Source organism: Phaseolus vulgaris, chromosome 3 (genome assembly GCF_000499845.2).
Source record: "Phaseolus vulgaris cultivar G19833 chromosome 3, P. vulgaris v2.0, whole genome shotgun sequence".
NCBI lineage: Eukaryota > Viridiplantae > Streptophyta > Magnoliopsida > Fabales > Fabaceae > Phaseolus > Phaseolus vulgaris.
In genome coordinates this window covers 46,469,299-46,541,387 of record NC_023757.2, presented here as the reverse complement: position 1 = coordinate 46,541,387, position 72,089 = coordinate 46,469,299, and the positions used below count along the sequence as shown (strand labels likewise).

Genomic DNA, 72,089 nt, shown 5'->3' with positions numbered 1-72,089 from the left:
CATTTTCTTTAACACTCATATTAGTCATCTAATGCTTGAATAGTCTAATGACCATTCTTCTAATTTTTTTTTTTTGCTTATATGACATCAAATCATATTTCATATTTCATACTAAACAACTTAATTAAATAAACTAAAAGATAAAATATTTTTTTATGACCAAAATCATGAGTTATCTATAACAAAACTCTTAGAATTAGTTTTCATATATTGATGTGAAAAGTTGTCTAAATCTTAACACAGGAGACTTGCATAAACTCATATTTCTTTACTTTTTACTATAAACATTTCTTACGAATTAAAACTTGTTACTATTTTTATCTAATTAGGCTAAATAGTTCATAAAATACATAAAAATATCTACTTATTTAGTTTCACTTGTTCTCTGTTTGCAGGTTTGCTTGGCGTGTTTGGTGTTTGTGCTTCGAGTGGCTTGGAGTGTCGTTCGTAATTCACAATGACCATTTGTCAAATTTTTCACAATTCAAGATGAGTCAGGCTACAGACAGTGAATGATGTCTGGAGTGCAATTTGGGTTGGTATAGTGAGCGAAATCTGGAAACATAGGAACTCGGTCATCTTCAATAGAGGTGTGGCAGATATGTCTGAAGTGTTTGCATCGGTGTAAGTAAAGGTGTGGTCTTTGATTTTTGCAAAGTCTAATTTTGTTTATTTCCCTTATTCTAGTTAGGTTCTAAATCCTTTGACTTATATGAGGTTGATTCATTAATACTGGTTAGAGTTGATCTGGGTGCCAGTATGTTATGTCGGTAGATGCTTTTTTAGGTATATGATGTCTTGTTTTTCTGTATAAGGGTTGGACCACCCCTGAAGTGGTTCTTATTTATTTATTTTTTATTACTGATAAAAAAACAAATTAATATGTTATGCCTTTTTCAAATGTTTCATTTCTATATTTTTATCAACACTATTAAAAAATTATTAAATAAAAATTAGTTTTAGAGATCAAAATAATTAATTACTATTTGAGTAAATTAAATGTAATTTTATAAACTAAATAAATTATTAGTATATAAAGTAGTTTCTATTATTAATATAAATTTATAAAATAGTTTTTAAATTGGTATTTCACCATTAGTTATCAAAGTTTAGTTATTTACTACTTTGTATTCTAAGTTAGTCTCTATTATTATTTTAGAGACTAATTTAAAATTTAGAATATTAGTGACTAAAACTTTATTAACTAATTTAGATACTAAATTTAAAAATTATTTTATAAAAATTTATTAATAATAGAAATTAGTTTCAATACAAATAATTTTTTTAATCTTTAATATAATATATAATTTGATTGTCATTTAAGCACTGAGATAAAATTTATTTATATAACCAAAAAAGTTATATGCACTTAGATTAGAACATGTAAAAAGTTCAAATTAAACCAAACATTTTATATTTTTTTTATTAATACATGTATTCAGTGTTATCTTTTACGTGATGTTATATAATAATGAATAGTTTGATTTTTTATTTACTATAATTAAATATTTGTTCTTTTTAATATTATAAATAATAATAAACAATCAATTTATACGTATAATAATTTTTATTTTTTACCAGTAAAATAACTATAACTAAAATAAAATTTACAAAGGTTGTCTACGCTTTTACGACAAAGAAAAAATAAATAACAAAGGGGAGTTATACTATATTTACACGTGTTTAAATAAATAGTATATAACCCCTAAAATCTTCCTCTCATAAGCCTAATAAACATCATGTACAAACAACATATGTATTTAATATTGTAGAAAACTATAAACATAAAACTAAAATCAGTTTATTTGTATTATTTTCTTTTAATAATATTTTATTTTGTTTTATTACTTTTCTACTAATAGTTTAATGTTTACACCATCAAAACATTTCTTCCTTTGTAGAATTATAGGCGTAATTAAGTTAGGTACATTTAATTTTTTTGTGTCACAGACACATTTCTTGCATGCGTAAAAAAATAGGTAATATGACATATTTAAATAGTTGATTTTGGTTCAATTTGGTTTGAACAAATTTTAAGGTGTCAAACTATGGGAAGAGAGTAAGGGGGCAAGGGTGCATAACAAAAATTTCTGCTGCACTCATTAGTCCACCGGAGTTGAGCGAGAAAAAATATTTGTTGAAGGGCTCATGTTAGTTAGGCACTACATGCTCTCGTAATTTTTTCCATAGGTTAAAGATTGATGTATTTCTGTTTTTTAAATATATTGATATTTGATATATTTTATGTTTCTCACACAATATAGTACAAACAAATTATTAAATAACAATTAAATTTAAAGATAAAAATAATTAATTATTTAATTAAATTAAATAATATTTTAAAAACTAAAATTTAATAATATCTAAAAATAAATTTAATTATTAATAAAAAATTATAATTAATTTATAATTAATATTTAAATTATTTATCAAAGTCTTAACTACTAATATTTATTAGATTTTATATTATTTTTTAAAAGATTAATAAAATTAGTTTATAATATAAAATAGTTAGTAACTAAAATTGATAATTATTGATATATACTAATTTAAAAAAAAATTATAAATTTTTATTAATAATAATTATAGTTTATAAAATTGTCTCTAATTTAATATAGTAATTTTTGAAATTAATTTTTTGTTAATAATTTTTTTTAGTGATATGTTCCCACAACCGTTTTATTCTTTTTGAGTGCAGGTTTGATTTGTAAGTTATGTTAACAATCTTACTTTTTTTTATAAGAATTGTATCATCCTCAAGTGCTCTCTTAATTTAGCTAATTATTTATTAATGAATAAAAGTCAAACAACAAACCAAACAAAACCACTAATTTTGGAAAATAAGGTTCATATTCATAAAAAAATTATTTTAGTCTATTTCAGTTTTTAAAATCAGTTTCAAATATTGAGTCCCTCCCTCACACAAAAAGTCATTAATAATGTGGCAATGCATTATTGGACAGCAATATAATTAAATTCAAAATTAGAAACTAAAAAAAGGGTAACATACCAATGACATGAAAGAATTAAAGGAAGTCAAAGGAAGTGTTTTTTTAAAAGCACAAGGGAGTTTGAATTTTCACCATGTTTGTTACATGCTACCATGTGCATATAGAAAGCAAAGAAAGAAAGAAAGAAAGGTTGGGTAAGAAACAAAAAGTCCATAATAGGTTAAAAAGGAAAAAAAATGGTCTCGGTGGTAGGCCACCTTCTCTTCTTAATTTTCCCGTCGTCTTTCCAAGATTCAGAAATAACCATGGTTAATTAACCTTTTCGTCAAATTTTTTTTATAAAGAATAATAGTGAATGATTTTGTTCATATTTCTTGTGTGCGAAACGTGGACCTAGCCAGCATGTTTGAAACCATCTTTTTGACAACCTCCAATCTTCAAACATTCAAACCATTGCAGCTCAAGGCTATCATCTTCACTTTATTCTTTTCTACTTCCAATCCACTGCTGTTAACTCACCAATATTAATAATAGCTGCACAGTGTAAGCATGATTTGAATTATTTATATATATAGACTATAATATGATTTAATTTTCAAAATTGGTGTGTAAAACTATTTATTAGAAAAATCAATTTTTAAATTCATGTCAATATCTCCATAGAAAATAAAACTAATGCATGTGTCTCACATGAAAACATTTTAGACATGGTTGCGTGTCATGCATAATATATATATAGTACTTATATAATTTAATTATAGGAGAGAGTCTCTTCAGTCTCATCTTCCACAACTTGTTATCACTACTATCAATGGCAAGTATCAAGTACAGTATCTAAAAAGAAATCTTCCAAAACTTAAGTTAGTTAGTGTTTGTAAATTAATGTTTTATTAAAATGTAATTACTGAATCAAATCTGCTAATATTTATACTACTCACTATAAATGGTTGTATTATTTTAGATTAAATCCAATTAATTTATTTATTATATCTACTTGTCATTTTCTTATGAAAATACACGTGTTTGATTTGTCGCTTAAAACTTTTGCTGAATGCCTAGTCAAATGGAAGCATACACCAACGATAAGGGGACAGGTGAATAGACACATTATAGGTTCTGAAATATACTTGAGAAAATTTATCATTCTAAGAAAATGACTTGCTTAATTAATCTAAAACTAAATTAGTTAATAAGGTATATTTTAAAAAACAAAAAGTTTATTAGAGAAATTACAACTAGAGTTTACTCCATCAAAATATCACCAAACTAAATGGTGAAGACATTGGGTAAACGAAACACCAGAGTTCCGTCTGAGCCATGCACTCTATCTCTATGCTTGCAGAAACCTTCAACTATCTATCTGTGTGAAGAATACCTGTGATTTATGGAGAAATAGTACTATATTAAGAAAGAAAAAGAGAGTTGTATAGCCTAAATAAAATGAAACACGAGGATATAACTCATCAAATGCAAATAATCGTATGGACAAATGATTGTTACTTACTGTACACATATATTTGGGATAACTTCAAACGAAATAGTGCTTCATAACATAATGTCTCTGTCAATTAAGTTTCTAGAACATGGTCTGGTCCTTTTGGACAAAGCCAATTTGAAGGCCTGGCTTGTAGTCAACAGTCACATCATCTCCAGATTAAAGAGAGATGAATTTGTCAACAAACTGAAAATGATGAAAATTGTTCCAAAACGTAGAAAAAGGACTAGCTAGTGCTAGAGAGAGATAAAGCAACAGCGACAGTGAGACCCAGTGAATGCTTTGTGTAATTAACGACAAATTTCCTGGAAGGTTCGTGTAGACAACTTCTAAGAAGAACTGTTCTTAAGCTTTAATTATAAATTGTGTGTTGAAATTGGTAAACAAAGTCAATCAGAGGCTTTGCAAAGCAGCTCCAAGAAATCATTTTATATGTTTCTGAATATACGTACACGCTTGTTAATTTCTACTTTCCAGCTGTCTCTTCTTATAACAATTTTTATTTCACACATTTGGACTGGAAAATCTTTTAGAATGCCAGCTGAATTAATTATAACATTAGCTATGCTTGGTAAAAAATTAGACTAATCTTTAATCCACACCTTATTCACACTTAAAATTTATTTTCTAATGTATAAATGTGAATGCATAAATGTCAAAGAATAAAATTGTTACTTTAAAGTTAGAACCTCTTCTAAATTTTTCCAACTCTAATCCAAAACTCGCGTATTTTACCTTAATCAAACATATATTCCCCTTCCCAATTTTTTAGTATTGCTAACTAAGATATATTATCGTTTATCTTCATGAAGCCAAGCATAAATAATTTAATGACGTTAGTCTATTTTTAAGAAAGATTAATTGTCATAAATAACCACTTCTTTTTTTGTTTCAAATTCTATCAAAGTTGTTAGCTAAGGGGGTGTGTGTATGTGTGAAGAAATTTGGGCATAATTGAGTACTCATTCTAAGAAGAAAGGTAGTTCTAAGTCCTGGGAAAAGGACTCCACCAGGTAGTAGTTGCATAGAGACGCTGTTCCTTGGTTACTTTTGTAGAGTTAAAATCAATTAAAATGAAAATGAAGGAGACGAGTCAAAAAAGGACACAACAAAGTTTCAAGGTATCACGTTGACAAATGAAAAACCAGGCTTTATCTAATGAAAATATATTCTATCCTCATTGATTTATCAAAGTGATATTATGTGGATATTTTTTAGTATTGTGTAATAAGGAAAAAGTTAACTTTCGATATAAGTATTATTTTAATTTAATGTGATCTTTTTCTTTTAATTTATACAAAATATCAATTTCAATCATTTTCATATTAAATAGTATAAAATTTATAAAAAACAAAATTCAATTTTATGTTATAATATAAAGATTAAAAATATATTTAATTCAATAACAAAATTTAGTATACCCTCAATTTCACTTAAAACTTATCTGAGCTTATACTTAATTACTATTTGCTCTTTTGTAATATTATTATTACTTTTAAATCAAACTAGACCCTAGCTAGCACTTGCTGAGTACATATATTTTAGTTATATCTCTGTTTAGTTAAAAATATTTCAAAAATAAGTAATAATTTATTAACATATACGAATACATATAAGGAGAAGCTTAAACCAAGGAATAAGTAACCTTCTGAAAAGTTTATGTAGTTCGGAAAGACATCAAATTTGTAAGCAATAGCATAGAAATAAAAGGAGTATATGTAAAACACTGGAAACATATATATTTCCAATCAGAGTTTTGGTTCAAGCGACATACACAGATCAGAAAATCTCAAATCTTCTCTATTTCTTAATTGCATAATTCAAAGATATTTTGTCATCGTGTAATAGAATCTAATGTATCTCTATTACAAGCCACGTTTATTGTTTTCACTTTTACATACAGATAGACTAGGATTGCCAATTGCAAGTTTAATCATTGATGAATAATCCTTCTATATAGATTTATATATCATGTTTGTTCGTCAGAAAAAGCCTTAAGCGTTTCCAAAGTTGCTTTCTCTGTTGTTTTGACTGATGTTATATTTTGCTACTTAAGCAGAATGTACAAACTCCTTTTTTAGGCTACATAAGGTGTAGAGATCTATATGGATAAACTTTCATTCTTGTATAAGGTTGGTAGCTTGGAGCAGGGTGGTAGGTTTCAAGGTGAAATCTGGAAGGCTGGCATATGCAAGCCAGTTGGAAAGAAATTTGGGATTTGACTCTTGATTTCAAACATTTGGTAAGCAGCAGATGTCAGCCAGGAGTCATGGATTTTGTTTCAGAGAAGGTCCAGCAGCAGGTAAATAACACTGAGGGCATTTTTTTCTTTTGTTTATCTGTGCAAGTGGTATTTTCTTTTACCACTATTTTTATCTCTTGTTTTCTTAAAGGGAATGATACTTGTTCGTTATATAAGTTTTTGTTGGTTTTTTTACTGGATTTACATTTTTATTGTTGTTTGTTGCAGTTTAAGCAGTAAGGTTGCTATGAACTTTATAATAAGAGCATACGTCCTCCTCCTTGTAGAAACGTAAATGACGACAACCAAGGTAAACAAACTTAAATGTCAACAGGCAATAAATCACCCCAGGTCAGAGCTCAATTTAGGTGACGTTTGATAAATGATAAAAATTCCCAAAATGTTGGTTTTCCCTGGACTGGACAAACAAAAGAAATGTCCCAAAATGAAAGAAATTCCTGCAAATTAATAAAAATTATTGATAAATAGGTTTGTCCAAAAATGTTTAGTTTTTTGTTAACATATCATCCCGGAAATTTAACTTTTCGGAGAACAACGCACATGTGAAAGCACCATGAAACATAATTAACATTTATACTTGATCAATTTAATATTAATTAGTCAAGTGAGATTCATACATAATTCTGACCATCCATCTGGGTTAACATGTTTTTGTACCCAAAAAACTAGTTTATACAAAAAAAAGTTATTTGGTGGGGTATTACAACACATTAAGTACAAACCCTTGAACAGTATGAATATTAAGCATTAATGCAACATAGTAGTAACGCAAAATATACAACCAGCCAAACACAAGCTTCAGATACATCCGATTATAACCACCATGTTTGTTGACGCATGCAAAATCACTATTGGTGGTGGCTACACGATGACATTCAGCGTTGCGTAAAAAAACTCAATCTGGAAACACGACAAACAAAACAATACCAGAATAACTCGCTGACTCAAAACCAACACTTTTGGGCAGTAACGTACCCTTGGCTGCTTCTTCTAACTTCTCTTTTCTCCTTTTTATCACTTTCTTTTACTCTTTCTGGAGTACATAACATCCCTATTTTCCGAACTCTATGGTATCAACAATTTACCCCACCCTAATTGCAATTTGCAACTGCATCCATTAAATGTGTACACATAGTAGACATCTCCTAGTTAGCTCTACAAACATTCCCATCTCCAGAGTCACTAACAAATGAAGAATTCATTCCCTATGACATCCTGCATAGCAAGAGGATGAATCCAATGAACATAGCATATTTCATGATGCAACATTGTCTGTAATGAGAATGAACAGGAGATATAGTTGAGAGGAATGTACAGCTAAACATGTTTGATTTGATTAATTGACGCACCTCATACACTCCTAATATATACTTATCTCAACCACACTAATTACCAGTAGCCATCACCTGCAATCCCTATCCATTGTCAAACAACACCTGCATGAACATATAAGCGAAACTTATGCTGAAACGGAAACGAAAGAAAGCAGTATGCACTGAAAAGACTTTGCCTAGATAAGAAACCATAGTAAATACAAAAAAAAACTGGTTTGTAAGCCACTACCTAACACTAGCAGTTCTCAGAATCCTGCCCATTGTTTCCTTTGGATATTTCTTCGGTGCTTCCCAATACCCTTGAGACACGAGGTAAAATATCTTCCCGTTTAGTTTTAGAATTTATTTGATCAATTGTTTCTCCATAATGATCTTCTGCCAATGCAGGATTTTGCGGATTATCTCCTGGTTCTTGACTGTCGATAGGGAGAGCGTCAACTTTCTCAGAAGTCACTTCTGACACATGAATAACCTTATCAACCATTACTACACGAGTTTCTTCAGTGTTACCCTGCGTTTGATTTGATGATGTTAACACCTGCTGGACCTTCAAGACATCTGATTGGGTTGAAACCACACTGAAATAAAATCAATAAACAAGTTCCTGAATATACACTGCACCTAGATACTTGTGAATATAGATAAACTATATATGTTCAGAAATAAATGGATTCAGTGAACAGATGTTGTACCGGCGTGTAGTGCCCTGATCTATAGGATTTTCAGTTGTTTGCCCTTCCGCTCTGGATTTTTTATTTTGCCCCAGATCTACTAGTGGATCACCAACTTTACTAGTCACGTTTCCCCTCCCTCTTTTCCGTCTGCCTGCAAGATGTCCATCTGGAAACAAGAGAGCACTTTTTCCATTCACATTTTTTGCCTCAGATTCAATCTCACGTCTTCTAGCATCATCTCGGGAGGGTACTTCAACTATTACTTTTGACTCTTCAAAAGAAAATCCCATTTGTTGTCCCTTGCCAATACCAAGTGGTTTGTCATTTTCCAAGTGTTTTTGGCTGTTGCTCCCAGTATCTGCATCAGAAGCCACAGGAGAATTTCTGAAAATAAGCTCTGAGCATCGTTTTATCCACGAGAATCGAACAGGACTAGGAGGAGAACCAGCAGATGACCTCTCCACAAATGGAGTATCAAACCCATTGCTGATTTTATCACCACCTTGTGTTAGAGTCTGACGCTTCAAGTTCTTCCTTGAAGATATTTTCTTTCGGTTAGACTCCATATCAGATTTAAGCATTTCAGTGATAGCATTATCATCAGAGACAGCTTTCAAATCTTCTAATTTTTTCAATTCTTCAGTTTGAGCAAAAATTTCAACTCTATCAGCATGCAACAGTTCTCTCTGTTTTTGGAGCTTATCCCTTTGAACCTCAAGTTCCTCAATACAGTTAGTAAGTTCAGCCCATTCCCTGTTTCTCCTCTCGCGATCCAAATTTATTTCAGCCCGCTCAGTTTGAAGCCTTTTCATTTCCAAGGAAACCTGATCCAACTCTTTTGCCACTTTCTCCTTACGAGCATTAATATAGTGAAGTTCAGTGTTCTTTTCTTCCTCAAAAGCCTTTTCTCTTTCCTTCAAATAACTTTCAACTTCTTCTCGTCTCTTTTCAATGAGGTTATTCAGCTCCTGCTTTTGCATCTCAATCTCACGCAAGAAATCCGCTCGCTCTTGCTGCATCTTGCCAAACAACTCAGCATGTTCTTGTGCCATCTTGTTCATGAAGCTTTCACGTTCACTGGCGAGAAACCCCAAGTCTTGGGTGTACTGATAACGCAAATTTTCTTTCTCTTCTTTTAGTTGGTCACGCTCATTCTTAATAAAAGTGGAAACAGCCTCCCTTTCCTTTGCTATGAATTCTGCTTCTTTCTGCAACTCTTCCTTTTTTTCATCAAGAAGCTCCCACTCAGCTTCAAACTTTGCCTTCTCAGCTTTGAGCTTATCTGCCTCAGCCAAAAGCTCAAACTTCTGAGATCTGACAAGGTCAATCTCTTCCTTTAGTTTCACTTCCAGAATTGACAAGTCACCAGTTTCATTTTTCACAGCCTCGAATCTCTCCTTGTCAATATCAACTTGTCTTCTTTTATTTTCCAGTGATGCCAACGACTTCTGCAGATCTTGCTTTGCTTGTTCAATAGTATCTTTCTCCTTTTGCAAAAGCACTTTGTTTAACTCAAACTCCTTCTCAGCAGCACTCAACTTTTGATCTTTTTCTTCGAGAGCACTTGACAAATCCTTCAGATCCTTCTCCTTCTCACTCAGTGACCTTGACAGAGCTTCCAACTCGTGCTGCTTTTCCAGGATTTCATCCTTACAATGTTTAAGATCAACCTCCTTCAACTCCCAAGCCCGTCTCTTTGTCTCAATATCATTTTCAACCCATTTGCGCTGCATTTGTAGCTCAACTTCCAAGTTATATTTTTTAGTTTTTAGTGCAGCTTCCTGACCCGCAATAACTTTTTTAGTTTCATCCTGCATTTCCCAACAAAAATAAAAGAATAATGATATAGAGAAAAGGATCAGAAATTAGAATGGAAAGTCAACAATGGTGAGAGAATGTACAGATTCTCTAATCGAAAGTTTTGCTTGAAATTCAAGTAACTCTTGTTCTTTCTTACTCAGCTCAGTTTTCCATTTAGCAAGTTCCTGTTTTCACAAAACATAAATCCATACATAAACGAGACAGATAAAATCTTTAATACGAATATCATCAACTGAGAAATTTCAAATATGAACGAACCTCTTCTCGTTGCATTAAGGTGGCTTCTTTCATTTTTAGAGTGGTTTTTTCGTCATGTAGGGTTTCATGTTCCTTTTCAACTTTTGCTTTTGTGTCTTCCAACTCTTTTTGAAGACGATTCAGTTCCTGAGATCTACTCAAAAAATGTTCCTCTCTCTGGTTGAGCAAGGATTGTGATTGAAGTAATCTTTCCTGTTCTTCTTGCAAACCCTTTTGCCTTTCAGAAAGGGATTGCCTCTCAAAAATCATCTCCTTATCTTTTTCATCACAACTGGAGAGAAAAGGGGGGAGGGAGAGAGATCAACATAATTTCCAAAAAAATATGAAGCTATCAAAAATTTCAATAATCAAAGAGACGTTTTAATCACACAAAGCATGTGGTAATCACACAAAGCATGTGGAACTTACAACCACAAAACGTAATCACATGTTCAGTTAACATGTTGATAATTGTTTAAAAAGGACGTATGTTAACAGTTAATTAGTTGCGTTATGCATAATCCTGTCAATTGTTTGAATTAAAATTGAGTGGTTATATTAAGTAGAAGAATCATTCAACTACGGAACCTAAAGCAAAAAACATAGTTTGATTCACCAATTTCTCTCTCCCTCACCTGTAACTAAGATCTGTGTAAAAAAGCTCAAACCTCTACATAGCACAATGTCAAGGAACAACTTAATCTGTTTATGTGCTCAAGTCACAAAAATGAACTAGGGAGATAGTAAGTAGATGCTAACTTCACACAACCATTGCAAGTAATGAGTAACATACTATGACTTGAAAGATAAGATTTTCCATCTGTTGAGGTACAACTTAATACGCTCAATCACAAAAATGAACTAGAAAGATAGTAACATACTCTGCCTTGAAAGACATGATCTTCCGCCTGAGATTATCTTCACGGGCTTCAACATCACGAAGCTTCCTCTCGGCAGCATTGTGATATCGGTTTGCCTCTGTCTGCAAAGATTCTGCAGCACGCACCTTTGCTTCAGCTTCAGTAATTTTTTTCTGCGCTTCATCTATCAATTGGTGTGCTTCGGCAAATTTACTCTCAGCTGCAACCTTTGTTTCAGCACTTTCTGTACGCAGCTCATGCAAGGCCTTCTCAAGCTACAAAAGACAATAAAAAATACCCCCAAGAAGTGTGAGCAAAATAAATATCTGAAAAAGCAAGCATGCATGGTTTTGTGAGGGAGGGAGAACTATTCCATAAACTTACACTAGCAATGCATGCATCTTTGACGCTTACAGTCTTCTTCAAACTTTCTTCACGTTTCCTTGATTCAGCTAATGCAGATTTATTCATTGCAGAATCATGTTTATGCATTAACTCGGATGATTCAGCTAAGGCTTCTAATTGTTCATATTTTGAAGCCAAATCCTTTTTCTCCATAATGAGAAGGCCCATGTGGTGCTGGTGATCATATATCTGTGCAATATATACAGGTCAAAAATGAAAATTAGAAAGACTAATGAATTTTGTTAATACTAACAGCAGAATATGAAATACTGTCTATTATAAAAATGAAAGACACTGTAAACCATTTATAGAGCATTCACATGAAAATGCAATTCAATTAATGGGGGAAAGTGTTGCTTTGGATGATAGCAAACCAGTTCACAGTACTAGCAAATTAAGCATCAACTCAATTTGCCCATCTGGCTTTGCAAGCAAGTGATGGATGTAACATACCATGCAGAAAAACTAATGGAAAACTATTCAAATAATAAGGAATACAATGCAAAAGAGCTGAATGCAACAATCAATAAAAGAAAGAAAACTTTGTTATTTGTGATATACGCACCAGGATAAACAAAAACAATGGAATTTCAGCGTAATATTAATTGGTGGGCGGCCAAATGATTTCGGCCATATTAACAGCCCAGATGACAAGGAAAGGAAACTTTATAAACTATTAGGAAACATATCAAATAAAAGAGTTTAAATTTTCTTGTCTTCGACAAAATATCTACACATGCATAGCTATGAAACTAACCCCTTGGACTCTTAAGAGTTTAATAGGTGTTTAGGCAAAGCCCTCTCACAATGGAGACTCCAGGATTTACATACTCCACTTCCACTGCAATAAATCAATGGTAATTTAAAATTGAATTCAATCCACTACAAACTATCAATGTATAAAATTAACTACACACTTAAAACATACAATTCAAAGCATTCTACAAGAGTACAAATAGCCCTGAATCCAAAGTTTCCCACCAATAGTACAGAATTCTGAACAAGGACTTTGGCTTTATATCTAATCATAACTTCCCCAGGTGTTGCTAATCACTAACTATTGTCTTTAAGGAACATGAACTGGTGATCTATCCATCATAATTATCACGCAAGTTAGACGCCACCAAAGAAGTAGCAACACAAAAAGAAGATCCCGCACTAGAATAAACAAGATACCATATGAAGCGACGTCAACAATGAAATACATCATTGAAGTATATCTTAAAGGACAACCCAAATAAATGATTCGCCATCTCAAAAGACTATTAATGAGTATTAAATAAATAACCCAACCACACACAACATCAAAAACCCACTCAAAACTACAATCCCCCAACCTAACAAACTACCTCACTAATCCGATCGCATTGCATAGTCCGATTAACGGTTCCCCCAATTCAATCCAAAGAAATTGCAATTCAAGTTGAAAAAAAGGTTACGAGAGGGAGAAAATTACGAACCTCAGCTTCGAGCTTAGCGATGTAAGCTATGAGCGCAGCCTTGTCCTTGTGCTTAATCGATTCCTCGTCGAAGCCGGCGTCTCGAAGGCGCTTCCAGATCTGTTCATCGATGAGAGGACTTTTCAAAACCCTAGAACCGGGCGTAATGGATAAGGGTTTGGAGGAATTGGGAGTCGATAACTCCATCTCCGACTCCGAACACGATTCTTCAAAATCAGAACCCTTTCTCACTCTGCGTTCCGCTTCACGAATCGTGGCGTCTTCTCTGTTCAGAGCTTCTTATTCTTTACTTTTCTTTGGCTTGGGAATTTAATTTGTGCTCTGTGGGACTTTGACAGATTGGAACGTGGAAGGAAACGCACTTTACCACTAACACACACTCTCTCTTTAGCTCGCTACTTTTTTTCTCAGAGAGTAAGTGTGGATGTTGCGTTTGCGACGTGACGGAAGCTAAACGACCGCGTTTTGACTTTTTCTATTTGTAATTTGGTTTTTTTGAATTAGGATGCAGAGTCGCAACTCTCTGGGTGAAAAAGGAAGGTACTAAGTGGTATTTTATTTTTTGGAGAGAATTAATTTCTAATTAGTACATCCCAAAAATATTGTTTTTTTTTTATAATTTTGTATCCACTCGGTAAACATGCCTTTTTATATAATCTACAATGTCTCAATCAATTATTAGTATTTGGCATTATTTTTTTACCAAATGTTACCATTTGTATACACACGAGTGTTTACATATTCAAATTTATAAATTTAATAATATATTTTTAATAAATAAGAATAATTTATATAAATATGAGTAATTTGACTGAAACAACTATTGTTTATGAATGAGTGGCATTTTAGGATTGTCTTCACCTATGCAATATTTAGACATGTTATATTGAGAGAATAAAAATTGATTTACCAATTAATTATGATTTATTTTAATTTTGATACGAATAATGAGTATAAGTAACAGGTAATAAAGATTATAATTATTAGATGGATACGATAATAGGTCATTCATAATCTCATTATAAATATTATTTGTGGTTGTAATATAAAAGTTCTTCTATTTTTAATTCAAAAGTAATCAGTAGAAATAGTGAATTAATTTATATAAAGGTGGTTGATGTGTTTTTTAATTTGATCTTGAATAATGCTAAGTTGATATTTAGGTTTATTGAAAAAAATATTTGAATAAATCTTACAACAATAACTTGGATTTTTTTTATCACTTTTGCAATATAATAATTTCACATTTATTATTTTAATCAGATAACATTAACATTATTTATTGAATTGATTGTTATGAAAAAAAAATTATGTTACTTATAGAAATGATAATTTTATTTTCAAAATCAGTTATTGTTAAAACAAAATATAATTAATTATTTTTAAGTTATACATATAACATATATAAAATTAGACACAGTTTACATGAATTAAAATCATAACTGATATATAATATTTACTTTAATAATTAAAATATATAGAAGATATCGTGGTCAAATAATGAGTTGGATTTTGAAATATTTAAAATATGTAACACTCAATTATCATAACACTAAATCTTAATTATTTATTTTAATATGTATAATGTATGTTACCTCCATTCAAGAATTAATATTATCGTTATAATGATAGCTTTTATTCAGTGTAATGAAGTATCTACATTTAAGTGAATTATCTTACTTATTAAGACAAGAAACAAATCACATAAAATTACAATAAAAAAATTAAAAATAAATTAATTAATGTATGCGTTTACAAGATTAATATTAACCTTAAAAAAAATTGTTGCATTAACATTGTTTTAGTTCTTTCACTTAAAATGTTAGTATCAATCATCACTCTAATTAAGTGATATGCATATGTATAAATACTATAAATAATGATACAAGTATGATTATTAAAAAATAACAAATTATTGGCAACTACCTCATCTATATATGAAGTCAAAGATATGTATCTTTTTAAGTTAATCATTCATTCATAAATAAATAAATGTAATTATTTCAGTGCGTATTTCAAACTTTTGAATGGTTTAAGGCTTAACAAATATTAAATTTTCCTTAATCCATAATCAATTTGTCTATATACCTAAATGAATAAAATAAATTACTAAAATTATTATTAAAATAAAAACATGACTTACATAGTTTATAGTTGTGTCACAAAAATGTTATAAATATATAAATTTCCTCGATGATCTATAATGCATTTAGTAGGAAAATGTATACTAAAACAACAAAATTATTCAGTCCAAACATTTTGTTGTCCAATGTACATATAAAGGTTTTTTACTTAACCTTGGTAACATGGTTAGAAATTAAGTTATAGGCTCATTATCAATAACAGGTTGTCAATACAATTTGTAGTTGATCCAATTCTCAAATTTTTTTACTCCAAATTTTGAAAAAATATGTCACAATTTATAAGTAATATTATCAAGTACCATAAAACATTAGCAAGGAGACCATTTATCTCTTATTCATTGTTACTTCCATTAGGTTTTGTTTTGGAATCATGTCAACTCATTTGAGGAACACACATTCAATGTTGCAAACTCATTTCTTATACATACACAATTATTAGGACATGTGTATTTCTTTCATATTTCATACCCATTGAACACATTATCTTTTCAGCTTCATAGTAATAATTAGATAACAAACTACCTTTTTGGAAGTATCTCATTCAACAATTTAGTGAAAAATTTATAAGTCCATTCATTTCTTAAATAATCTTAAAATATCACTAATAATCTTGTAAACTTAATGCATTTTGGGTACAATGACCATTGCAAAGAAGGATTCACATAATTATAGATATGTGCTCTTTTAAAATGTTCTTTTTCAATGACACACACCATTTCCTTTAAAAGATTGTTTCTTCATTAACATTTTCTGTTTGAAATACAATGGACATCTTAAGTATTCCCCATGTCATGTCCATATCATATAACTCTTAATAATCCCAAAGATAAATTGGTGGTTACATATGTCTCTAAGTTCATGATACATTTGATACAAACAACAAACACATGGATAATAGTATGTCTCATTGATTGATTTTTTATTTTTTTCAAGTTGTAAGAACTCGCCAACTCCTTTTTCATACTCTTGAGTAATGTAACATGCATTTGTTCAACTTCAATCCATAACTCTTCAAAACTCTATCATCATCAATATCATGCAATGTGATCCTCTTTTTTTAATTGAAAGTAAGATCATATTGCAATTAGGAAAATATTTTCCATAATTCATTACTTATACACTAAGTTCATTAATCTTAAATTTGATAAAACAAAATTGACAACATTTTACATTACTCTCTAAAGTACATAAAATGAAAATGGTGGCCTCTAGTACACCAGAACCATGTTTTCACTCAAAGAACTACATAAAAGGTATTAAATCGAAAGATTGAAATTAGTATTTACTTATTATCCAATTATAAAAAAAAAATTGTTTTCACAACCAATTGAAATCGATAATTCAATATTTAGTACAAATTATTAATATTTAATCATTTATATTAAATTTCAAACAAAAATTATGATTCCTCTAATATATGCATGGATACAAATTTAAATATAAAGAAAATGGCTAAAATAAATAAATAAAAATATCAATTAAACATACATATATTTAAAACATCAATTAAATTGATCAAGTTCATATAAATAAATAAATCATCTTTGTTTAATCCGTACAAGTTAGTCATATGAATTAAGATAATTTAGTTCCCACTCCAAGGGACAAAATTTAATCCCTATAATTTAAACAACTTAAAATATTTACTCCAATTTAGTCCAAATAGCTTTAAACAATTTAAAAAATTTACTCCAACAAACTAAAATAATGTAGCTCTTCTAATTTTAAACAACTTAATGTATTTATTTACTCTTATATACTAAATTATAATTTTAAACATTTTTTTAAAAAAATTACTAAAAATTAACAAAAACTTCTTTTAAAAAATTGAAGGAGACTACTTCATTTATGAATTTTTTTTCCAAAATTTGAATATCAACAACCAAAAATTGAGACATTAATGCATGGTTAGTGATTGAAATTCTCAAAATCAACCACATTAATTTGAATAACAAAATGAAGATACTAAATATTTGTTCAGGACAACTACTACGTTAATCTTTCAATAATAAATGCCTTATTGTTATATTTTATTATAATTAAATAAAAAATAATTCAAATATCTGAGATACTAAAAAATCATCTTAAAATACTGACGTTTTTGAACTGACAATCCCAGCCTAGTAAGATTTGATCCCCTCCTTTGCTTATTTGAAACTTCTACAGCTTTAACTCTCTTTATCCAAATGAAGGACAACACACCTTTGCTTAAGCCACGACGGACTCAGAAGTTATATACAAAGAAAACTTGGCGTTCACACGCACAGACACTCAGGCGTGTTGTGTCTCTATGCGTGTAATGGTCCTGAACAATTACAAAACCAAACAAGGGCAGAAGGTTTCTTTCAAACCAAGCAAACGTGGGAATACAGAATAGCTATGAAGCAAACAGTAGATAGATTCTGTTACATATCAAATATAGCTTTGTTTTTCTGGTGGTAGTCACTGATCCACCCTTCTATTAGCTTTATCTCAGTCTCTCTCTGCTCTACCAACCAATAAGGATCATTTTGAGTAGAAGGACGTAAATCTATGTGGTGGGCACCTGAGGAAAACAATATGTTTTTAATTCTTATGCTTTTGGTCAAACATAAATATCGTTCCTATATTGATGAATTTGGTCCAAATCCTAAAAAAACATTTTGGCTTTAGTTTGTATTATCTAAGAATTCATTATTAGAAGAGCCTAAATCTATCAACACGAAAGTAAAAGGACCTTGATAATGTTTAACTAAGAGTATAAGAACTAAAAACACTTTTTTTTTTCATAATTTAATAGTATAAACAAGATTGAGAATTCTTAGGATAGCAATCTATAGTTTTAAAAGTTTTGATAAGGAAGTTGCACGTAATTGTTTAATCAATAAACCAAAACAACAATAGTTATAACAGTGGCACGTATAGAAAAATAAACAAAACAATAGACTAATATACATACAGCAGGAAACTAATGTTTACCTTCTTCAGTGACAAGTGAAACAACACTTTCAGATATATTCTGCAAAACGCTGAACCGGAAACAATTTGCGTGTTGGAATTTGATAATATCTCTCATAGATAACTTGTTGGAAAAATATAAAACAAAATAGCCAAGACATTTACAGAATAAATAATATATCACCTGCCACCACTCCATGGATCCAACAGACCATTTGAGAAAATAATATTACTTCCAAATTTCTTCAAGGTGGCATGGATATCCTTCAAACAAGATGCCCAGATATCAGATTAAAACAGCATTTTATCAGAATACTGCTTTTAAGTTTTAATTGAGCATGCTTCATGCAATCAATCTATCCGAATGAAATCACAAGGGATGGGCCATTTATTTTAAAGTATCAGCTATTTTTCCTTCATTTTCAGGCAGAATGAATTCATGTTGCAAGTAGAAAGAAACTTTTGAGAAAATCGGTTTTTTTGGCAGATCCACAAACTCAACGTTGTCAAGCCAGGACATAAAAAAGTGACGTGCAGTCACCTCATTAATCATATTACAAGTTAGCACATTAGCAAGTGACATGCCAGAGTACATTCTATAGAAGGAAATCTCATTACTACAATAAATGCATGTTATATAGCATATAGACAATTTTTTCTATAATAGGACACAGTTTACTAGGTCATCCAAAATCACAGTCTACACCATACTCCATAGTATATTCTTTCCTCTTTTCTTCAATCAAATATTCGTCTGAGTCATATTTAAAATCAAGTCACCAAACTCTTTCACAACTAGAAAAGTAAATAACTATCTTTGCCTTTCCACACGCCCTAAAACTTGTAAAATTGACTTTTTTTTAGGGGTGGAAACTATGTACTAAACCAGAATATCAAATGCTGATAAAAAAATTTAGTCTCAAAATAATGGAAATAAAACTAAGATTTAATAGTAATTATTCCCTTACATGCCCGCCAAATTCTGTAGTAATCCATTTTGGCCTTGGCTTCACTCCGTAATCATTCAAGCATTCCTCTTGAAAAGAAGTGTAATTATACTCATATGGTGGAAACATGCTGGAATCCTGGTTGCTAGACATCGGCATAACCATTTCAGTGCAAGCCTACACCATGAAAAAGAAAAAAATGGAACAAACTAGGATTAAAGAACACATCAGTCAAGCATTTGTGCTACTGGGCCTCAATACTTATGCAGCAACTAAAGAAATTAAAGGAGAGAAAATTGTAAACCTGCCAATCCCAACCACTCATGCCATGAGGATCATCATCCAGTTCAAAACATTTTTCTTTTCCAGTATAATTGTAGTAGACATTCACTCCTTCATATATCCGCTCCAGAATATTAGTCCCAGCAGGAACCCCATCAATTTTCTTACAAACCTATGAAAGACCATATATATAATCATATTGATTGATGAAGACTCAATCAAGCCTAATTGTATCCTTGAAATCTCAGCCAAAGAGAAAGGAGAGAAGATTTCAAGTGTGCATGCAGAGCATGGTGTCTCAAAGAGCATGGAAAGCATGACCCAAGCATGGATCACGCCTCCTAGCTGGCAGCCACATGAGAGAAAAATCCATATTTAAATTCGAATTTTGAATTTCCTTCTTTAGTTTCATTTGAATTTTCAGACCATCAATAACTGTCTATAGCCATCTCCTTTCTTTGTAATACACAATGGATTGAATGAAAATTTGAGAGTTTTTAAAGCATTTGTCTCGTGAGAAAGTGGTCATCTTTCTTTTGACTGTTATCATCAAATCCTAGGAATTATCTTGAGTTTCATCTTAAGTGACGTGTTCTCCATTTCTACTTCTTCTCCATCTTTCCTATTTCTTTTAGCTTCATTACTTACCTTACTTGTCATTGTTCTTTATATTTCAAGCCATTTACTATTCCATTTTCAGTTCATATTGGTTCCTTTATTCATGTTATGTTCTTATTTCAATTATTGTTCATTTGTCATTAAATCTATGAAGCAAAGCCGATCATGAATCCTTCAGGTTTTAAGGCAAAGATGAAGTTCATTCTATGGTTATGATGGTGCAAGGATATTGAAATTTGTGAAAGCTTTCAGTGCCTACTTGTCTTCTATTACTAAAAGAGTTATCACTAGTTAAGCAGTATAATCATCATATACTATGAATTCAAAACCATACTAACCTCCCTGATAGGGTGTCCAGGCAAAGTCATCAAAAAATCAGAAGGATATGGGTAGTTCACCATCGCCAAATAACTATATGCAGACTCCAACCAGTCATACAGGTCTACAGTACTCTTCAATTTCCTTCAATTAGTTTAACTTAATGAGTACAAGAGAAAAATAACAAAACATGGATATCATCACCGCTCAATCATGCGATGGAGAAAAAGACATATTTCTAAATGCCTTACTGACATAAGTTGAAGGTTTTCGTCAGGCGCTCAAGACCGTTATATGTTTGACCCGTAGATGTTATCTCATCCCAAGATTGTTTAATATAGTTAAAGCAAGTGGAACTTTCACGCTGTGAACACAAACAATGGAGTAGAACCGTTAGTATAATATACTAATGACAAAACTGTCAAATACCTGGACAACGGCGTAAATGCACTGACTTACCTTAAAATTATTAGAAACAATGTCATAGAATGTTTCCGGTGGCACGATGTCTTCAAATTGAAGAATCGGAGCTGAAGAAGCAAGTGCTCCAACAGCAATATGAGGATACTTGAGTCTCATCCAAGCAGCCAACACTGCAAAATAATGTTCAAAAGGGCTATAAAACCAACTATTCATAAGTCACAATGACTTGTTTGGGTTTGCTAAAATCATGTATATATTTCGCTTTTGATTGTAACTTAATCCTAAAAGCTAGCTATCAGTTTGTTTGATAAATTCCTATCTCTTAATCTATTAATAAGATGTTTGAGTTTTTTATAAACGCCATTGACAAGCAGAAGAGAGAAGTTATTCCATTTCTACAAAGACGTAATTTATTCAAATAAAGTGGAATAACAAATCCCTTTATGATAAACACGTCCATTTTGCAAGTTTATTAGTAGTTCCTATAGAGGATTAGAAATGAGGAATACCACTTATTTATGTACATGGTAGTAATGCCCCATTTATATATTCGGTATTACTAATGTGAAATCTCAAAGAGGATAGAACACCTCAGGTGTGAAATTTACATGACTGAACATTTGTGAGTAGTTCAATGACAACTTACTATTAGGTGACTTCCAACAGCAACCACGGGACTCTAGTACCACGTTAGAATTTGAATTTAGACATACTCAAACTCGAAGTCAGCTCCTTAACATAACTGAGGATTGCCACACTTATTTTGCAATTCTATTATTTGGTCATAGTACTAGTTAACCTGAGATCTCCGGAAATAGTGTTACTTACTTCCGCCATATGATCCTCCAAACAACACAACGGGGCAATCCTTGGCGGAGAAATTTTGCTTCAGATCAGTGATGAGAACGGAAAAATCCGCAAGCGCTTGTTCAGCGGTGAGATACGACAAGGTAGTGGCATCCTTATACGCTTCTTTTGCACTTCCAAAAGGTATAGACTCGCCGTAATACCGGTGCTACCACATCCACACACGTAAAACGAGTTGTGAAATCGAGAAATTTCGTTCGAGAACAATTAACGAAGTCAACGTGGATAATATATTACGTTAAGGAGGCGGGAGGCTTACTTCGGGGAAAACCACCATGGCCCCGAATTGAGGGGCGATTTCCCAGACGAATCCAGTGTTCTGGGCGAACCATTCGATGTCTCCTTCGTTGCCGCAGTAGAGGAAAATTGGGCCCAAGCGCTGGGGGCCAACCCAGTGGTCGGTGCTGATGAGGTAACGCTGCGGGAACGTGGGTAGCTCCGAGAAACTGAAGTGGTCGAGGCGCTGTTGGAAGTACCTGGTTTCGTAGAGAAATTGCGGTGGCTCGAAATGGGTTCCTGTTGCTGCGAATTTTCCTAGGAATCGCGAGGAATGCTTCAACGCCAGTGATTGTGCTGAGTAAGAGACCACGATGATGAACGCAACACTGAACACAAGCGTGCTCAAACTCCATCTGTGTTCTACCATTGTTGCCGAGCTCAACCAGCGTGCCACTCCCACAGTCAATCGCAAAGTCACATCCTCGGATTACGAAACTCAAAGAGTACGTGTACATTTGGGGTATGGACCTTGGTTTAAGTTTGGGCCTTAGTGTTACTTTGTTTTTCAAACCCATGTTTTTTATATTTAATTATGCAAAAATTGTTGTAGACCCGAAATCCTTGCATACATCTGGGCTCATTCTTCTTGCATCTCATGATTTTCATATGGCACTTTCTCCGCGCACCTCCATATATTTTTCCTGCATCCCCATACTTTTTTTTTTTATTTTCACAATACTCTTCTCAGTAGGGTAGAAAGTGTAATATTTTTTTTTAAGGTGATTGGTGATGATGGTTAAGATAAGTTTTTATAATATTTTATCGGTAGTAGATGTTATCAGACTCAAATGATAGAGCTACTCTCTCAAACCTTACTATTGGAGAAGAATAAAAATGTTATAACAGAAAAAAAAAAATACTGAAGTTATTTTAAAAAAATAAGATTATATTTTGTTTAACATCATTTAAAAAAATTTAAAAAGTTAAAACTGAATTTTTACGATTAATATGGAATTATTAAAAAAAATAGTGGAGATGTGAATAAAAATTGTCTTTTCATATTATTTTCAGCAGAGTGCAGAAAAAGGAAAATATTTAATCATATTTGTGATAGGAATATTATGCAAATCATTTACGAATCAAGCAACTCGTAATCATTCATATCTCTTAGCTTCCCTTTTCTTCCTTTTATTTTCTTTCTGTAATGAGATGCAAAATAATACTATGGTATCAAATTTCTTAAGCACTTGGGTATTCTTTATTTCTGTTGTGCATTTCTTTTTTCTTTTACTTTTGTATTATTTAATAAGTCATTTACAAATTAAGCAATTCAAAATGTTTTTTACGTAATGTGAGATGTCAATTTATTTTTTAAATGATTTCCTTATTAATTCATAAACCATTAAGGGATGATCACGTAACTCAAATAACTAAATTCAAGAAAGAAGATAAAGGAAATATATAGAGGATCTTCATAAATGTGATTTAGTAATCACTCTTTTCACATTAGAATGGTGTACATTATTGTTTTTGTTTTTATTATGAAATATTGATACTTATTTACAACTTTAGTAAAGGAGGTGATGAATACCACCATGGACCAACATTAAAAAAAATCATTAAATAAAAATTATTTTTGAAGAAAAATAATAATTAGTTATTATAGTGACTAAATTAGAAACTATTTTAAAAACTAAAAAATTATTGATTTATAAATTAATTTGTATTATTGACAAATAGTTTCTAAATTGATATCGGATTATCTACCATTGTTACCAAATTCAAAATCTAAATAATTGGTAGTTAAAACCTTATAACTAATTAGATATCAATTTACAAAATATTTATCAATAATAGAAACTAATTTAGAAATGAATAATTTTTTTAATCTTTAAAATGACTTCTAATTTAGTCACTATAACCATTAATTATTTCTCACCTCTAAATTTAGTTTTTATGTAATTGTAGTGCAAATCAAGTTCAAATAAAGAATATAACCCTATGCATTTCATTAATCTTTTACAAGTTGCATTAATGCTAAACAATTTAAAAAATTGTACGAATATTCTTATTTAGAAAAGAAAAATGAAAGAACATGATTTTCATTTTATAAACATGTGGTAGAAAAAGAAGACATTCATGATAAGAAGGATGTTGATCCAATTTGATTGAATTTTAATTTGAGAGTGTAAAAAAAATTCTTCTTCTTCTTTTCACTCAATCGCGTTGATTGCAATGCAATGTCTTATAGCATTAATGTGTGTGAATTCTGTGAAAGAGAAATGAAAAAAAAGACCGAGACACTGTACTACTACTACTGTTCGGAATTTAAGTTTTTAACTACTTGATGGATGAAAATTTCTTTATCTTTTCTTCGCATTATCTTAGTCCGTCTCCATCTAGAAGACTGTAGGAATCGACGTACATGTGTGTTGAAGGGACCAGCTGCTATTATTTGGGAGAATGAGAAAGTAGTGACCACAGTGAATGCACTATTATTAAAGTGTGCCATAAACTGGGTTTATGCTTGGAATATATGCAAATATATACCCTATAGTAGTAATTAGAACCTTCTATATACTGAATTTATATATATTCTGTGCTAGTGTAGCACGTAAGAATAATCAGGGGTCAACCTTCAGTTTTCATTGCACTAATGAGCTTGGAATCAGGATCATACGAGATAAATATGCTTATGCTGTTTGACATACGAAATTACTGGCTTTCAAAACCATTCGATAGTGAAATCCACGACAGCTGGATTCTATGGCAATTGGAATTATATTCTTTAGTGCATTTTGCACTCCATTAGGGGCACACAACCACCCTTGCATCGTTCTATGTGCCCTATAAACCCTAACAAACCATGCTTTATTAACACCTTCTCATGATGTAATGTCAAATAATCAAACGTAAAGAGAGGGATTTTCAAAATTAAAAAAAGGGAGCATTAAGATGCCTTGATTCTACTTATGGATCATGGTAAGCGCAAGAATGTATATTAGGTGTTTTCAGAAAAATAATTAGAAATGAATCGATTCGGAAAGCTGAAACTTTAAAACTGAGAAGATTATCAGCGATATATTCTTTTCATATTGAGAATAAGTTCGGTTTATACCTGCATAAGACAATTTAATTTACCAAACCGTTGAGATTCTGTATCCAATAAAATCATTCGAGGAATTGAAGTATGTTGAGTCATCAAAACAACACTCGCTAATGCTACCGTGTATTTAATCATTTTGTCCTATTATTGTTTGTCAAACATGCATTGAAATTCGTTCTGTTGTTCACACTGTGTGTATGCAAACATGACTAATCTTGGAAAATAAAGACAATAACCAGATCTTTCAAGAACTTTGCGTCACCATGCTAATACTTTCCCTGTTTTCTTTAATTACCATAATATGATTGTAAACTATATTTCTTTATTTTTGTAAAAAATCTCAACTTTCAACTAACCTTGCGGTGTTGCATAAGCGTTGCTACTCATCCAAAACACGCGCTATCAAATCATGGCCAGCAAAAAAGGCAGAAATTGGAATTTATAAATTACACGGAATTCATAGCGTGACGGAAGAATATTACGGAGAGTCATTAATTATTGAAATCGTTTTCTGGCGACATATATTATTATCTTAATTTCTCAGCCTAAGTAACCATCTTCAACTACCAAAACCAATGTTTAGGAGACTGTCTAAATATAATTTTAGATTGTGTTCTCACTACTTCCTGTCGATCATTTTGCCACATTCACATACACACATTTAGGTCTCCATCAACATAATCTAATCGCGGCTTTTTTTCAATGAGACCATCTCAGAAACCATAATTTCAACGTTTTCACCTCCCTCATGATTCAGCCTATATTGAACAACACATCTTTTTCCTGATGAAAGTGGATTAATTCATGCATTTAGCCTCATAACAAATCATTAAAGTAGGATGAATTATGATCCCTAATTTTACAATTTGAAAAAAGAGAAAATATTAATAAAATTAAATATATATATATATATATTCTGAATACATTTATCACACTAAAAAAAATTATTAATCTAAACTAATTCTAGAAACAAAATAATTAATTGTTATATTAATTAATTTATATATTATTTTAGAAAATAAAAATATTATTAGTATTTAAATTAGTTTTTATTATTATTATATCAATTTAAAAACTAGTTTATAAATTTTATTAATAATATAAATTATTTTAAAAATTAATAATATTTTTAGTTTTTTAAATAATATTTAATTTAATCAATATAATAATTAATTATTTTTTTATCTTAAAATTTCATTTTTATTTAATAATTTGTTTTAGTCTCATTATCATTGAATTAAATTATTTTAAAGAATAAAAATATTATATGATACAGGCCAGTATGAATAAAATACGGTACGAATATTTTGAAAATGATGAATATGTGATAAAAAAAACGTTAAATAAAAATTAATTTTAAAAATAAAAATAATTAATTTATATCGACTAAATTAAATATTATTTTAGATATTATAAAATATTTTATAACGACTAAAATTTTAATTATTAATTTAAAATTTATTTATTAATATTAATAAAATTTATTTTAAATAATAATATTTTTATAATATATAAAATAATATATAATTTAGTTAATATAGTGATTAATTGTTTTTATTTAATAATTAATAGTGTGCTACTAGCTAAATTAAGAGAGAAATATGAGAAATACTAAATCCGTTGCAGCAAAACCACCATTAAAATCTTAATGTAGTGCCATTTTTTTTGTAATTAACTTATAAACATACTTTATCGATTCCTATTGAAACTAATGTACAACATAAGTTGCTACAACAATTGATGTGGTAATGACATAATATATCACTTGTAATATGTTGTATGTTATAGTTTTAGGATATCAACAATGTACATCATTCACTTCTTATATATTTTCCAGATTCACACAAAGCTTCTTAATTTTTCCTTCGTCACCCGTTGTCACTCTTCAAGAAGCCACTACATTCATCTTTGCTACAAAACCTACACTTACCCCCATCGTTAGACCCCTCCATCATGATCACTGTTCTGGTTAGTACATCCACCATCACCCATTGTCACTACTTCTAAGTAACTCTCACTTTATAGTTATATTTTGTATATTTTAATTTAACTTTTAGTAGTTGTGAAAGTAGTTAGAATTTTGAGTTGATATTTTATATAGTTATTTTTATTACAAATGAAAAAAAGGTACCCTTTAGAATCACTTTATTTGATAAAAGAAATTGGTGTTTACTCTAAATTTGAAAATATCATAAATTTTAATAGAAAACTCCAAAAATTATCATATACTTTTTTCTAGTACATGAAATTCATATGAGATTAATCCATAAAGACTTAAAACCTAAAAAAAATCTAAAATTTTTAATTTTTAGGATTTATAATCATTTTTTTTCTTCTGAATTTTGAATACACACAGTTCGTATAATTATTGAGTTTTGATTTAATCTTTCTTGTAATTTAATAATATTATTTTAAGAGAATTATTATGATCGTATCCTACTCATTCCTTATTATTTGATCATAAAGTTATTTTAAAATTGGTTTAAGGGAAATTTTTGAATTGATTTTAGTGAAGAAAATATACATTTCAATTTGTGTCTAGTTGGACGTAGAAAATTTTGCAATCATAGGTGCAAGATTTAAAATAAATCAAATTATTATTATTAAAAATAACACTTTATATATTTATTTTTTACTAGAACTGATGTAAAAAGTAATATACGATATTAATTGTGAAACGATACGATATAAAATATAATACGTTTTTTTTCCTATATAAGTTGTAAACCATAACCAATATTTAAAACATTTTTTTGTATTGTATTATAGTAAAAAAAATATACAATATAGATTTTTTTTTAAAAATCAGTGGACATGATAAGTCTACTTTGAACATGATTTGATAATTGATATGCAAATTTTTCTATACTTTTACCTCAATTGCATTTATAAGTGTATATTGTACGATGAATAATGAATGTAAAAAGTGTTCTATTGAGTAAGAAATTGTATATGTTGGGTAAGTTTAGAATTGGGTGGCAATAATGTGATGGGTTGGGCATGGGGTTGTGGCGGTCTGGTCCTGAATGATGAAAGATTTATCTTGTTCCAAATACATCCACCAATTCACCATCGTGATCCACTTGTGTTGGCCAAACCTACACATGGAGCTAGCAAACTCCTTGTCAATGATGAAGTTAATACATTGTATTTATTATTAAAACTATGGGGTACCCCAGACCCATAAGCCAGCCATATATAGGCTCATGATCATGCAGAGCCTAGCCATGTGACTAGGTCCTATGATATGATATTCACACTCATCCACGAACTATGCTAGCTCCTCCACTGACAACAATCCATTTGTGCCCCAAGAGGATATGTCTCCTTTTCATTTGCCTAAGTGCCTCCTATTATAACCATTCTTCTTCTTCAATGGGACCCTCTTGCCTTAACTTTGTGCCACAACATAAGAGACAAACACTTCCAACTGTTTCTGCGCCTCACCACTCTATCTATTATCATTAACCACTCAATCTCTTTTTCGGCTATGCTTACTTCATTTGTTCCCACCATATCACAATTACACCTCTTTTTAGCTTGTTTATTTCGTTATGTCGTATATTTCTGTTCAAAATAAATTTACTGCTTTTTCTTGATAAATGATCACTTTTTTGCCACTTCAACTATATAGAATTACAAAGAGTTATTTGGTGATTGTTTTTGTTTATTGTAATTAGTGGGTGCTGAATTAATGTTTACGTATGTATATGTGGGACCTGGAAGGCTTTGGTTGGTTGATTGAGTTTTGAGCTTTTGACAGGCACAGTGCTTGGTGGAAAGTGAGATTAGTGGGAATGAGATGGGTGTGTGTGGTTTCACTGCTACAACTCCTTTTAAACGCAAGCATGATGGTTATGTATGAAATGTTGAGTGAAGAAGTGTTAGAAAAGAGAGTTGAAGTGGGGCAAGCTAAAAGCTTTTGCTTTTTTCATTCATAGTCGGTGCAATTGTTGGATGAATGGCTTCAAATATGACACAGGCAAAATACTACATATATGTAATATTCTGACTCGGCTTTGCCTGTCCTTTCCCCACGAATCATTCTCACCTTCAAGGTTTTTGCTTCATCACCCATCAACTTTTCATCTACACTGTCTCTAGATAAGAGTAATTTTTCTTTCCACTTTTTTCCCTTCACCTAATATTCTATTTCCACTTTCAACGTCTTCGTCACGTATAAAAAGAAAAGTTGTTATTTTCTTATAATTATGTTATTAGTAATGTCCCAATCTATATTTGCAACTATAGAAATCTCATACAGAGTTTGATCCGGTTCCATAATTAACGATGGGTCACCCAAGTTATTACATTCAACTCAATCTACAAATGGTTTACTATTAGAATTCAACCAATTCAAAAAAACATCTCAAAATGATAATTCAAACTATATTTGTTTTCTGGATTTATTATTTTTTGTTAATGTAACGATTTAGTTTGAATTTTATATTAAAATAAAAAATTAATCGAATTATTTATTATATTTGAATAAGTATTACATATTTATAGTTAATTTATTAATTAGCAACTAATAAATTCTATTGTAATTAGATATATTTGTGTTTATTAAAAAAATGTTAGCAAATTTATATTATATTTTTAACTATAATATTATGTAATTTATTCAAATATAAAGTTGAAATTTAAAATATGAAAATAATTTTATAAAAATAATACTACATCATATACATTTTTTGATATTTTTTATTATAGTCTTAAACAAGGTTACAACAGTAATTTCCACATACATTTTCATCAAATAAATTTATCTCAATATGTCTATAGAATCCCAATTTTGAACAATGCATAAATCAGTGATCCTAACACAAAGCCTCTGTGTTTCGCTTGCCATCGATATCATTAATCATATCAAAATTCTTGACCATGTTGTACAATGGAAACACCACAACTTCAAAGCACATTTGGTTAAGCACTTGTCCAACAAAATGGGACCAAAGGGTATATCTATTTTGTAACAGTATACGAATGATGATGTAGCATGAATAGTAGACGGAATGAAAAAAAATCTAAAACGTGGACACGTGTCGTGACAATACGCACGAATAGATTAAATATTTCCATAATGGTTTGTTTTCTTAAATATATAGTAGAAGTTGAACTTTAATAGTTCAACTTCTATTGACAAATAGATAATCTACGCATTTAAAATGAATATGCTAACTATAAAAAGAGAAAAAATAGAAAATTGTTGTTGATACTCCAATAATACTTTAAAAAAATAAATTTATATACTCAATTCGTTTCTGTTTAAAATATCCATTTAAAGTTTTTTTATAAAAAATATTAAAATTTCTTGTTATCTTAATAAATATTTATTAAATTTTCTATTTTATCTTTTTCTTTCCATGTCACAATATATATCCCAATTAACATGATATTTGATGTTATATTAAAAAATAAATTTAATATTATATCATTAATTTAATAAAATGAGTTTCGCATGTACTATAATTTGATAATACTTTTATACTATACAAGATCTTTAATAAAGATATAAAATGTCTTCTCACTTTTAACTAGTTTATTAAATGGTTAAGTAATAAAATTTATGAGTGGACCTTTGTGGAAGTGGGAAGAAGTCGTGGCCTCTAAAGAAATGTTATATTAGTCTACTCTTATGTAAACGTAAGTTTTATGACTCCCGAAATGGACAGTGATTCACCTCAAGCTCCTTATAGTTCTATATGCCTATTTCTTTTGCTTGCTTCATCTCTTTATGCTCCATCGTCTCTTTCCTGTTGTTCAACTTTATCCTTTTAAATGTATGATGCTTGATCCACCTGTTCATCAACTTCATATTTTAAGTGTACGATTAAGAAACAAGAGATGACAAAACATATAGAATGACGCATGAACAACGACAAAACATCCACCACCCACATTTCAATCATTTCAGTGTTTTAATCTTATATACTATGTTCTAGTTTTCATCATGGAGTTCGGTGGTTTGTTGCTCTTGAACCAAAATAAACTTTTGCTCTTAAGTATAATTTTATTGCTTTAGTTTTTCATTTATAGAATTTCTATGTAATTAATTTTAGATTTTTAGAAGTGGTAAAAAATTATATTTTAAAAAGACTGCGCCAGATTAAGTACAAAAAATATCTATTATTTGGAAAGGGTAACAATTGCCAGATGAAAATTGCATAAATTTTTAGAAAGTAATTAAGAGATGATTAATTTCAACTTCTTTGTATTACTGATGTTGTTAATTTGTCTTTCGATCCATTAACTATGTCTGAATTATATGAAGCTTTGGTTAAAATCAAATGGACAGATACAGATTAATATTTCATTTGTGAAGTTTTCTTATGCTGATATTTCATGATATGCCATTTAAAATTTTGTAAAAAATAAATGTAATTAATATAATTTTGTATTAATTAATATAATAAAAAGATACTTGTCCAAATTGATGGTGTCTTGGCACAGAGTCGCAATTAATCGCACTTTTATTCTGGTGTTTTCTTGAGTGATATCATTGAGCGTGGCAAGAAGAGTTGGGGTGTGTCACAGCTGAGTGGAGTGGACCCGGAAGTAGAGTGTAGACGGTGAGTAACCCACTGTTTCCTTGAATACGACATTTGATGCAAACACTAAGGCATAATAATGTCTTTAAAACTCATTCCTAATAATAACTATTACACCATATGTTGGACATCATAATGTCTTCTATGATTATAGTCATTTTTAAAGTAGCCATTTTTTAATTACAAATTTTAAAAAAAATATTAATTTTAAAAAATTATAAAGAATTACAAATTTCAAAATAGTAATTATGCTTACATTAACGACTTTAATTTAAAAACACTAATATTTGCTTAAAAATATAACAAATCTTGGCATCGTACTGTTATGACTTTAATAAAATTAAAATAAAACAAAAGTTGTATTTGGAATACAAATTCTTCAAAATAAAATAGTTTTTTAAACACCTTTTATCCATTTAAATAACTTTGTATGATATATTTTCGTATATAAAAAGGTGAATTACACGATACTCGCAAAACCCCCCTCATTCTACATGTTTGTTACACAGGTGTTGGGGGAAAAATTATCAAGATTTTGGGATTACAATGCGTTAATGTCTTAAATTAATTTTTACGACATATTCATTTTTTTTTACTCTCTCTACTCTAAAGTAATATTATTTTATCAGAATAATGTTTTCTTAAAACTAATTTTTTTCAGCAACACTCCTACATATATAATTAAGAAGATAACAAATGCAATACTATTAATGCACTACTACATATCATTTTTTAAAAGTAAAATAAGTGAAAACTCAAACAATTATGAGAGAGAGAGAGAGAGAGAGAGAGAGAGTAAACGTAAGTTTTATGACTCCCGAAATGGACAGATATTCGAAGATATTTGAGAGATTCTTTAGATATTTTATGATGAGAATGAAAAGAAGCTTTTATTCTACTACCTCGGAAGTGGATATAGTCAAAGGAATTAAAATTTTACTCCACATCCACAAAAATTAAAAATTAAAAAATTAACAAGATATTTTACATATAAATTAAATTTCATAATCACAAAATGATATTGATTGGTAAAAAAATTCAAGTAACTTACACTATAAGAACCAAAAATGTGGAAACGGATAAATTAATATTTTGTTTTGCTCAAGGAAAATTGTGAGAAGAATAATAACTAGTCACACAAAATGTCTAAGTGACTCAAACAAATTAATGGATAACAAATTGTTAACGGAACAATTTTTTTTACCATAAACTCTCTTCGAAGAGAGAATAAAAACCACAAAACCCAATCTAGAAAATTCTTTGCCATGGAAATAATAAGTACAGAATAAGGTTGTCACAAACCACCCTTACTTATCAGAGAGAAAAACTGAAAATAATCAAAACTAATAATGAATAATAAATACGCAAAGAGAATATAATAGTAGTAATCCCAAAAGATGAAGAAACAAAAACCAAATCATTTACATCAACCACATGTTTGAGATAAATATTCTTTATTAGATCATTACAATGCATTTTTATTTTCAATGAAAAGACATTTTAGAAAGAATATTAAGAAAATAATATTATTGAATATATTTAAATTTTTTAAATATGTATGAAATAGTATTAGGTAAAAACTGTTAAGAAATATTAAATATGTGTAGCTAAAAAAAGTACTATTGTTAAATGATATATAATTTTTAAACAATGGATAATGTGTAGTATTTTTTTAATCTCGAACATAGTTAGATTTCCGTATGAAAAAGAGAAATAAAATAAGAGTTATTAGATGGAGGAAAGAGGAACAGACAAAGATGAGAAAAATCTTATCTCAAATCATAAGTTGTAAGCTCCATAATCATCTTACTTTTTTTTTCACGGAATCAAATGCCATCAATACCAAATCATTGATGGGACCCACATGTCTGTGCCGCACATACATCTTCTCATCTCCCCACGTGTCTACGCTTCCCACCTATCCCATTCTTTTCACACTTTTAAATACACACATCTAATATTAATTTTATACTTCACCATTTTTCTATAAAGACAATCTTATTTCAGTCATATATATAAGATAATAATAATAATAAACTTTTATTTTCAAATTTTACCCAAAATACGAAAAATTCTTCACTAGTGTGAGTTCAGATGGAACATACAACAAATATGTTGTGGCTTAAGAATTATTGAAAAATGTTTTATTTCATTTAAATATCAAATTATCATCAATCATTATTTCAATTATATGTGTTGGATTTTATAAATTTAGTAATGATAATATAATGGAATATTTATTTATATATTTAACGCATATAATATATTAATGTTCATACATATTTGAATAGATAATTAAACAAGTTCATATTAATATATTGAATTGAAATATAATTTAAAATAATTATATAACAAAAATTTCAAAATAACTTAAACAAGTTATATTAGTCCATCCTTTTTTCAAATTTTATGTATAAACAACTTTTTTTTTATATTTTGGGTCATATGAAAAAAACTACCAAAATAAATATTTTTTTAAAAAAATTGGAGCATTGGTTCTTTTTCTTTTGAATCATGACTTTATATTGACCAAAAAGTTGTGTTACAGTACATGCTATATATATTAATTTAAATTGAAGAAATCATGTTTATAAAAACAAATTTTATAGTTAAAGTTGAGATTTCGATAACAAAATTTTAATTCAGTTTATAGAAATAATGTTCAATGAAACATTCTTTAATTTCTTTTGAAATAGTGCTACTAAAACGATTTTTTAAATTTTATTTTTCTAATGTTGTGAATCACAGTTTCTCTATGTTATTTCTTTCAGTTATTTATTTTTATTAGGAAATAAGAACTTAAAATATTTAAAATAATATATATATATATATATATATATAAAAGTTGTACATATAAACATAAATTAAAAAATATATATATATAATATTAAATTATGTTTTACAACATATTTTTTCTTAAAATCATATATGTAATAGAAAAATACCTGTTGATATAACTTTTAAAAAAGTATCATTTTAATAATTTAAAAAAAAAAACAAATTTTACACCGTATGTGTAAAATTTGGTGTGTAAGCAAAACAAAATTATTTAGTGAAGATGACATGAGAACCACCGCCATTGATTTGTTGGTTTTCATGTCACTCTGTTGTGGGGATGTGACGTGGAATCAGATTGTTTGCTGATTAAATCCAACACATCGATCATCACTATATTTTACATTAATGAATATTATGATTATAACCAATCACCCCATAAAGTGAAATTTGGGAGAACAAATACCCCAATAACAATAATCTCTATTAATCCTAATCCTAATCCTAATCCTCATCAAATCATGTTTAATTCCAGGCTTTCGGCCTTAAAATTTATATTCATTCACTGTGTCAACGTCAAATCCCATTCACTTTGGGTGGCTTGATTGGACTCACCAAACAAAAATAAATAAATAAATCAAAACAACGGTTCATGCTCTGCTTTTCGTTTTGGTATTCAGCCACTCACTGACAAAAGACCTGGATAAATTGTAATTATATTCTAATAAATGGAGTTTATTTATTCATTAGCGCACCAAATAGAAAATAAATAAAACATATGTAAAGGGAGATAACAACTATAATCTTTTCTGAATATATTTAGATATTGGAGTTTTTTATTTGAGGAATTATTCTTTATTCTCATACTATATTTCTTAAAATTTTGTATATTAGCAAGAAAAAAAATGATGCATTGTTTAATTTATGGGAAAGAAAAATGAAAGAGTTGCTACTCCTTGCGTCATAAATAGCTACCCATGTCGTAATAAACTGGTTCACCTTAAAAAAAAAGAATTAAGCAGGCAGGCGCATGATAGAAATTTGTTGCAGGCAACAAAAAGGGAAATGATAATTATTATTAATATGATATAAAGGTAGTATTTCTCTTTTCTTTTTGACCTTATGATCCATGATGAGTTTGAAATTAAATTGAGGTATAAATAATGAACGATGCATCTATTTAAAGTTAGACAAAAGAAGCGTGCTTGGTGTCCCTTCGTCTACACTCTGCTTAGTTAATACATTCTTATTCTCGTTGATGTAAGCTGACTCGGGTTATTTGTCGGCATGGTTCGATATAATAATAGCGTTTAAATCAATTTCACTAAGAATCTTTTCTCTTTTTCGTACTTCCATTTCATTAATTATCTGGATTATCTAAAATTCAATATTTAAAAAAACAAAATTTTGTTGGATTATGGTTGTTCTTCTTTCCTCGTATATTTATTTGGTTTCCACGACAAAAATATTGTGAATACACATATACCAATATTAATGCGAGATTACATTTGAGTTGGCCTTATTTATTATCATTCCAACCCAAAGATTCCGTATAATAATTTAATTTAATGCGAACTCGACCTAACCAAAATGCCAAAATAAGTAGAATAAATTTGAGTAAATCCCACTCTATAATATAATATAATATATAAATTTTAACTTTATATATATAGTTAAATCTAAAATAAAACAAAGTATAAACTTAAATTAAGTTATATAATATTGTGTTATACGACTGTTTTTTATTTGATAAATAATCCTCTTTACCAATACAGAATTATTACAAAATAACTTGTTTTTTTTTTTAAATCTTACAACTAAACCGAGTTAGAATGATTAAAAACATAATCTGAACTCATTATAGAAAATACATTAGATCTATTTTAAACGTGATCTAGTACAATCAACACCAGACCAGCAAGTTGGACCGTGCTTACCTATTATTTCAGCAGTGTGAAATAAAAATAAAATAAACTAGGGGCTAACTAAGTATTCAAAATATTAAAATTGTGTTCTATATTGTCATAGTATAAGTTAATAAACTGATCATTACATCAATTACTCATGAAAATATATAACTATTAGTCCGGTCTAATAATTTATACTATGGGGTACTAATAAAATTAATACAAAGTACTGTGGATAATCTTTTTTAATATTTTCTATCGATTATATATATATATATATATTGAATTTAATTGTTCAATAAAAAACATTACGATCATAAATAAAATAATTGATAAACCATTCTTCATAATACCCGCAGTCCATTTACTTTATCAACGTGACCCAACCAAATTGAAATGCATTTGAGTTTTTCACCATATGTTTATCAACCTTACCCATTTACTTTATCACCATATTTGAGTGACCTGTGATCATTACCCAAAAACACCTTTGATGTGGAAAAATAAAATTTCCATTAAAATTTCTCTCAGTTCTAATTCAACCTTGAACGACTTAAAGATATTTTCCTTTTAACAGTGAGGTCATATATTCACAGAGAGACACAGTAGGGCCTATAAGTTGCCACTACTCTGATGAATTAGGAACTTACGGTCCTAAGAGATTTATTTGAAGGTGTTGACATTGAAGAAAGCCGGTAGCTGAGCAGCCATGCATGAATGCATATTCATGAGAAATTAAAAATTTTAGATGAATAAATAAATAAATTAGCTGAATAGGTTGAATGAATATATATATTAATAATTGGTAATAATAAGTAGCATTAATTGATGAAGAAATAGGATGTGGGGTTAACGGCGTTACATTTGGTAGCTAGGGTTGTGAATATTATAGGTTGATCATGAATTATGAGTGACCCAATTGCTGCAACGCATCGCCGACAATGCATTATTGGAAGTGCTTATAGTACTAATGCAGAGAAGTAGGTCCGGAACACTCCACATCAACTTTCTAGTTAAGCAAAGATCCGGATTCTTGTTGATGAATCATATTCTGGCGCCATTATAACTCTTTGAAACTCCATTTGTGTCTTGTACCTACTTTTCTTTTCTTTTGGAAATTAACAAATCGTGCACATCCCTTTCTACTCTCCACATTCATAATAAGCAAGAGAAAACCGTCCAACCATCCCTCACATTCCTCGTTCATTAACAAGTAGTAGTAACTACTAGTAGTATGCTAGATTGGTAAGCAAGGTGCATGCATATATGACATGCTACCCATCTCTTATCTCTAACTGGTTAACCCCGGCATGGAGTGGGAGACAGTTCATGCGGGTCTGTTACAATTATGGAAAACACACACACACACATCCATCTGTACCTATTTCCAATCATATAGTATTTTTTTGTTGTGTTTATTTCGGAAATTACATCTGGGGTGATCTTTCGATGAGTTCCGAGCATAGCATATGAACGGTCCACATACATATATATTGATTGATTCATGTAAGGAATAATAATAATAATAATAATAATAAAGATATGAAGGAAAAGAAAAATGAAATAGGGACTGGTTGGACACGAGTAAAGTGGGAGTAAAGGGGGCCAATAATTGGGACAATGTAAAGTGAAGCTGCTACATACTATGCGAGGAAGCATATGTGGGAAAGGAATTAAAGTGTGGCAATAATTATGTATTGTAATATAGGTACGTGTGTGGGTGGCGAAGGGAAACGAATCACCCACCCTCTTGATGTGTGTTTGCATTGGCATTGGCATGTGAAGATGTTAGGATTGTATAGCAATATAGGATCCGAGAGAGAAAGATTATCCAAGTTTGTCTGTTATCATAATGGAGGTAACAGTAGTGGGGCACATAATGGTCAACCTATGCAAGAGATATAGAGGTCATAATTTCCAACACCCATATTCGTTTCCCTACTCATTCCGCCCTTTGATTAATAATAATCATAGCCACCCACCCACCCACCCTTTGCCCCCACAAAAAGTCACATTCATTCTCTTTCCCTTAACTCACTCCCTCCCTCTCTTCTTAATAAACACCCTTGTGCTACCTCCCATCACACTTTATAAACCACACCATCATCTAATCATCATCTAAACTAAACCACTCTCTTCCCTTCCTCTCCTCTCCTCTCCTCTCCTCTCCTCCTCACACACACATACTCCTTCCTTCACCTTATGATGGGTCTTCATCAGGATCCCAGCGACTCAGGCCTTCAGCTTATTCTAGGATTGGCTTTGACTGCCACCCCAGAAGACACCATCACTCCGTCACCACCATCCATTTCCAACAACCTTCATCATCATCATCTTACAACTCTTAGGCCAAACTCCTATTCCTCCAAATCCAGTTTCATCTCTACAAGTAACTCCGAGCCTGAGCCATCACTAACGTTGGGCCTGTCCCGCGAGACATACCGGCAGCAGGTGGTCAAACTTCCCAGAAACATAGGACACAACAAAGTCTCCTCTGAGGACCCTCTTGAACAGACTTCACCTCACAGTGCTATCTCCTCCTTCTCCAGCGGAAGGGTCAAGAGGGAGAGGGATCTTAGCTGTGAAGAAGCGGATGCAACAGAGACGGAGAGGGTTTCTTCAAGAGCCAGCGACGAAGAAGAGGACGGCACCACCGCCAGGAAGAAACTCAGGCTTACCAAAGAACAATCCGCCTTGCTTGAAGAAAGCTTCAAACAACACAGCACCCTCAATCCTGTAATTATAATCTCCCTCTCATTATTTTCATACATGCATGATGGAAATAAAACATTTTAAATAAGTTTTTCACTTCCTTTGAATATCATGACTAATATTGTTGCGTTCAATTGGGTTTACAGAAACAGAAGCAAGCTTTGGCCAAGCAGTTAAGTCTTCGGCCTCGACAAGTGGAAGTGTGGTTCCAGAACCGGAGAGCCAGGTAAATATACTTGGTTGATTAAAACTTTATATGTTATGCATCTTCGTATTATTTAAAGGGGTCCTATGTTATATCAATGTTTGAACTCGTTGATTGATATTTTTTGTTTTCGTGTTGCAGAACAAAGCTGAAGCAAACAGAGGTGGACTGCGAGTTCCTAAAAAAGTGTTGTGAAACATTAACAGACGAGAACAGAAGGTTGCAGAAGGAGCTGCAAGAGCTGAAGGCACTGAAACTGGCTCAGCCCTTGTACATGCCTATGTCTGCGGCAACCCTCACCATGTGTCCCGCCTGTGAGAGGCTCGGTGGCGGCGTCGGCGGTGGCGCTTCCGCTAAGTCACCCTTCTCAATGGCTCCTAAACCGCACTTCTTCAACCCCTTCGCCAATCCTTCTGCAGCATGTTGATTGATTCTTATTATGAATTAGGTTTTTTAGTTTTTTTTTTTCACGTTAAAAAAGAACAAAAAAAGAAGAGTTTCCCCGGCAACCTTTGTATTTTTTTGGTTGGGGGATAGGATACGTATTATGAATTACTACATCAGCTAGTGAAAAGGTTAAGGGTGTAATTAACTAATACTGTAGAAATTTGTAACTGCTGATCAAAATTACCTTTTTACTTTTCTTCCTCTATTGTATGTTTATAAATGGTTATAGAAGAAGACATCCATATGTATGAAGGAATTAATCACTATTATTTTATTGTTGGTTACATGTGTGATGTCCCTGCGCGTGTGTACGCATGAAAACATTTTGATTGCAAAGTCCATATCCGAATTATATGTCTTTGACTAAAACGCTACTAAAATATAATGCCCCGAAGAAAAAGAAATGAGTCATATCATACAATGTTTGTGAATTAGTAAAAGGACCCCTCATCCCTTTCTTCAATTCTATAATAAAAATGAGTAACTCAGACACGGTTAATTGATGTAGTCGCGTCTATAGAAAATGATATGTCTAAATGTTATTTAGCTCTAATTCATAAAACACAATTTATGATTATTTTTTATATATAGTGTATGTAGTTGACTCTTATAATGGAAGAGGAAGTTGAACATTAATCTAGTACCCTAAAGGGAAAAATAAGTCATTGCAATCATGCAGTAGCTCCTATGCTACCTAATATTTTTAATGCATGTGGGGAGGAGGGAAGGTATATTCAAAAGATAGATATATATAATGAATTTGGGTTGGATGCTATGATTATTAAGTTAGCGAAGGTTGAAGGTGCGGAGAGGGGAAGTTAGCTCACGTGTTTTTGTCTGAAAATCAGTTGCTTAAGGAGAAACTGAATGAGAATCACCAAGGAGGTGTGATTAAGCATGTGTGCAAACAAAGGACTCCGTCACAAATTTTAAAAAGGTAACCCCACATTATTATCTACTGTTTAATCACTTTAATCATTTTTAGCTACATTTTTTTAAAATTTATCCCACTAATTAAATTAAATATCATACTATTAATTTAGTCTCTAATTTTTTTATTATTGTATTGGTATCTAGAACTAAGAATTTTTTTAAATAAATCTTTAAATATTTTTGGTCTCTTTTTATTATTCTGTTTATTTTTGGTCTCTTTTGGAGGTTAGAAAAAATAGTTTGAAAATAAATATTAGATTGACATTGAATTTGAAGAATTAAATTAGTAGTAATTTGTGGTGATGATAGAGATGGAATCTATTATGTAGATGATGTGGTCTAGTGAGATGCTTTACCTTTAAGGGAACTGGTGGGTCATACTTCCACGTGATAACCCAATGGGCCGGTCTCTCTCAAAATCTCAACATGAGATTTTCCTTCAAGGTCAGTCCTTCCATCTCCCTTTTCTCACATCTTTTTTTTTTTCAAATTGCCCCAAATCCATAATTTTATCGAACCAGTACTTGTTGTTATCATTTTATTTTATTTAATAATTTCTAGTAACAAAGTCAATATTAAATAAATAAATATATAAACAATAAAGAATATTACTCATATATTACTTTCTAATTTATGCAAACCTTTTGTTTCCATTGGTCATTTTATATCGTGTTCCCAACTGCTCAAAATGAAAGGTAACGATCACGTGTCCACTGCTATATACGTTCTAGCCACGCTATCATGATTGGAATTGGACGCTTCAACATTGAAAAACAGAGACGGGATAAGACTCTGCTAACATTTTCATTTATATTTAACTATTATGTATATGTACTGAATACGACGAGGTTTGCATAGATCGACAGATTGTGAGTATATTAAAAAGTTAAAATAATATAATTAAATGATATTGCATAAAAGTTTAAAAAATAAGTTTAAAACATTAAAAATATATTTAATTATTATAAGATGTATAAAAGTAAAAGTTTAATGAAGTTAAAATTCATCTAATTATTATTAATAGGTGAATTGTTTAACCAGTAAAGTGTTTAAACGAATTGATTCTGATTCTATCATCGAAACTTCTTACACACCCATCTGAAAGTGATTTTAGATCTAAAAGTCGAAAACTAACATAAATCTAATAGCTGAATGATAATCTAGATCGAGTTGTCAAAAACAAACCTAACTCTACATGAGAGAGTTCAAATTAATTCATTCAATAACTGAAAATCCAATTCATAAAAAAACAACAAAAGATCGAAAAGACAAAAGAAAAATAATTAATTGTAAGATTCTCTCAGAAGGAGTATACATTGCACTGAACGTAAAAGTATTTTATTTTTCAGAATTGTTTTGAAAGAGAAAATGTTGTGATATGGAAAAAAGGAGACGGGTAAAGTAAGTATAAGAATTGAAGAAAAAAAATGAATGACTTAAAAACGTATAGAAATAATGTTTAGTATTAAAGTTGTACGCATAATGGGTTGGACCAATAAATATGGTAAGAGAGAGTTTCCCGGAAAAGGAGACAAGTTCCTGGAAACTACTAATCAGAGTCCTCCTCCTTATCACTTTCATACGCCATTTTTAACCATTCACATCGTCATCACATCCCACAAACTCTCTCCTTGTACACTCCAACTCCACCACCAACATTTTATAAACTACGCTGATTACGCGAGGACCCAAATAGTGTGAAAGCTATACCAAAATTTAGATTTTTCCAGTTGAGTAGTTCTACTCGTAATTGTAGCTTGTAAAACAAAAATTCAGAATTGAACAGGTCACGACTCAATTTCTTTCTTTTATCATCAATCCGACAAAGAAAATTTTAACTACTAATAATAATAATTTATGTGGTTCACTTTGTTATGCATTAATAACTAAGTTTGACGGACAAAATAATTAAGCATGTTCTATGACCAAAATTTGCTGAACCACCCGGTCCATGGACACATGCTACACTTGTCAAAACCTAGCGTGATAAAACCGCGGAAAAGAAGAAGAAAGTTTGAGCATTCTCAATTTCTTCATTATACGTTCTTCTATATTATTACACATCTAATTTTTGTCATTATTACCCTTCTTACGTGTATTTCTTACACATATATGAATTGATCCTCTGTATTAATATAGTGCATTATTCATTGGACCTTTATGTGAAAGTAAAAAATTATCTTGAAACAAATATTTAAGTGTGATCAGTATGTACATTCACCTTAGGTTAACCTTCTCGTCACAATCTTCTTCGTCAATAGCAGATGTAATTTATTCAACCTTAATGGCTTGAACCGTCTTTCGTGATCATTACTCTAGGGAGAGATTCATAAGCATATTAGAGAAAAAGGAGAACTCAACTTGACTTTTATTTGGTCAAAATAAGATTCACAGGAGAAAAATCTAACCAAATTAATAATTTATTATAATATAGTAATTTTAGTGAAAGATGGGATTACGGTCTAATTAACCAATTCTTATTGCTCAAGATTTGGGAATGCGTAATAGTAACTAAAATGTCGATTCATTTAGCTAAGTCTTATCACTTAACATTTGGAAAAATTTGTAATAGAATATAGAATGTCAATCTGAAATAATTATTGTTATTTAAAATGTTAGCATATCTAAAATGTCAATAATTATTGTTATTTAAAATGTTAGCATATCTAAAATGTCAAGTTGCATATTAATACTTAACATAAAAAATTTTATTTTTAAAAAAAAATTAAGTTAGTAACTCGAGTAAGTAAAAAAATTAAAATATCATTATCAACAAATAAGTTGGAAAATATTTGTCTCGCATAAATATATAGAGATTTTGTCACCCAAAATAAATATATAATATGGAACAAATATGCTTTAAAACATAATAAGTTCTAATACAAAGTATTAAATAATAATTAATTAAAAAAATAAACGATAATATGAGACTGAAATACTTTTCTGTAAATAAACTAGTAGATCTAGAGAAAAACAATAACACATTGAGTACTCTAGTAAAAGAGGTCATCTTATCTCTTTCTAAACACATTTATCAATGATTGTGAGATTTAGTAAAATTTTGTTCGACACTCATTTTATGAGAAAAAACCGTGAACATAATAAAGAGACAAAATAAATGTTGCAATATCACATGATAGTAAAATTGTGTCATTTCATTTGTATTTCTTTATGATAATTGAATAGGTATTAATATCTCATATTTCAATTAAAATTTATTGTCATAATAATATTACTAAACTATATTCTTTCAAATAAATCTGATATTTGAATTAATCTATATAACAACATATGTTTTCCATAACTTGATGTCTCCATCATGATTGTATTTTGTTTCTTTTACACGTACAATCTTAATATTACTTCTTAAATATAACTATCGAAGTTTCAGTGATATCAATTGGTGCTAACATCATTTAGTGTATTTCTATTGTTATGGCAAATAACTAACATTCGAATAAAAAAGAGTTTTTTGTTATGAGAATAGTTTTGTTTTCAAATTTCAAAATAATTTTTTCTCTTAGTTATTTATGTTTTTTTTTTCACCTAATAATTATTTTGTTTAAATATAGGCATTTTTTATAAAATATAATTGAAAATTCATAAAATAAAAATATTTTAATTATTTTATTAGGGTTAAGAAAAGTTATAAAGCTTATTTCTTTATTAAAAAATATATATCAAAAAAAAAAATCACTTTGCCATTAAATTATAAATAATCAATAAAAACAATAAACATAAACTCTAATGGGTGGTGTTTTGTGCATAGATCATTGTCTCACCCAAATTTTTTCTTGACAATATTCTAAGAGTTATCATTCTTAGTTAACTTCAATAAATAAAGTGATGCTCACCTACCAAAATGTGGCCTATCGCTCGAATTGGATGGTGAACTCACTCTAAGAATGTGGAATACAAAAAAATTATGATTTTAGTTAAATTTCAATTATGATTTTCGTTAACACTTTTATGATTGTGACATTGCATTTTTCATGAGACAATAAATTTTAATTTTGCATACTCATACTAGTGCAGGTATTCAGGAATGGACTACCAAGTCCTCTACACAAGAAGAAAAGAGAAAACAATTGTGTTAGAAATTTCTATCACAAGAACTAACAAGTCCCTTAGATACAAGAAAAATGAAGAAAAATGACGAACAAGTACCTTAGTGATTTCTATCCCAAGGACTACCAAGTCTCATACATACGAGAAAAAAGACAAATGAATGGTATAGGAATTTCTATTTCATGGACTAATAAGTTCCCCTACATACATGGAAAATGGCGAACGAGTGTTTTAGACATTTCAATTCCAAAGACTAAAAAATCCTGAACATATAGAAAGAGGTGAATAAAACCTTGAGAATTCTATTTTTTGTGAAAACATCCTAAGTTGTCAACACGGAGTGAGAGCAACCTACATAAATTTTATTTTTTAATATATATCCCAAATTTAAAAAAGGAAAAAGAGTATGATTTCTATTTGAAAGTGATCACACTCTCATCACATGTAACATTTAAATTGATTTGAAAAGGAGACTAAGAATTTTATGTAAAGCAATTTGAGAACGTCAAAATTGAAATAAAAGAGGGACAAAGAAGAAGCAACCAAAGTGTTATCTTACTAAAGGTAAATGCAAAACATGCAAATGTTCAAACTTGTTCATCGATAAACTTTTCATTTACAATAATTTGAACAATTAAAATCAATAAATATCTAACTTTTTGCATGAAATTTTATTAAATAATAACATTTATTAGTCTGTCTCTTGGTCATTAGTAGCAACTAGAAATAGCGAAGCCTAAGAAAGAAACTTTACATATTGTGACAAATGGTCGACCAAGTCTTTTGATCATAAGTACTTTGATCGACCTCCAGATGGATGATGTTGTTAGCCTCATATCCCTCACTAGATATAGAGTGATGATTGTTGACCTCTTTTTACATATTGTGACAAATGGTCGACCAAGTCATTTGATCAGAAGTACTTTGATCGACCTCCAGATGGATGATGTTGTTTGCCTCATATCCCTCACTAGATATAGAGTGATGATTGTTGACCTCTTTTTCCTAACTTGTTCCTTTACAAACATACTTCCTGTGAAATCCTATCTTCATCCTCTCAATATCATCAACATCATGGTTGAAACTAACTTTTTAACTACATAACATTCATTCGGCGAGCCATTCCCCTTTGAGAGAAAGTCTTTGTATTGTCTACAAAAAGGAAAAACATGTTAGTATTTCAAAAGTACAAAATAAATAAATAAAGAAGAACAAGGAAGATACTAATGAAGACTTTGAGATAAAAAACGCAATATTTTAGTTTTAGAAGGATAAAGGTGTCTAAAATAATATCCAATTGTTTGAGCTTCTCTTACAATAATCAAATCTCGAATTCATAAGATCCTTTAACTCTAAAAAGAGTTGAACACGGGGATTAAACGTCCAATACCAGGAAAAAATCTCTAACAAATCAACATTGTGAATAAGGAGCATGAATATGAAGAAATTTACCTTTGAAAACTTGTAAGAAGATTGCAATAAAATTAAAATTTTGGTTATTTTTTCTCTTATATTATATTTCCTTTATTTTCTCTTCCATTCCACTTATTTATAAGCCAATATTTTATTTTATTTTAACTAATGTACATTTAATGAAATTCCTTATCTATTTATATTTATCTGATCCTTTTTTTTTCTTTCTTATCTATTAGAAGGTTATTTTTTAAATAATTAAATATTATATTTTTGTAATTATTTATTTTAATTATTTATTCTATTTTTCTTCTTATTTTATTTTATTTAATCATAATATTTCTTAAAATAAATTTGATTAATTTTTCAATATTCAGATTTTATATAAATAGAATATGAAATATATAAGTTAATCAGAAGAGTTAAAATGCAAGATTTTCTAACTTTTTTATAAAATAAAGATGAAATAATTAATATAGTTATTTAAAAATAGAGATGTTATATCAAGACTAATTACAACAATTAAAATATAATTATCAACAAATAAATTCGAAAATATTTATCACCCATAATTATAGAGATATTTTATCGCAATCAAACCAAAATAAATATATAATCTAGAAAATATAAGTTGAATAATATAATAAATCGACTAGTATTAAATAATAATTAATTAAGAAAGTAAATGATAATATGAGATTGAAAATTATGACTGCAATTCTTAATAAAAGAGATAATATTGCCTCTTAGTTATAACAGTAACTTAATAAAGAATAACCAAGAAACATCTAATAAACAACTAAACATGTATTGATAGGAATGAAACTGAAAAATTGTAACAAATATATATATAAAAAAAAAGATGTTAAAAGGAAAAAAAAATGAGAAGTATAATGTGAGTTAAAGAGAAAAAGGGCATTGAAAGCGAAAGATGCATGTATGATAGGAAGTGGATCCATATTTGAAAAGTAAAAAAGAGTAATAAAGAGGGATATGTGGTTTGATGGGTGGATTCAGAATCACAACATCTTTGTGAAAAAGTCTTGGAAGTTTAGTTGAGGTCTTGTGATGGTATGATTTTGTGTTTTATATTATACGTGTGCGCACACGTAATACTCCTAGATAAGCCAAAGACATATGTCTTATGCTCGCTTCTTTGTCGGCCTTTAAATGGTGTTCATTTCAACCATAATCTTTGGTTTTTATTATTTTGTCATCATTGGTGGAAACCACTATGCCTTTCCTCTAATCATCTTAACTCACTTCCCAATATTATATTTTTCCTTTCTAAACACTCAACTCAATCATCGGATTAATTACGACCCTATACTTTATTCTTTCCAATTCCAACTTCACCCAATTCTTAAATACAAATTATATACCAGTAATTGTCACATTATCATCCATTAATTATATCATCAATGTTTTCCTCAACTCAACCACCACACCTGTTACTTTAATTATGCTAAATTCATGATGTAATCAACTCCATTACATCAGATACATACATGTTTTCCTCTTGTGTTTTACGCATTGCAAACACAAAATAAATGTACGCTGCTACAATTTCGTATAGTGTAGAAAAAGGTTACCGTTATATTACTGATTAAAATATGGTGATGACAAGATATACAGAACTATACATAATTAATTATGTTAACATAATCAAATAAGAAACCCAAATTCGTCTCTTGCGTTATTTAGCTTTCTCTCCTGAGTTTACTTAAAAAACTTCTTCCATATTAACATATAAGAGAGATAAAATAGAATAATTGAACAACAGGTATTTGTATGCTACACAGGGAAGCTCCACTTCAAAAGAAAGATAAACAAAAATAGAAAAAAAGTTGCAACTGAATTTCGTAATTGAAAATGTAAGTCAAATGCAAAAGGTAAGAACGATAGAAACAGGTTTCTAATAACTAAATTCATTTTGTATTTATTCAAATCTATTATTAATTATCCCTTGTTTATTTTGCCCTGTTGAGATTATAATTACTTTATATTTCATGCTTTTGATCAGTTAAATTTTTATTATTCTCATTTAGTCATTTACTAAAGCATTAAAAACTATAAAATGAATATATTGGTGTGTTAAGAGATGAAGAATTATTAGAGAATGTAAAGTAGATTATATTCACTTGACTGACCCGTTATTCTCTCATTATTTTGGTTAATTTTACTTCGTTAACTGTTATATTCCATCTCATTTTCATTTGAATTATTAACTCATTTTTATTTATTTATTTATTATAATTTAAAATTATATTTAAAAAAAAATAAAAAAAAATTCTCGATTCCACGATGAGCGCCAATTGTTCTCGAACCGTGTTAGAACCAAAAGAACTATTGAATCACTTCTCGATCAGTTGGTTTGCACCTCGCTCTTTTCTCTCGAATGAACTCCTGCAACTTTCGCGCCCTTCCACTCCTCGTCTCCGTGATCTTCGAGCTGAGATGGTACATGCAAAAGACGCTCCGACACTTAAGTCAAACTTTGACACTTAGTACTCAGTGTTTAGTACTAGATGATCGCGTACGTACCTGATCCTTTGGGATCTGTGCTTATTTATATAATTATTGTGGGCCCTTTGTCATTATTGAGCATAATAAAAGCAGATTAACCAATACTGAGTCATTGATTAGTTTCATCATTATTTATGTCAGTCGGCCTGTTGAATCTCATATTATAGGTAATTTTGTTATTATAAGTAGTTAATTAAGTTTAAAAAGTAGTTACAAAATCTAAAAGATAAAATAATAAAATAAATTGTATTAAAAATGATAAATTAATAATAAATTATGTATACTAAAAATATTACAAAATAAAATCGTTTTTATTAATAATAGTTATAAATTACAAAATTATCGATTATAAGGACTCTGACCATGGTAGACAAACACATAACGGTCTTCTTTTAACACTAAAATTTGATGTGCTTAGCTTGTTTGAATTGTCGCTCCAATTGACTAAAAAATGAAATAAACAAACCAGAACAAAAAGAAAATGTTGTATTTTATTTTTTAAAACAATCCAAGTTGTGCGCAAAAAACTTAAATATAATACTTTAAAATATGAATCTTTAGCTCTCAAATGATAAAAGACCGATGATTAAGTCCAATTATTTTTTAAAACAAATTATTGCAAGCAGACAAAATAAACAATGCACAACAAAATAGGGGTACAGAAAGTTCTGCCGTGTCGAAAACAAAATTATGGGCTTTAACCTGTCATCAAACAATGAATTAAAAAAATATATGCAGTGATGACTTGTACTGTTTTGTTTGTACTATTTGGCAGTAAAATATGTTTGTGATAATGAGTAGAGGAGGACATTGAAGGTGATAAGAAGAAGGAAGACATAGTGAATTCTGAAAGGAGTTTATAAACAGATTAATTTTGTTTAGATTCCCTTTCATTAGTCCACTCAACAGTGATGGAAGGGTTTGGTTAGAAAGGGTAGTGTTGTTGGACTAATGAGCTGCAATCCAAGTGTGTTGGAGAAAGTAAATGGGGTTTGGGTTTGGGTGGTCATCAAATTCAGCATCTCCAGATGGCAACTATAGCATAGTTGCGTGACATGTTACGGTGTACAGATGTACGTACATTCTACTTGCACAACACAAAGAGATTGGCCAATAATTCCATTCAAATAAAAAATCGTTGTCCTTGCATTCAAGCTTAGAGTCCAAATGGATGCTCTTGCCACAAGTAGACACCAATTTAGGTAGATAAACAAACACGCATGCATACAACTCTCTCAACTTTAGTCTCCAATGTCGCAGAGATTTGAGGAAGTGTAGCAGTCACGCGTCACGTGTCATGCCCCAAATAAGAATACAAAATATTTAGCGTATCGGTATCTCTTCATGGTATCATGAATCATATCTGCGATGATTTTAAGGTAACTGTCAGTATTAATTCTCGCAGCTTCTGTGGCCCAAAACTTTGGTCCTTATCACCATTATCATCATAAATATTATTTCCATTCCATTAGAATGGATAGTTTTACAAAGCGCATAAGAATATAATAAGTATCATTATCTTTTACCCTAATCATGTTTAACAGCTCTGAACCTATTCTTTTCAGCAAAGGTGGAGTTGAGTCGAGTCATAAATGTTAGGTCCTAGATTAGATTAATCACCATTTTTGAGGGAGCTCGGAGGACAGATCACATATGCGATGTTGTGTTACGGTGATAAGGACTGGTCATTGGTGCAGAATTATTCTTCATTTCTTCATATTCTAACCTAACTCACGACCCTGCCCAGTTATAACCCAAATGCTTGCACGTGATTGGCCCAAAATTTGTATACAAAATTTGGATAATGGGAACCAAATAATAGATAACATCGCCCGACAAAAACACTAATTAGAATTGTGAAAAAGTTTTGTTAAATATATAGGCAAATTCTCATACATTCGCTTCACCTCCATTTTTTTTTAATTATAACAAAAAGTATAATAGAGAGTCTAATGTTCTATTTCCTATTTTCAAGTGATAGTGATTGTTTATAGTAGTTGGTGATGAATATTGGTAGTTGAAATAAGTTTTGTAGTGTTTTACTAATGACTCTGTTTTCGTTAAACTTAAAAGAAAATAAGTTGCAAAAATGGAGTATAAAACTAACTAAAATAAAAATCTTGGAGAAAGTTAAATACAACAAATTTTTTCGTCAACTCACTCATATACATGTTCAATGATAAAACCCTCTCTCAAACGTTGCAGCTGTTAAAAAATGAAAGTGTTACCGATCGAAGGAAGGTGTGCAGCTAGTAAAAAAGTATAAGGTGTCGAGTACAACTAAGGTTATTTTAAAAATGTGAAATTATATTCCTTTTAAGGTTATTTAAAAATTTGAAAAATATTAAAATTAACTTTTTACAATATGAAGATGCAGAGAAGATATAGAGGTAAGAGGTAGAAAGAGAATTTATAATATATATATTAAAAATTGGATTAGATTGATCAATTTATAAAAACTATAAAATTGGTATGAAGACGAAGAAAAATGAATAAAAAAACTGGTAGAATATGCAAAAATTGATAAAAAAACGAATCTTAACTAATTTAATTAAAAAATATTTAATAATATACTATTTTTAAATTTTTTTCTTGAAAAACAAGAAAAACCTAAAATATTTGAGTTTTCTTTTTATTTTGCATTTAAAGTTTCTCTTATTAATAAATACTGATGAATATTATTTAATTTCAGTTTGAAAATATCCCTTTTAATCTTTATATGAACTTTAAATAATAAAAAGTTATAAATTTATGTAATTAATACTTTACGGACGGGATTATTTATACCAGAGATACGATTTTAAAGTAATCAGAGAAAGAAAAAATTTACAAACAAATTAAATAGTTAAATTTTTTACTTTTTATGTAAGTTTATAGACTGATTAGTTTTATGTTTTAATAATAGATTACACCATTGATGAGAAAAAAATGTATAAATTAAGAATTATTCTAAATCTTAATCAAAGTCCTCATTTTTCTTATAGTTGATTCAATATATTTTTTTTTATATTTGAAAATACTATTTTCATTAGTGAAAAAAAACTTATTTCATATTACATTTAAAAAGTTGTTATCGTTAGGCGTTGTCCTTCAAGATGCGATGATAATTTTTTAAATTAAATTTCTTTAAGAGGAAGACTATTTGATAAAATAATCTTCTTACAATAAAATGTTTGGTATAAGAAGACGACTATGAGGTAAAGTCACACTTTTAAAATAAAGCGTTTCATCACCACCATTTTAGAAGAAAACTTATCGTCATCACCCTTTTAAAAGAAATCTTTTCATCTAAGAGGGCGAATTTACCTCTTGTTTTAAAATTGATTAATCACGACAAAGATTAATTCTAATACATTGGAAAAGAAAACCCCAATTAAAAATATTAGTCAAATTTATTGATTAAATTTATATGATAAATATACTTTGTACCAATATAATGAGTATTAAAAAGTTTCTTCTAATAAATTAAAAAATTATTAGTAGCTATTATCATTAAATAATTAATAAATACTTACAACAAAAATGAGAGTTTTATTTTTTTATTGTTTTTAGAAATTATTAAACTTTACTATTTGTGTGTGTTTAAAAGAAAAGTAGTTATATACCTGTACTTATCTATTAGGACCTTTTTTTCGTTATTACCAAGAATCATTTTCTTGAAGTATTATAATTAAAATGTTATTTTTTAGCATATTTAAAATTGTGTCTGGTTAAATTTTGATATTTTAAAAATTTAAAAATAGTTAATTGTCAAAAATAAATATAAAATGGAAGTTGTAATAGAGTTAGAAAATAACATTCCAAATTTTCACCCTCTTAATAGAAGAATAAAATTTGTAATAAATGAAAATGTAACTTTTATCAAATAAAAAAGATGTCCATCATTTTTTAAAACCTTCTAATAAACATGAAAATAAAATTTTACCCTTTCATATTCTTAAGAATATAATCATCAATAAAAAAACCCTTCCTTAATATAATGTAAAATCAAAATTATATAGTTTTTGTGAAATATTTTGCTGACCATTTTTATATTTATCACAATTTTAGAATTTTTAAAATTATCACAATTCGTGTGTCTTATAAATAAAATTGAAAGAAAATGTCATATTCAAGCCCACTTTATACAATATTTAATTTTAACTTTTATTTGTTATGTTTTTATCTTAAAGATAACTTTTTACCCATTAAATTATCACAACTTATATATAATTTTTTATGAATAAAAAAAAGTCATATTCAATCAATTTCTTCTCTATCAAAATATTAGCAACATCATCGTAATTATTGTTATAGTTGTGGAAACTTATGTTGCATACAAATTAAAATATTATAACAATGGTAAACGCACATCCAATTCATATTTTTTTATTGATTTTTATTTTGATATTTTTAACTAGATTACAAGTATTTGATTTTAATAATTTATTTCACTAGTATTTCTATATTGTCTTGTACTCAATATAAAAAAAACAAATATTTGTACATATACATAAAAAACTATTTTTTTATTTGTTATTTTATTAGAATTCACCATCCAGATTTCCATTTTATAATAGTCATTTCTCAAACCCAAATAGGAGAAAACCGATGGGCCAAGCCTAATAATAGGAAAGCAATTACTTTTTGCACCTTATTAAATTTGAGCCTACATTCGATCTTTATGTGAAATAACAAAAATGTACTTAAATAAAAAGGAGTTACCGATAAAAATATATTATAGAGCCCTTTTCCATAATATATTTCTGGATTTCTTTTTTTCCAAAATGTATTTTTTACAATTCCATCCTTAATAAAAATTTTATTTTTGAATTTTATTCCAAATTTTAATTTCCAGAACACAACAATCTATTCTGGATTTGCGTTCTAGAATATATTTTTCCAATTTCAGATTTTCATTCCCGAAATAAAGAGGATTTTTGGAAATTAAAAAATATGTAGGGTACAAGTTCAAAAATATTGAGTGGAGGAAAAATTTGCCTATTATTAAACAGTAGCAACAAAAAATGCAACGCTTCCTAATAAAACAGTAGATGACGATGTACAAATTGATCGTTGCCCAGAAAGAACAGAACACATAAAACGAAAGCAAAATACAGAGAAAAAAAAAAGATAAATCTAATTGTTCATATATATATAAATAAATAAATAAAAAGAGCTGGTCCTATACTATTCTGTTTGTTTTGAAATGGGTTCAAGGCAACCCAATTACATTTTGAATAAACAAAATTTGGACTGTTTCTTTTTGTACTTCCATGTTCTTCTTCCACTTCATAAATTTTTCGTAATTTTAAAAATATTTCTATGTAATATTTCAGATTACGTAATTTGATAGTTATTTTTTAAATTCATAATTAGCTTTCGGATTACATAATCTGAAAGTCTTTCTTCATATACATGATTAATTTTCGGATTACATAATCCAAAAGTTTTTTTCTAACTTTCAGATTATGTAATTCGAAAACCTTTTTTCAAATGTGTCTTCAGATTACATAATTCAGAAGCTATTATCAAATCCAAACTTCCAGATTATATAATTCAGAATATCATTCTTAATTATATAATCCAAAATATGGAGGTGACACAAGAAAAATAAAAAAATATTTGCATGTTTTGTATGAGAGTGCCAGAAAAACATATGAAGGTGTTCAAAATTTGCAGTCAATGTGCCCAAATAAAAAGATAATGCAATATTTAATAGTTCTTGAAAGTAAGATTTTTCTCATTAACACTATAATTAGCATAACATTTAAAGTATATTTTAAAAAATATTATGCACTTTTCCAATATTTTATTTATACAGCGAGATAATACATAAACAAACTTATTATAGGTAATTTAAATTAATTAGATTTTTATAATTAATTTATCATATAAAAATATTTATTAATATATTTGGAAAATAATTTTAAATTAATTTGAACTTATTTAGACCATGTTTGACCAAAATAACTAAAAGTTAATTGATAACTAAAAGTTGTCAAGTTTAAGTGTTTGATAACATTATTTGATAAAGTAGTTAAAAAATAATCGAATAAATAGTGTATATAGCGAAATGATCGGTCTGTCATTGTTGTCATTGTTAGCAATTGAGTTTTTGGTACAACTTAGTCGGTTCATAGTTATGACTTAGGTGTTGAATGGTGTGTATTGTATTGGTTTGTTGTGTTTGTCTCTTGGGTAAGGCCCTCCAGCTTGATGGCAAAGACCTTGTTTAGTTGTTGGAGGTATGTTCTTGTTTGAGGGTGTGACCTCTCTGGTAGGGTGATATAACTGTATTTGTTGGGTTTATTTACCTTTGTATGGGATTTTAGCTTGATAGGTAGTACAACGTTTGTTGGATCCTTAGTTGGTAGGGTTCTAGGAAACCTGTTTTGGAGTTTTGTATAAGGGTTGAGACACCCATGAAGTGTCTCATTTTATTTTATTTATTCTTTGCTGATAAAAAAAAACATAAAAGCATTTAAAAAATAAAAAAGGGAATACTTTTTTTGTTTATCAATATCTTTGAGTATAATGATTGGTAATAAATCAAATCAAATTTATAAATAATATAATCTTTTTTATAAATTTATAAATCAATATCTTTGAATAACATGCTGATAAAAAAAATAAAAAAAAATAAAATTTATACCTGTATGTAAAAGAAATTCCCATTATAATCGTTTTTTTCGTCCACAAATGTTTTTCGATTCTACTCTTAGTTAATATATCTCATACTATTAGCTAAATTAATATAGCTCATACTATTAGTTAAATACAATACTTTGTCATTTCATATGAATTATTTAAAAAATTAAAATTATTTTTAAATTTTTTAAATTAATGTACAGTTTTTATACATAACTAACTCCTTCACTCTTCTCTTAATTCCTTATTTTATTTTAAGACAAAAGAGAAAAAAAAAACATACTCATACGTTTTCATACAAAATCTCATAAAATAAAATAACATTTCCAATCACTCTCTTTACTCCATTTCAAGCAACCATATTTTTTCGTAAAACCATTATATTATTTTTTTTTTATCTACAATCAAGTCAATCATAACTTTAACATGAATATCATCATCACTCTTCGATCCCAAAACTACCAATGGAAGAAGAGAAAAAACTTGAAGAATAAGAGAAACTCAAACTGGAGAAGAAGAAAAAGAGATTGTTTAATCAATTCATCATTTTTCTTTTACATGTTATTTTTTGCTTTTCAATTTCGACGCATCCAAAATTATTTCTATATGTATATTAAATTTTTATCATCGTAAAAGTTGAGTAAAAAAAAAAATATGGATACATAGGTGCAATCACGCTTGTGTTTCCGCTAGTATTTAATAAAAATTATAATGTAAAAATATCTTAATAACAGAAATATAATTTGTTTATTATATATAATTATTAATACCTTCTTAATAAAAGATAAAAATAAAAAATTCCATAATTTATAAAAATGGTTAAGATAATAAAATCATGCGCTTAAGGATGAAAAGTAGATTTACAAAATTTCATTTTCAATAAAGAGTATAAAAATAATATTTAGTAAACATTTTAACCGCAAAAGCAAAATAAATATAAAAAGTTAACATTTTGAAAAGGCATTACTTTCGCATAATTTCCAAAAAAGGAGTTTGCAATTGAAAGTTAACTAAAAACAAAAGAACACCAGAGATACGTGACAGTTACAAAAAAAAAAATATATACATATAAGTGTGTATGAAACTAATCACGTTCAGTGCTTTCTTCGTTGTGGAACTAACTTCTTATTCTGCGTTTTATGTTGATAATTGTCTGTCCCTACTTAACAAATTGGAAAAGAAACAACAACAAAACAATTTAGTGGACACATTATCAATACATTTTAATTAAGCTATGTTTTTCTAAGTTTAATTTCTAGACATTACAATATTTATGAATTTCTCCTAATCCTTGCTTGTTTTCATCTTGTCACATGTACTGGTTCCATTGATCATTATAGTTGAGTGAGACCTATATATATATGCCCGGGACCTGGAATTGCACGTGTGGTTACAAATTGATTGTTACTTAACGCTACATTAAGGCAATCTAACCTCCTTATCAACAATTATTTTAGCCTTATAACAATCACAGTTATATCACAATTCTTATGCAAGCACACTGAGAGAGATGGATGATGAGAGCAGCACTTAATATCACAGTTTTATAAATAGTTATTAAAGAAAGACTTTATCAGCGGACCATTGGTTAAAGGGATCATATGAGTCGGATTTATTGATATGACATTAATAAATTATAAAACAACTGGCGACATATCGAAGCCAATAAGACCAGCTTGGAGCCACCATTTTTCTTGTTTTTTTGCGTATCCAGAAACAGAGGAAGAGTTTATTCCACATAAATTGAGATTTGCTAACAGAGAAAATATAAAAAAATAATAATAAAAAGTTTCATTTCATCATGACAATAATGGGTACAAAGCTTTACATCACAAACAATATGCGCGCACTAAAATACAAAGAAATAGGGTCTGAGGAGGTTTGGCCTGAACCCATGCCTGATGGGATTGGAACACAGGCTTGGACCCAAGAATAAGAATTTGGTATGTGTACATATATAAGAACTGAAGAAAAACAACGTAAAATAAAGTGAGAAACATAAGATGTACGTATAAACGAAGCAGGAATGTTGTGAATTGTGAGCCAGTGAATTAAATGCCAGCAAGGCACTCTGGTGGGGTGAGTGGGTACCTTGACTTATCTCTACAGTAATCATAGATAACATGGTTCATTCGAACCCACCTGTACCTTCTAGCTTCAATGGCGTTGAGAGCTTGATATTCAGCCCCCTCCCACCAGTTTCTTGGGTTGGAGGCACAGTTAGCTGGTCCTGGCACTGCGCACCCTTCAATGTCAAAGTCCTTGTAGTAAGCGTAGAATGGTGCTTTGCTCCAATCGATTTTCTCCAAACCACCCCTCGTCGCCCAGTCATCTGCTTCCCACAGTGTCGAATACACTCCCATCGCCTGCATCTTTGGGTACGGAACCCCCCTCCTCTCGTTGTTCTTGTACACTCTGATTGGAAAATCATCTACGTAGAATCTGCACGTAACATTTTCAATATTTTTAATAAATTGAGTTTAGTTATCACGGGTTTTGGGATGTGTGTATATACTTACACAATATGGCGGTGGTTCCACATAATTGAGTAAGTGTGGAAGTCCGCGGAAGGGTCAAACCAGAGGTTAACCCTCTGTTCTCTGTCACCCTTTCCGTGAGCAAAGACATTTGTTTGAACTGTGTAAGGCTGTCCAGTACGGTTCCCCAAGAACTCGAAATCAAGCTCGTCGCGAACATTGTCCGTGTCAGAGTTCAACTGCCACAAACCATAACATGATGTCAGTGTTCCAGTTTGGGCTATTAGACATTTCCAAGCATAGAAACATGCTTGGCACGAAAATTTTAACTCACATAAAATGCAGTGACTGTGCCAGCAGAGTCTCCCGGGACGAGTTTGATCTTCATGCTAACACGCCCAAACATGTACTTCGCCTTGGAAGCAAACCCACATCCTGTTGAAAAAAAAGGGTATTAATTATTAATTATCATACTTCTAATGTAGTATAGAAGAGTCGTTCTGGAGAAGTTATATATGGTAGTACCAGAGTTTTGGTCAAGTTTGAGTTGGATTGCCCTGCCTTGATCAATTTGCGTGATATGGGAGTCAGCCCAGGCGACACGAAAGTCCTGCACAAAAGTGGCTGGTCGACCCCAAACACACACAGCAGATACGAGAACCCATAGGAAAAGGACACGAGCATTTGTAAAATGGTAAAAGGTGGTCATGGATGATATAGGTATGTTTATGTGGAAGAAAATTTGTGTTGTGAAATGGAAGATGGAGGGAGTGTGATATTTATATTGGAAAGCAAAGGTAGGGAATTAAGAAGAGTTGCATTGAAATGAAATGTGTCAAACCATACAGGCCTTAGCTTTCCATACAGCTCATGGCTTGCCGTCATTAGGCCCTACCAACAGTTTCTGTTCTTGTTTGGCGCCTTTAATCCTCCTCTCCGTCCTTAATCACCTTCTCACCACCATACACACACACACATACATCTCTGTATGATAAATTCCATGAACACCATTAATGTATTAATGTGTGGATGGACACATTCATCTATTTTCTTTCTTCTTATATTTCCCCTACCTTCCAACTTATCTTCCTTCCTGTTCAAGGATATTACAAACTCAAAATGCACTATCTACACAGCTTCATTAACTTCACCCAAACGTATACTTTTACGTACTTCCTGCTTTTACTTCTTATCCCACAAGGCTTCACCCTTTGTGTTAGCTTTCCCAAAGGTTTATAGCTCTTTAATATATTTTCCATCAAAAAAATAAGGTTCGTTAACTAAACATAACTATTTGTTTCTAACTAAACATAATTAAAGGTTTGTTTCCTCTTGGAAAATTCTGAGATATGTAACTTTTTAAATTGTTATTTCTTTAGTTGATTATGTATATCTTATTTATAATCTCAAATAACATAATCATTTGTATCTATCTAAAACAATTGTGCATACATCTTAATTACTTGGATGCAAATACATTCTATCTAAGAGGTAAAAGATTTTGTTTAGATTCTGAAATTTGAGTAAAGGATTGGTATTTTCAAGAGATTATAAATTTATTTATGCATATAGATTGGATAATTAAAATTTTGTCACATATAAAAAGGCATAATTATTTCCCAGTGATTTTGATATTTTTATAGAAGTGTAAAACCTTATAACATTGAACTTTTAAGATGTAAATCCGTCAACTATATACAAACTTCTGCATTTAAATCCCCTTTAACTACGAACAAAAGTCACAAGGTACAGCTTTTATTTATTTTTATTACTTCATTTATTTGTGTTAATTACTGCTACCCTTGCGCTCGAACACTTTAACTAAATCAATAACATATGTTTAATTTGAAAACATGAGGATTTTTTTTAATTAAAATTGTATTTATAAATTTGTTCATAATAAAATAAAATCTAAACACACATATGTAATCAAATAATATTTTTCGCTGCTAAATTTAAAATCATTTACACATGTTATAAATTTGAAAAAATATGTATGAATATTTTTTTTTTAAATCCATCCAAATAAGGTACGCTTTTAGAACTTGTTTGAAACTAATTTACAATTATATAAATTAATTTAAAAAATGTTTTTTAATCTTTATAAAATGATGAGTAAATTTTAACGATGGTTTCAGTTAATTTTTTACGATACTAATTAATTACATACATGTTAAACAATGTTGATAAAAAAAGATTAAATGTTTGTTGAATAAATCATGGTAACTACGATATCTAGATGGTTAACCATATGTAAAAGCTTTTAACAAAAATAACATTATTATTAAATTTGTTGTTTATATGATGAATAAAGTATGGTGTTTTTTTTTCAATTTTAGGTGAAATTTGATGTCTTTGATGCCTTAAACTTTGATGTTTTAGCAGATAAACTTATATAAAAGTATTTAATAAATTTAATAGAAATGATTTGAGTGAAAATGGAATTTGAGAATTTACCTTGAATGTAAAATAAACCAGATAGTAAAAGTTTTCTAATTTTTAAAACAGAAGAAACTTGATTGTATGGAAATAAAAGTCAAAAAAGTGTAAAAAACACAATCAAAACAACCATATTACCAGGGGAGAAAGAGCAAAAGAAAAGTCAAACTTCACCTTAAAGAAATGCATTTTTTCTTCCTCTAATTAGGCATAGTATATGTCCTGAAAAGGTCTTATAATATTAGGAATTTTTAGTTCATAAGACCCGACAGTACGAGTCTTTGAAGACAGTATTCTTCTATCTTCAGAGGTTTATGGTAGCTATACACATCTTTACATTATTTGATGTACTTTCCCTCTTCAGGTTTTATCAAACTATCAGGTTGCAAATGTGCTTTTGAAAAATTTCAATTCATATCTTCGTATTTGAGCACATGAAGAAAATTAAAATATTTTATTATTTTAAAAATGCAAGTGCTTTTTCAATGTTCTTAACAAACTCACAATCATACACTCAAAGGATTCATTTTAGTTAAGGCGCGGGATTACGATTGCAAGTTCTACTTGCAGTCTGTGTGGGGTGGAGAAAGAGACTAATATCCATTTGTTCTTCGAGTGCATATTTGTTTGGTTATTGTGGAACCATTGTTATGTATGGTTGGGTGTGCATTGTGTGTTTCATAATGTTTCATTGTTAAACTTTTTCCAGTTTAGGATAAACAATGTGCCAACTTCAGTGGATGAGGTTTGGGGAAGGATTTAAATCACAATAATTAATGAGGTCTGAAGGTACAAAAATAGGGTTATCTTTAAAGGGGAGTAGTAGATGTACTAGAGGCTTTTCCGTTGGTCCAATTAAAGACTTGGTCTTGGGTTTCATCCAAGTCACAGTCTGTGTTTTTTTTCCTTTTCTGATTTGTGCATAGACTTGATGATTTGTATTAAGATGATCTTATGAGATATTTACTTAATATGTTAGATGACTTTCTTTGGATTAAGTTATGAGTGTCTTGTATAGCCATACATAGAAGTATGTCTATTGAGAGTGATTAAGGTTGTCATTATGTATAAGGGTTGAACCACTTATAAAGTTACTCATATTTATTAATTTTTTATTGTTGATAAAAAAAATTAATGTAACATGATATATAATTTTATTTTTACATATCAGATATTTGATTTTCAGATTTATGTAGAATAGAGCATTAAAAGGGTGTTACATGAATCTAAAATAAGTTATTACAACGAGTGAAGATTTAAGAATTGATTATAAGTTGATAAATAGGTCTGGTATGACTTTAATTGTTCATTAGTGGTGACAGGCCTAACAGTGTTACTTATGAGCTCCACTGGCATCTTTATTGAGGCGAGGTCAGCCATTAATTCATTATTGTTTCATCTATTTATGTGTTAATCTATACGGTGTGGACAGCTTAGAGTAGTCGATTGATCACGAACAGGTTCCACTGGAACCTACCTCCTACGTTTGGACCCACTCATTAGTCCAACCAGGCCACAACTTACTACTACTCAATAGTTGGGTTTGGGTACCTACAAATTAAGGGCTAATTTTATTTTATTATTTTTGTAAATAAGCTTATAAAAAAAATCTTATGCTCCTAAAAGACATTTACAACTATTGTATTTTTTTATGATTAATTTTAAGAATCTAATAAAGCCCTTGAAGAACAAATCCCAAACAACTATGGCACTACTTGTCACTGTTTAGTTTTTTTCACCAAAAGATCTAATATCATTTGATAACTTTTGAAATAGACAAACATGTAATTTTATTTGATATTTTTTTATAAAGTACACAATTTTTATAAAATTTAATATAATTGAAATCATATATATAAATTACGACTTAAATTTAATATATAAAATAAAATCGTACTTCACAAATACTAAACCCTAAACCATAAATAAGTAATACTTTTCAAATTTAGATTTTTTATTTTATTTTTAAAAATATCAAATGATTATTATTTTTTCTTATTTTAGAAAGTGGAAAAAAAACCGTTCTGTTTGGACTACAATTAATAATACGTACTTTTATTTTTAAAAAGTTAATTACATAGCAATAATATTTAAGTATTTAAAGTTTGTACTGAAACATGTTAAAGAAGGTTTAATGTCACATTTATTACTTAATTATCACTATTGGGCAAATTTTATCATCATGTTTTTTTTTACAATTTTACCATCAAAAATCTTAATTTTGACATACTTTTATAATAATATATTGATAATAAAGGAATGACGTGTCAATAAAAAGGTTCAAAAATAACATATTTTTCTTACTAATATTTTCAAAACGATATGGTTTTAATATTATTTTAATTTATATTACAGTTTTTCTCATACATCATCATTTCACTTAAATTCCAGTGTATCGGTAAAATGTGTGAAAATTGAAAAGTTTAGATGCTGAAATTTATTAAAAAAAAAACGAAGAGGTTTTTTGTAGATGAGCGAAAAGGAATAATAATATAACATTTTTATAATAATATGAATATAAATTTCAATTTAACCAAAAAGTTAATCAATTTTTAATTTTTTTTACTAAATTTCAATATAAAAATGTTCTCGTAATTTTCTCTGTCTCTGACAGCTAAAACAAATTTTCAAATGTTGATAGTTTAGAGAAGAAAATAAAATATGATTCGTGTAATATATTAATGTAATACTTAACTTAAACATAAAAGAATAATGTAATAGGTATTCTATATTGTAGTCTTAACATTAATATGTAAATTTTTTATTTTAAAATTTCGTGTGTCTTTTTATAAAAAGACGTAACAAGTAAAGCAATGAAATATTTTATACTAAACAAAATTTTACTTGAAACAAATTTCACTTTTTGATAAAATATCACCACGACAAGGTATAAAAATTATATGAAATTAAGAAATAAAAAAGTATAAAACATTTAGACATAAGACCAATTTTTATGTTTAGTAAAAATGACTTTTAAAATAATAATATAAAAATCTAAGTTATATTTAATATAAAAAAATCTAAGTTATATTTAATATATAAATTTTAATTATTTAATATTTTATTATATAAATTTCATATTCTTTCTAAAAAAATTTACGTTTTTTTAACTTGTTTCTAAAATTCGTAGATCATTTTTCAGCTTTTCTTTAGCTATAAGATTTAGAATACAACCTAGTTTAGGATAATATAAGTCGATCAGATTTTCTCATAAAAAAAGTTTTATTTTCCATACATTTCTGTTATTTTTCTTTATTTGTATATGAGATTTGAGCTAAATTGATCAAATAGTTTAGATGTGTAGTATGTGTTATTTGTGAATGAAGTTTTCAAGAAGTAATTAAGTTAGAACTTTTCTATCTTTGCTCAGTCCTTGGATTCTTTCCTCGAGGAGCACTGAGACAAAGGTAAAAGGAATTGATAAATTTTACTTCATTTCAGTTTATTTGAAATTTTTTATATAATTTGAGAATATGATAACCTATGATACAGATAATTGATTTAAAATAAAACTTATATTGTTAATTATGAAGTTGAATTTGTATATGATTGAATTGTTTTGGTTTGTGGTAATAATACATTGCTCTCAAGTTAGATGTAGTGGATTTAGAATTAGACTAATAAAAATATAGGTCATTGAATTAATATAAAAATATAAAAGATAAAAATTTATACAAGATATTTTTATATTGATTTGTCTTATAATCCACAATATGTCGAGTTCCTAATTAACAAATCAAAGTTCTACTAAAATAAATTGACCACGCGAGTCACAAAGCAAGTATTATTTAATCTCAACCATTCTTATTAAACACAAGTACTAATTGTAACGTAGTTATTATTGGTTTAAGACTGAGTATTCTTTGAAATTCATCCACTCCTAACAAATATTGTGTATTCTTTGTAAAACAATCACTCGACTCACCTTGAATATTCTTTCAAAGGTAATTACTCTTGACTAAGACTTAGATTACAAAGAAGAGTGATCAAAAGACCACTAGGTTGCTAAATAAAAGAGGGTGATATCCTAAAATAGAAACAAAATAATAAACATTTTTTTAGGTTTTTCTCGAACATAAACAATGTTCTTCTTCATAAATACAAGATTAAAAATTTCTTAGGATTACAAGAATCTTTTCTTATTCTTATAGTATGAGTTTCGTCAACCTTCATTTTTTATAAATATCTTTTCTAGATAAAATTGAGGAAAGAATAATCATTGCAAATTCTTTAAAATTTTAAATTTTTTATTCAATAATATTACATAATTTTAAATATTAAAACGGGAGATATTTTACTATCTTAAGCCATAAATAATATTATAACTTTAGATCTTTTTCTCTTTTTTATTTTCTTGGGAATTTAGTAAATACCGAAGTGGATGTGAAGTACTTGCCGAACCAATTCTTAACTAATCAATTATTAATGTAAAGTTATCTTTTAATATATATATATATATATATATTTTTTTTTTTTTATTTTTTTCTTTCTTTGTTTCCATTTAGACTACTTATTGATTGTGTGCAATAAATAACAACCTCTAATCGCATTATTAAAAAAAGTAGAGATGACGACAATAGTTTGTTTTTGATTTAGGACATAACAAAGTTATGAATTTGAAATAATGCACAACTTTTGGTTTGGTACAGATTTAACGTTTATTTCGATGGGTATTAATTAGAATCTGCTGGAGTTTAGCACCGACAAAAAAATTGGTTTCTCTAAGCAGATTTGATTGCACATAGAGTCAGTGATGATACTTCAACCTTCTGAAAATGCATAATGAAAATGTCAGCATCTTGGAGTGGTTGGGCTCTTAGCTCCAATCATATTCCAAAGAACAATCTTATCCATTTCAGAATCACTATTCTTTATCCTGCTAATTGCCAGCTTAAAGTTTGTTTCCACTACCCAGCTTTCACTATCTTACTCACCTCCAAAAAGCCTGAACTTGACTAAATATTATACTGCTTCATATATTTTATTGTATCATAAAATTCATGCTTAAATTAAAAATTCTTTTTACATAAATTATACATTCAAAAAATTATTTTAATATAAATAATTTAATGTTTTATTTATATGATATAACTTTTCTTAAATATATTAAACTATAAAATTAATTTAATATAAACTTTTTAAATATAAAAATAGAAATAACTCAATACTCTTATTATTATTGTTAAATTTTTAATATAAATAATCATGATTATATGAGATTATAATTTAACGAATAAATTGAAAAGCTTGCTTTTTTATATATAAAATTGTTGATATAATATAAAATTTGATAAAAGTGATGAAATTTAATTTTTCCCATTTTATAAATGTAAAGATATACCACATTTTTAATTTAATAATATATATGGTCCTTAAAATATCTAGAAATGAGGTACTTATGTAATAAATATTTTATAAAAAATAGTGCCACTGAATATGGTATGTACAAAATTTATAAAATTTGTTTCACTTTTCATATTTTAGCATTTCATTTTTTTACTTTTTCCGCTTGCTGTATTTCTGTGGTGGAAACAAACATAGGATGAAAGATGATTTTTTAAGCGGTTTCAGTAAAATCTTTAACTTTTGGACTTTTTATTTATTTAAAATACAACATATATTTATTCTTTATATTTCAATAAAACTACATCTTGGTTTACATTGTTTAAAGAAGAGAAGTTTAAAGAAAAAGGGGAAAAAAATACTAACCTTTGTTTAATTTTGGGTTAATTATGTTTGTCTTTTATATTCTGTATAGTAAGTAATTTATTTTTTTCCTAGTTCGAACTTCACACATGCAAGTATTTATTGTATAGAAATATAGAAATATTGTATCGAAGTATTTATCTCAACCATTTATTTCATACTGCAAGTATTTAAATGATTTAAAATTAAAATTATAAAAATCAATTTCATATTATAATACATAAAAAAAATTAATCCTTTAATTTTGGTCTAAATTAGATGAACTAATGCAATAAACAAAGTACGAATTGTGATTAATAAGTTTGAGTACATCCTTAGCTTAGCTGTAAAGTTCATTTTACTGTAGTTTCCCGATCAATTATGCGACCTGACTCTCACCTCACTGTTTTGGCTATAAATTTGATCTTCATTCATTCATATTGGAACAAAATTCCCATATCTTCTTCATAGATTAAGCTTTCCAATTATCTTTTTCTCTTAATGCGCAAAACTATTAACCTATTAAATAGATTTTGGTACCTCGGTCTATAAGGCGTACCTTTACATTTTTTGAACACTCAAACTTGATAAGCCTAATATTTGGTTTCTAAGTCTCTTGACCATGTGAGTCCGATGGCAACCCACATCTATATCACTTGAATCATAAATTAAGTTGACTATTAACATGAATTGTTTAAACAACATTTCTTCAAAATTAGAATTTAATCAGAGATTAACTTGTTAAGCAAATTGTAAATATGTGTTAACAAGAAGATTGAGTCTGAGGAAGACACTTACCGGCAAAGTTCCATATCCAATTAATATAAATAGATTGTGATGGGACAAGTAAAGGTTAAGTTCATTAACATATATAACTCAAATAGTTTTTGTAGCAGGATTTTTTCCCCATTTACACACAGAGATAGAAGAGACCGTAACCTAAAAAAAGCAGTACACAGAAAGATTATGACTTGTAAGATGAGACCCTATATTGACGGAGATGGCTTTGGAAGTGGCATCACACAAAAAATAATAATTGAAGGAGCTGGACAAATTTCCAGAAGCTGAGTTACAGTTCATCTCTTGTTGCAGTTGAATGGATCCTCCCATTTGCTTTCGACTCCGATGTAGACGTACACACAGCACATGTTATTGTTCATTAAGGTTCTCAACCCTTTGATGTATACCATGATAATTATTAACTAGCAGCTTAATGTGATTACATTGAATGATGTTGTCCAAAAGCGAATGGATATAACTTGATAATTCCTTCAGCTTTTATAAAACAGCTGCAGAACAATGAAACTTTGTCGTTTTTATCTTAACTTGACGTGCGTGTGGCAACCACCTCATTTTTCGATGCATATAAACCCCATTTTTTCTCAACATGCTAGCAAAAGCTCAAGTTCATGAACTTTGCTGATAGAATTAAATAGCGGATTTATTTACAACTTGATAATTCCTTCAGCGCATGTTCACCACCAAGATATGTTTTCCAGCTCCTATACAGTAACAGCCACCTATACTCACTTGTAGTGTCATTTTAGTAATTATCTTTTTTCTTATTAGTAGTTATTATTAGGAAGGACCTGGTTGCAAATATTTTTTTATGCATACCATAAATTGTAATTTTTTATTTGTATTTTAAAAGTATATAGGTTTAACAGAAGTTTTAAACTTAAACTGTAAATAATAGTTTACACATATACTGAAGCAACATATGAACTCTGATTCTAATTTTTTTTTTCTAAATCGTCAACTTTGAAATCAATTTTTCAAATGAATTTTAATCTCTAAAACTTTCAGATCAACTGGTTTTCGTGAATTGAATGGATAACGATTGGAGTTTACATAGTCATGATGTAAATTGGGTTCGATTTCCTCTTGCATTAAAATATTTATATTAATTTTAATAATAATAATAATAATAATAATAATAAATAGTAATAAAATAAATAAATAATATTAATTTTTTAAAAATTAATAATAATAACAAATAGTAATAAAAATAAATAATAATAATAATAGTAAATAATAATAATATTATTATTATTATATATTAATATACAAATATTAATAATAAATAATAACTTTAAATTGACAATTCTAAAATAATCCATTTTGGGTGATGATGGTGCTGATGTGATGAGAACAAAATATTATATATTTCATTTTAAAAGTAAAAGATTTTTAAAATAGGTAATCTAAAAAAAAATAATGGTTTGACATTCGCAAACGATGGTTAATTTGATTAAATTTTTAGGATTGAATTTTTTCTTTTTATCGTCTTTATAAGAGTTACGTACATTAGATGATTTTTTATTTTTTTTCGATTTAAACTCGAATGTACTTGTTTAGATTATTTATGAAAGTTTTTTTTCACATGGGTTTGATTTAGTACCTTATTCTTTTGTTTTCTTTTTTGATTTATGTGATGTCATATAGTATGAATTTTATAAAAAAAAATCAAATTTAGGTCAATCAACAACAACCTAATCTCTGTTATCTAAATTGAACAAATAACAATTAGAGTTCATCTAGTCACTCATTCATCTAATCACAGGCAGTTATGGTCCATTCACAACTTATTCCTAGTATTCCTGATCTTGTGTGATTGTTGTTGATCATATTTAAGTAGAGTTGAATGTTTAAAAAGAAGTTCATAATTTTATGATAATTGGAAGTTTACATTTTCATTGTGTTTCTTTTGTACGTTAGATTTAAATTAGATATGTTTTTATTGTTGTGGTAATTGATATTGAGTTTATTTTCTATCTTTACGATATTGTATGCATTATAGCCTTCTAGTTTTTGGTGATTTTTTTCGTTAGTTTGAAATGATTTTTCTTTTATTCAGTTTGACATACTTTATGTGTTTCCATGTTATGTGTTATGAACATGTTAAATGTGTCTGCAGTGCAAATTCACAGCTGTAAAGAAAACTTTTAGATGTGATACTAATAAAAAAAGAAAAAAGAAAAAAAAAACGTACAAAAAAAAATAATTAAAAAGCTATTTGTCATTATTTTTATAATTATATACCAAAAACACTTCCAAATTTTTTTATTATGATTATTTATTACAAATAATTATCTTAAATAGTAAAAACTAAAAAATTGGTTAAGAAAGATAAAAATGAAAAAAAACAGAGGTAAAAAAAACACATAAAAGAGTTTCAAAAGTGAATCTCTATTATTATTAATTGTTAGAAATATGAAGAGAGTATGTCATAAGAAATCAAATTACCTATTGCATTTAGTTGTTTCACATTTGTTTCTCATCAACAAAAAAAAAAATATAGATTAAAAATGTTTTTTAATTATTTTCATTTTCATTTTAAGAAAAAATTGTAAAATTAATTACTTTTAAAAAAATGTGTTGGGTATATGATGCTTAGGGTAAACATGTAAGCTAAAAAGTGTAATACTCATTTCTTTTTTTTTTCACCCTCTTTACCAGATGCATGTTTTAAACTATCAATTATTATACCTAACATTTTTTTTCGTAAAAGTAATTAAATAATAGCACAGATATTCCTTAAAAGGAATATAAAAATTTAACTCATGTCAATTTTCATTGATACGACACACTGCGGGGCAAATAATGCAATAGTAATTTAGATCCAGGCATAGTTTGGTGCTTTTCTGTTTGCTATAATCTAAGAGAAGGTTCGCAAGAAAAAAAAACATACATGCATATTTTTTAAGAAACAATTTTAAAACGAATCATTGTTTTAAAAAATAATAATAAAATATAGCCACATGTCAATATTGGATATATTGCTATAATTCAACATCTAATTTTTCAGAATTGGATGTTCAAGTGAGATTCCTTACCCAAATTTTGTATCCTCGCTAATTTCGTAAAAAGTACTGTAAAATCTAGTAAAAAGTAGAGAAAATTAAACAATAAAATAAACTGTTCATTGAACTGATAAATCTATTAATTAAAAATTTAATGATGTATTTATAGTTGTTTTTACAGTATTTATAGTCGACTCCTATTCATTAAACGACATTTTCATGTTTTTATTATAATAAGAAATATTAAAACAACATAATATATGTAACTTGAGAAATACTTTTAGATTTTAATATAATATACCAAGTAATCTTAGAAAAGCAAAATAATTTTTTGTAAATTGCCATCATTAAACTTTGAGCTTCGGTTTAAAGTCTTCCACTTTTATGTTTGGTCTCAATTTGGCCTACACTTACGTTGGACACACAAGAAAACATTGGAGCCATTTCTTCCTGCACCCATGTTTTCAACCTGTACCCCTTGGGGTAATGAAATGATCATCTTACCCTTACTAAAATACATAGTATAAGCCTAAATTCTCTCATTTCCCTACTTCATATTATTGTCTTTCATATACCAAGCGCCACCCTATATCACTGCTTCTCAAATTTTTGGTTGAGATCTTCTAATGAAATCGTTTGTCGTTGTCAAAAATTACTTTCAAGACTCATTGTCTCGTGTCGTTTGAAGAGGTTAGTTTTTTATAAAAGAAAATGTATTCTCACTGTTGTGCATGACTATTATAGATTGGATATTTTAGGAGTTTTTCAACCGTCACAATTCAGAATTTATTTTCAATATTTGTTTATATTTCATATTGTATAATTTGGAATGCATTTTTAAATTTAGAAATGTATTTGGAATACACAATCCAAAATATATTTCCTTATTCAAAATACATTTCAGATTGTACAATTTGGAATGCATTTTTTATTTTTAGAAATAACTTTGATTTATACTTACAAATACCTATATTTTTTTATTAGAATCGAGAGGAATTGAAGTTGGTCTCCCATGGTTGGAAGTTAAGTAAGCTCGGGATGCCTTATCCACAAACTGAGGTTGTCTTGCTTAACTCTGGATTGTTGACGTTGTGCAAAATCAGTTATCAGAGATGGGTGATAAGGGGTTGATTTCAACCTTTGTAGAGAGGTGACACTGAGACACCAACACTTTCCACCTTCTTGTTAGTGAGATGACAATCACCCTGTATGATCAGTCGACATTGCTCCAAATCCCCATCGTGGGATAGTTTTGTACATATCCAATGTTGGATTTTACAACAACTTCAACAATCTTGGTTGAGTTACTAGGGATATGGACTTAGGTAGTTCAACAATAGAGATAGGCACTATCGTGATACACATGTGAGACTTAGTTGGATTCACAAGGTATTTAAGAGTATTGTGTCTATCAAAGATGAGAGTCTCTTGTGAATGCTTATTTGTTGCATCTTGTGAAATGCAGAACATTGCTAATAAAAGTAAAACATCAATTAACATATCCTACTTGCAACTGTTCAACAATTTACGGATGTCTCGTGGATACTCATGGAGAGTTGTTGCCATAATTCATATAGGAAAAGTATTGATCGGCCTGAAAAATCCAATCTAAAGGTTCCAAACCATTAAAAAAAGCTAGGGGCGATTTGGAAGGGTGAAAAGTAGGAGATGGTATGTGATTTTTTAGATTGGTAAAGAGTATAGCAAAAGTGTGGTGAAAATGGGAAGTGATATGTGTGTAAGAGGAATTAGGGCAGGGTGGGGGAGAAGCGAAGAAAGTGTTGGTGGGGTGTGGGAAATTTATTATTATAGTGGAAATGCTATGAAGTGGTGGGGGTGGTGAAATATGTTAAGTAACTATAAGAAAATATGACACTCCATAAGGGGATTAGTAGTAATGGAAAGAGCGAGGTAAAGATTTTGGAAAAAATCTGATGAGGGAGAAGTGGTAATAACAATGTTGATCGTAGATGACGTAGGGTAAATTGGAAGAACATGAAAGAACCTTAATTTTTTAATGATTCATTGATTGTCTGGAAAGTATCATGAAGGATCTCCATTATTTGTTGGAGGAGCTTGTGCCTCTTGTCTTGAGCCTCCATGTAAGTCTGCATCGTCATGAGGAACTCATGAATTACTTTGACCACATCATTTTCA

General features: G+C 29.2%; 4 protein-coding genes across 6 annotated transcripts; 1 reads left to right on the top strand and 3 right to left on the bottom strand.

The window, feature by feature from the left end:
- Nucleotides 1-7,419: 7,419 nt before the first annotated feature.
- On the bottom strand, nt 7,420-14,029 carry LOC137808196 (protein CROWDED NUCLEI 4). 3 transcript variants are annotated; one of them, XR_011080678.1, is made up of 9 exons: nt 13,501-14,029; nt 12,020-12,229; nt 11,657-11,910; nt 10,797-11,067; nt 10,619-10,702; nt 8,736-10,528; nt 8,273-8,621; nt 8,025-8,145; nt 7,420-7,924 (listed from the first exon to the last, which is right to left on the bottom strand). XR_011080678.1 is itself a non-coding variant. In XM_068609180.1 (8 exons), exons 1-7 carry the CDS (start codon nt 13,684-13,686, stop codon nt 8,279-8,281), a joined length of 3,141 nt encoding a protein of 1,046 aa, XP_068465281.1. In that variant the 5' UTR covers nt 13,687-14,029; the 3' UTR covers nt 8,022-8,145; nt 8,273-8,278. The 3 variants fall into 3 exon arrangements, 1 of the variants encoding a protein (XP_068465281.1); XR_011080677.1 differs by having other exon boundaries at nt 8,059-8,145; XM_068609180.1 differs by lacking the exon at nt 7,420-7,924 and having other exon boundaries at nt 8,022-8,145.
- Nucleotides 14,030-17,821: 3,792 nt separating this feature from the next.
- Nucleotides 17,822-22,776, bottom strand: LOC137808195 (uncharacterized). The gene is made up of 10 exons (XM_068609179.1): nt 22,296-22,776; nt 21,998-22,184; nt 21,206-21,339; nt 20,998-21,110; nt 20,767-20,890; nt 19,833-19,982; nt 19,550-19,705; nt 18,766-18,845; nt 18,603-18,652; nt 17,822-18,189 (listed from the first exon to the last, which is right to left on the bottom strand). Exons 1-10 carry the CDS (start codon nt 22,680-22,682, stop codon nt 18,050-18,052), a joined length of 1,521 nt encoding a protein of 506 aa, XP_068465280.1. The 5' UTR covers nt 22,683-22,776; the 3' UTR covers nt 17,822-18,049.
- Nucleotides 22,777-37,685: 14,909 nt separating this feature from the next.
- Nucleotides 37,686-40,242, top strand: LOC137808194 (homeobox-leucine zipper protein HAT22). The gene is made up of 3 exons (XM_068609178.1): nt 37,686-39,330; nt 39,453-39,532; nt 39,653-40,242. Exons 1-3 carry the CDS (start codon nt 38,797-38,799, stop codon nt 39,936-39,938), a joined length of 900 nt encoding a protein of 299 aa, XP_068465279.1. The 5' UTR covers nt 37,686-38,796; the 3' UTR covers nt 39,939-40,242.
- A 17,054-nt stretch (nt 40,243-57,296) lies between these two features.
- Nucleotides 57,297-58,993, bottom strand: LOC137808193 (probable xyloglucan endotransglucosylase/hydrolase protein 7). The gene is made up of 4 exons (XM_068609177.1): nt 58,531-58,993; nt 58,340-58,440; nt 58,048-58,244; nt 57,297-57,970 (listed from the first exon to the last, which is right to left on the bottom strand). The coding sequence occupies exons 1-4, from the start codon at nt 58,712-58,714 to the stop codon at nt 57,580-57,582; spliced, it is 873 nt and encodes a 290-aa protein (XP_068465278.1). The 5' UTR covers nt 58,715-58,993; the 3' UTR covers nt 57,297-57,579.
- Nucleotides 58,994-72,089: the final 13,096 nt, after the last annotated feature.

Excerpts from the sequence above, each read along its gene's own strand:
- LOC137808193 (XM_068609177.1), bottom strand. The coding sequence starts at position 58,714 with ATGACCACCTTTTACCATTTTACAAATGCTCGTGTCCTTTTCCTATGG. Across the intron at positions 58,441-58,530 it reads CAAACTTGACCAAAACTCTG|GATGTGGGTTTGCTTCCAAG; the intron begins GTACTACCATAT and ends TTTTTTCAACAG. Across the intron at positions 57,971-58,047 it reads TGGAACCACCGCCATATTGT|ATTCTACGTAGATGATTTTC; the intron begins GTAAGTATATAC and ends TGTTACGTGCAG.
- LOC137808195 (XM_068609179.1), bottom strand. The coding sequence starts at position 22,682 with ATGGTAGAACACAGATGGAGTTTGAGCACGCTTGTGTTCAGTGTTGCG. Across the intron at positions 18,653-18,765 it reads GATCCATGGAGTGGTGGCAG|CGTTTTGCAGAATATATCTG; the intron begins GTGATATATTAT and ends TTTCCGGTTCAG. Across the intron at positions 18,190-18,602 it reads TTCACTTGTCACTGAAGAAG|GTGCCCACCACATAGATTTA; the intron begins GTAAACATTAGT and ends TGTTTTCCTCAG.
- LOC137808196 (XM_068609180.1), bottom strand. The coding sequence starts at position 13,686 with ATGGAGTTATCGACTCCCAATTCCTCCAAACCCTTATCCATTACGCCC. Across the intron at positions 12,230-13,500 it reads TCGCTAAGCTCGAAGCTGAG|ATATATGATCACCAGCACCA; the intron begins GTTCGTAATTTT and ends TATATTGCACAG. Across the intron at positions 8,622-8,735 it reads GATCAGGGCACTACACGCCG|TGTGGTTTCAACCCAATCAG; the intron begins GTACAACATCTG and ends ATTTTATTTCAG.
- LOC137808194 (XM_068609178.1), top strand. The coding sequence starts at position 38,797 with ATGATGGGTCTTCATCAGGATCCCAGCGACTCAGGCCTTCAGCTTATT. Across the intron at positions 39,331-39,452 it reads AACACAGCACCCTCAATCCT|AAACAGAAGCAAGCTTTGGC; the intron begins GTAATTATAATC and ends TTGGGTTTACAG. Across the intron at positions 39,533-39,652 it reads TTCCAGAACCGGAGAGCCAG|AACAAAGCTGAAGCAAACAG; the intron begins GTAAATATACTT and ends TTCGTGTTGCAG.